The 72,089-nt window shown below is 48.7% G+C and overlaps 1 protein-coding gene and 1 pseudogene across 1 annotated transcript; one reads left to right on the top strand and one right to left on the bottom strand.

The window, feature by feature from the left end:
- The first annotated feature begins 14,988 nt into the window (after positions 1–14,988).
- LOC103638803 (protein ALTERED PHOSPHATE STARVATION RESPONSE 1-like) lies at positions 14,989–16,537 on the top strand (annotated as a pseudogene).
- A 3,581-nt stretch (positions 16,538–20,118) lies between these two features.
- Positions 20,119–22,712, bottom strand: LOC100278695 (uncharacterized). Its single transcript, NM_001151887.3, has 3 exons — positions 22,571–22,712; positions 21,514–22,426; positions 20,119–21,193 (listed from the first exon to the last, which is right to left on the bottom strand). Exons 2-3 carry the CDS (start codon positions 22,424–22,426, stop codon positions 20,439–20,441), a joined length of 1,668 nt encoding a protein of 555 aa, NP_001145359.2. The 5' UTR covers positions 22,571–22,712; the 3' UTR covers positions 20,119–20,438.
- Between the last annotated feature and the right edge of the window lie 49,377 nt (positions 22,713–72,089).

Consider the following 72,089-nt stretch of genomic DNA (forward strand, 5'->3'; position numbering starts at 1 on the left):
AAGAAAAACTTCACATGATGCACAATTTCTACATAGTATTTCTTCATTTATTTTATTATTATATTAATTAGGTAGTGTTTTCAACTTGAAGTACACACACCACATTATAGCAATATATTATTATTTGAGTGTGTAGTCGAATTAAAGGTATATTCAAAAATTCTCCCTTTGTTTTGATAGGAACATTTTTTTCAATGTCTAATCTTTATTATGATTTATTTTAACCATCGTTATTTTATTATGATCATTTACCTTTAAAAAGGGTGAGTTATAAAGTTTAATTATTTATCAAGGGTACTTTGCTCAGATTTCTTCTACCAATCCCAAATTTAGAATTTGGGTGTTACAAAAGGAGAGAAGGTGTTTCTTAGGGGTAAGAGGTGTTTTCTTGTTAAGGCAACTTTTAAGGTCAGGGCTGCGGTCTACGGCCATTCCTATAGGCTCTGATACCACCTGAAGCGTCCCGATCCTTTGGGACTCAAATGTGATACAATTACTAGTCCCAGGAGGCTAGTAACCACATTCCTTACTTCAAATAGTACAGAGTCTGAGTAAATGTTATTACAATACCAGGGTACAAGCTCGAGAGTGAGCCAGAATTTATAAAACGCAGTGGAAGATAAACTAGCCTAGGCCACAGGCAGAACTGGGTGAAGACACAACCCTCTCAATCAAGCATAGCAGAAAAGAAGTCTCCAGCTGCTGAAAAACATAAATAAATCTGGGTGAATACACTAGGTATTCCGCAAGCCCACCCGGCTCCCGTAAAGAGAAAGAGACCTATATCATACATGCTTCATATGGTGGAGTTGAAGTCACTCTTCTTTTTCTTAGAGAAAGGCAGTACTTGTTTTTAGGGTTTTCCCGAAACAATAGAAATAACACTTGCTTAACCGCCACTGAGCTTCCCGCTCCCGTGGCACCACCTTTCTTTTCCAGAGACACACTCACACACACGTATTTCCCTGTTCCCGGTTGTTGTAGAAACACTAATTGTCATACCACACCAGATTCGTCCATACCAGTGGACACGGATTATTCGAATAGGTTTAAACTCTGCGCAGAGGGGTACACTTTACCCACTAGTCCGGCTCTGCGATCTCATGGCCAATGAGATCCGAATCCGAATCTCTTTCCTTCCTCGCACGTCCTAACCTTAACGGTTATACCGGAAGGAGTCAGACCACCGCCATGTCCAAACCGGACAAAACATCCCCCTCCTTATCCTACCATTGCTCCCCAGCCTTCATAACCCTGGGGTTGGACCGTAGGAGTTCAAATCGAGTGACTGCCCACACAGCCTCGAGTGGTTGTACTTTTCATGAGTACAGGTAGTGAAGGATGACAAACCGGTCCTTATATGAGAGGACAATCCTTCTGCTCACGCCTAAACCTGAGCCATCACCTTAGGCCCTCCCCTAAACCAGGGAGTCCCTGATCATCCCACTCACCAGGTGATGAGGGTGAATACCCTTCATCGCACACTTTTGAAAACATCGTTGGTTACCACCTTTTCCCATCCCATATCTTGTGATCAAAAGGTATTAGTTAATGCGGGCTCTCTCATGCTCACAATGCAATTATTCCGTCCCTTAACCCCGGCTTAGGTAGAGGTAGAGAGAATAGGTAAATTATGCATCAAGGGAAGGATGGACTTGCCTTCGTCGAAGCTTTCCTGGCACAAAAGATTTATCTCGGAGGGGTCGGGTTCCTGCCCTTCTTCCGGAGCTACAAATTCCGGAGGATCGGATCCCTCTTCCGCTAATAAGCACAGATAAGAACAATACACCAATCATGGTGACTTTAGTGGTGTGTGCCATTTCTTATACCCTATTATTTTTGTGCCCTATAATTTATTTAAACTATTTTTGGTCCATAAAATATCATCATATAAATATATATATGGGAAAAAGAAATGGGAAAAGAAAAAGAAAAGGGTTTTACTGCTTGCTGGGCCAGGGGGGAGATTTTGGCCCATCCGAGGCAGCCCACTCGGCCCATCGGCGAGGAGACGGCGGGGGACGGCGCCGTGGCGCGGGCCCACACGTCAGCGAGAGGAGGGGGGTTAACGGCGTGGAGCGGGCGACAGAGGGGGGGGGAAGCCGACCGGGGCTCGGCCGCCGGTGAAGCCGTGGGTCCGGTTCTATGGCGGGGGAGCGGTGGCGAGGCACGGGCGGGGTAGGGGATCATGGAGGTGGGGTCAATTTGACCGGTGGAGGCCTAGGGTGGCCGGTCCATGGCGCGGTGGCGGGTGCTCGCGGTGGTGAGGTCGCCGGCGAGGCAGCCGAGCGCAATAGGAGGTGGGGGTGGGTGCATTGCGATCGTGAGGGAGTGGCGGAGCTCAAATACTAAAGCAATTCGACTGAAAGCTACCAGAGAGGCGAGAACGAAGCTCACCAGAGTGAAGGGGGAACGCGGCGGCGCTAGCTCAATTGGGCTCGAGGAGGAGTGGAGGAGATGGCCGGGGCTGGTGTGGAGAAAGCGGAGCTCAGGCGGTCCCTTTTATAGGCGCCCGGGAGGGGGAAGGAAGGGAGGGAACGACGAGCGCCGACGAGCTCGCCATGATGGCGGGGATGGAGCAAACGACGACGGGATGGCTCGGGCAGGCGAGGGGTGAGGGGATGGCTCGGGTACAGTGGTGGGGAGGTCGCTGAGGCTGGTGCGAGCGTTAATGGCGAAGCGACGGGGCGGGAGGCGGTCGATGGCGAACGCGCCGGTGATGGCATGGGCGAGACGATGGTCCTGACAGGTGGGCCCGGGTTGCCAGTGGGAGAGCGGCGCGAGAGGGAGAGGGGTGGAGCCGCTGACCGGTGGGGTCGGGCTGTCAGGCGCGGCGCGGGCGCGCAGCTGGGCCGCTTGGGCCGTGGGAGGAGAGGGAGGGGGGAAGAAGCGGGTGCGGCGCAGTTTGGGCCGAAAACGGCCCAGCCGAGGGGGGGAAGGGTTTTTCCTTTTTCTTTTTCTATTTTCTATTTCACTTTTCCATTTTCTATTTTTGTTTCTTTTTATTTCCTTTTCTTTTGAATCAACAATTTGCTAAATAATCTTAAGTGTTGAAAATAATCTATGCGAGGTGTTCCTAACAATCCAAGTGTATGCATATGATGAGATGACCTAAGGATGGAGTTTAGGGAGAAAATAGAAATAGGAGGGGTTAGGAGATTAGGGTTCTAAACCTTGGGTTGAGATTTTGGGATGTTACAGTAATGCACCGCATGAGAATGCCGTTGGCGCCACGGCGGTAGAGACCCCTTTCTACCATCGTGTATCGCTTAGCCAACCGCACTATGCGCTCAGCGGAGACATGGTCTTCAGGAAGGATATTTTCCTTCAGGTAGTCCAAGATCTCGGAGATCCATGCATCGGGACCGCTCTGAGTTGCCGACTGCGGCGCTAAAGGGTCAGCGGAGTCCCCCAGAGCGCACACAGCCTTTGGTGGGTCTTGGGACGCCACCGAGACCACCGGCTTCGAGGTGCCGGTCTCGCCCCCTTCATCCAGTCCGGGCGGCTGGGTGGTGGGTCTCAGCAGCCGTCTTTTGAAGGCACCCTCGGGCACGGGTGCCCGAGTTGATGCCCTCTGGGAGAGGTCATCTGCCGCTGAGTTGTCGCCCCAGGGAACATGTTGATGTTCCAGGGTCGTGAAATCCTTCTCTAGCTTCCTCACATGGAGGAGGTAAGCTATGAGTCTAGGATCGTTGCAGCTACATTCTCCGCGTACCTGCTTGATGATGAGCTGAGAGTCCCCCTTTACGAGGAGTTGACGGACCCCCAGGGATAGGGCCACGGATAGGCCGAAGATCAGCGCCTCATACTCCACCATGTTGTTGGTGGCCTTGAATTCAAGTCGCACCACATACTGCAGCTGGTTTCCACCTGGGTCGGCGAGGACCACTCCCGCGCCAGCACTCTGTTGGCGGGCGGACCCGTCGAAGAAGAGCGTCTAGTGGGGCTCGGTGAAGATCGGGCCCCTGCGCTCCGCCGGTATGGGGTCCGGAGCGGGGTCCGGCCCCCCGGGGGTACACGGGGGTGGAGTCCATTCCACGATGAAGTCGGCCAGGGCCTGACTTTTGATAGCGTGGCGGGGTTGGAAGTCCAGTTGGAACTCGGCGAGTTCTGCTGCCCACTTGGCGATGTTGCCAGTGGCGCTTGGGTTGTAGAGGATGGCCCTTAACGGAAAGGAGGTCACCACCACAACCTTGTGCGCTTGGAAATAATGATGCAGCTTCTTGGACGCGACCAACACAACGTAGAGGAGTTTGTGCGTCTCGAGGTACTTGGCCTTTGCTTCATGGAGGACCTCGCTGACATAGTAGACCGGCTTCTGGACAGTCCGGGTCTCTGTAGCTGCCCCTAGACTTCCAGGTTCTTGTCCTCCTTGTGCCTCCCTCTCAGCGACTAACACCATGCTTACTGCTTCCGCAGCTGCCGCAATGTACAGGTATAGCGGTTCCCCTGGCTCTGGAGCAACCAGGATCGGCAGGGAAGCTAAGTGCTGCTTCAATTCTTTGAAGGCTTGTTCCGCCTCTTCGGACCAGGCAAATGGGCCTGATTTCCGCAGGAGCTTAAAGAAAGGTAGCGCCCTCTCAGCCAACCTCGAAATGAAGCGGCTAAGGGCTGCTAACGACCCGGTAAGCTTCTGGATGTCCTTAACACGGGCGGGAGGCCTCATTACCTCAATAGCCTTGATTTTCTCCGGGTTAGCTTTAATGCCCCGGTATGAAACCAGGAACCCAGCAACTTCCCTGTAGAGACACCGAAGATGCATTTCTCCGGGTTCAGCTTGGTGCGGGTTGCCCGCAACTTGCCGAAAACCAGGGCCAGGTCTTCCACTATAGCCGACCCGTCCCTAGTCTTGACCACGATGTAATCGACGTAAATTTCCACCTTATCCCGGATCAGGTCCCCGAAGGTCTTGCTCATTGCCCGTACAAAGGTTGGCAAGGCATTCCTCAGACCGTAGGGCATTACAACATAACAGTATAATCCATCTACTGTCACAAAAGCGGTGTGCTTCCTATCCTCCTTAGCCATCCGGATTTGGTGGAAATCAGAGTAAGCGTCCAAGAAGGATAAGAGGTCGCACCCCGAAGTAAAGTCCACAATCTGATCTATACGCGGCAGGGATACGGGTCCTTGGGGCATGCCTTATTCAGGCTAGTGTAGTCGATGCACATCCGAAGCTTCCCGTTGGCCTTTGGCACGACGACTGGGTTGGCCAGCCACACGGGGTGATGAACCTCTTCAATAAAGCCAGCGTGCAACAGCTTTCGGACCTCTTCTCGGATGAAGTCCTGCCGTTCCACGGACTGCCTTCGTGGCTTCTGGCTTACTGGCCTGGCGTCCGGGTAAACCTTTAGCTGGTGCTCGATCACCTCCCTGGGGATCCCAGGCATCTGCGACGGCTCCCAAGCGAAGACGTCGGCATTTGCTTGGAGGAAGGTGACTAGCGCGAGTTCCTATTTTTCTCCCAGATCCCCTGCGATGCGGGTGGTCTGGGAGGGGTCCGCGCCGACCTGGATGGTCTTCGCGGGTCCGCCGTCTACCCGGTCGGCTGCACTTTCGGCGCCTTGGAGGGTGCCTTGATACTGGGGCCTCTCCCTCTGTCGTCCGGGCGAGCGATCTCGGCCGCCAAGGTGTGTAGCTTCTCGATGGCTGCTAGTGCAGCGGTGCGGTCGCCCTGCACGGTGAGGATCCCAGCGGGGGACAGCATCTTGAGGACCAAGTACCCATAATGGGCAATGGCCATGAACCGATACAGGGCTGGCCTCCCGATAATGGCGTTAAAAGGGAGGTTGACCTCCGCGACGTCGAACTAGACGTTTTCTATACGGAAGTTCTCTTCCGTCCCAAATGTAACCGGGAGCGTTATGCTCCCGAGGGGGTATACGGGTTGCGGGCCCACCTCGGAAAATGGGCGTGAAGGCCCCAGCCGTGACCCCGGGACCTGCAGCTGTCTGAATGCTGCGTGGCTGATAACATTGAGGCCGGCCCCTCCGTCGATCAACACGTGGTGTAGCCGCATGTTGGCGACAACAGGGGCGGTGATGAGCGGCAGCACGCCGACTCCCGCCATGTTGTCGGGGCAGACGGATGCCCCGAAGGAGATGGTAGTGCCCCTCCATCGTTGGTGCAGAGCGGTTTTGGGGACCCCTGGGACCGCCGAAAGTACCTCCCGGCGTAGGGACTTGACACTCCTGCGGGAGGTGAGCTCCCAGCTTCCGCCGTACATTACATACAGCTTCTTGCGACGGTCTCCACCGTCGCTGGAGTCAGAATCTCTGGTGAAAACGTCCTTTAGGCACCCCTCGGGCGACTGGTAGCCGAGGTCTTGTCCTTCCACAGCCGCGACTTTTCCGTCAGCTCCCTTCTGGCTTGGTCGGTGGTGGGGCGGCATGTCGTCTTTGAGGGACTGCTCGCGCCGCTCGCTGACGCGTCGTGCGAGTTTGATAATCTCACGGCAGTCGGCGGCTCGGTGGTGGCTCTTGGGGTGCACCGGGCACGTGTCACCGCTATATCCCTGGGGCCGTGGGCGCTTGCTGCGCTCGCCTTGGCCCCCGGCAGCGGCAGCAGCAACTGAAACAGCGAACTGTGGTTTTTCGTGGCCGTGGTTCTTGTTTCTCTTTTTCTTCTTGCCTCCGCCCTGGGTGATGACATCTGAGTCGACCATCTTGGTAACCTTTACCTGTGGTACCGAGTGCCAAGCACGGCCTTCGGCGTCTCTGGCGCACTTGTTAGCCAGAGCAAGGAGTGTGGTGACGTCGTCCACATCATGTGTGGCCAACTTTTCCAGCATCTTCTCATCACGTACCCCCTGGCGGAAAGCAGTGATGATGGAAGCATCCGAGATACGGGGGATTGTCCCACGTACCTTGGTGAGGCGGGAAATGAATGCTCGGAGGGTCTCCCCGGGCTCCTGCCTCACTGCATGGAGGTGGGCCTCCACACCATGCTGTTGGTAAGCACTGGCGAAGTTCGCCACGAACCGCGCACAGAGTTCTTCCCAGGAGTAGACTGATCCCGGGGTGAGGTTCATGAGCCAGGTCCGGGCAGGTCCAGACAAGGCCACATGAAAATATGTTGCCATCACAGCGGTGTTTCCACCTGCTGCCGTAATGGCGGTAACGTACACCTGCAGGAACTCCGACGGGTTCTTCGTTCCGTCGTATTTTTCCGGCAGGTGCGGCCAGAACTTGGGCGGCCAGGACGCCGCGCGTAGATGATCCGCAAGAGCGGCGCAGCCCACTCCGGCCAAGGGGACACCCGTTTGGGACCGGGTACCCATTGGTGTCTGCGATGCAACCGCAGCGAAGTCTTGATCGAGGTCGCGACCATCGATGTTTTGGAGGCGCTCGCGTGCCCTTTCCAAGGATACCCGGGCGTCCTCTCCCGCACGCCTGCGGTTGAGCTCTGCCCGGAGGTCGTTGGTCTGTGCGCCCCTCACTGAGGGCGAGCGCACAGATGCTGACGCCTCATGTTGGCGCCGGGATGACCGCGCCTTCGACCTAGTCGAGGTAGAATGCACCATACTGAGCAGTCGGTCGACGTCGTCCCGCCATTGCTTCATGGCTCCTGGTGAAGCCGTGGAGCTCGGAGGGTGTCGCAACAACTCCCTGGCTGCTGACAACGCCCCAGGAGACGCCCTTGATGGAGTCCGGGACGTTTGCGCTACTGTATGCTGCCGTGCGGCGTGCACAGCAGGAGTGACTGGTGCCGGGCGACTGGGAACCTGCGGTGTGGAGGAAGCAGCTTCTCCCTCTACCGCAAAGTCAACCGAAGTCTCGGCGCGGTGCTCAATGATCTGCACCATCATGCTTGGGCAAGGGATCAAGCAAAAACCTAATGCCTAGCCCCTACCTGGCGCGCCAAATGTCGGAGAGTAAATCTCCGGCCGGGTGGCGGAGTGCGCCCGCCCTAAATCCTGAGATTAGGAGGGGCTTAGGCGTTTTGCTTGATCGTTGGAATGAACGGGAAGAACTCAAGAATACGCAGGGATTTAGAGTGGTTCGGGCCGCCGGAGCGTAACACCCTACTCCACTGTGAGATGTATTGCTTGTGAGCTTGTATGAGTTTGCGAGTCTAAGGTGTGACCTAAGATTGCGTGTGTGTGTGTGTGTAACGACGCATGCCTCCCCTTTTATAGCTGAAGGGGGGCATGTACAAAGGGACTGGGCCCCGACATGTGGGCCCAGGGACATAAAGAATATAGTGCTTGGAGCCTACTAATGTTTGTTGCCGAGACAACCTTCTTGTGCCCTGGCGCCCGAGATCTGCGTATCCTTGGCGTGCAGGGGAAGCTTCTTGCGGAAGAGAAGATGGGTGCAGTGCTCCGCTCGGAACCGGCGCACTGTCCACCAACAGACTGGTCAGGCGTGCCGTCTACTGGATGACCCTGACGTCGTCTGCCGACGGACTGGACAAGGCGCATTTAATGTCGAGAGGGCTTGTCGCCTGTCAGCGTGGTGGCAGGCGGTGCATCCCTTCCGCAATAAATGCTGAGGTCGGGCGGCTGCATGGGCCTTACGTCAGGCTCGACCCATTGGCTTATGTCACGGGCCTCAAGCCAAGCGGCAGCAGCGGGGCTCCGCCTGGGTAGGAAGTCCCACTCGAGAGGTGGACACGTGTCGGCACCGGATCCCTATTTGTGCCGGGGTCTCCCAGGTCCCGGAGCCCTGCCGGGGCCCAGTCCCTACTCTAAGGGACCTAGGGCTTACCCGAGGGACCCGGCATGCCCTCTTGGGAGCTCCGGACCCGTAGTACAGGGATCCGGCGTCCTTCTGCGGAGGTCCGGACCTATCGATGCACCTTGGGGAGTTTTATCTTTCCTGGCCACGCGGTACTCCCAACCCTGCCCATGCGGTGGGGTCGGGTGCTGCTTCCCGTGCGACTGGGCGGTGTCGTACGGGTGCGGCGTCTTCATACCGCAGAAGGGGGTACCCCTGTCTCAAGGTACCGACAAGCACAATAGTGAAGACGATAGAAACCAATCTTAGAGTGGCTATCTTGGAGACCCACTTACGTATGGGAAAGGTCCTAAAGCTAGAGTTATCTGACTAAGACCTTGGACCTTATGAGGGCATCCTTGTAAGGGGCTTTTGAGGATTGGGGGAAGCTTACGCTCTTCTTGATATATCGATAAAAGTACTAAATCATCGACGAGAGTTCACATTTCTATCATTCTTTTATCTTCCGCACTTACTTTGTGTATCTTGGTTGTGTGCTTACTTTTCTCGCTTAGTTTGATAGGCTAGTTGGTGGAATTGAAATCTAGGGTGCATAATTTTTTGCGGTAGAGATACCAACACACATAACAAAATCCTAGTTACACATTTAGATAGTTTACTAGATATGTGCCCGTGCGTTGCAACGGCACACAAAACATTCAGCAAAATATTAATGCACAACAATTACAAAGAAACGAACAACGCTTATATTATCGCCAACTTTAATATCTTTAAAATTGTTTGCTATCAAATACAATGTTACCCTTATATGATTAGTGGCAACAGCATGAACACATCCGAGAGTAGCCATTATGTAAAACTATTTTGGTAGCTCTCTCACAAAGACAGAAATATCAGAAGTTGTGTAATCTGAAATGACATGTAACATGACCCATGAAAAAAGATGAACCGAAACATGATCCCCGCAAGCCAAGCACCTCTTTCTCCTTCAGCACGAGCAGAGTCAATCCCATATAGATATAGTCGATCTTGATGACACCTGAAAAGACGCAAATGAGTTACAACTCAACATTCGTCTTCTATTTGGAACCTTTTCTTTTCAGCAAATTAAAGTAGTATGATAACAGCAAGATGTGCCACTGTTATTTTTTTGTGACAAAGCACAATGATTTGTGTGTTAAACTACGATACCTTTTGAACAATGGCAACTGCTGCCTGAAAAGGTGTCATGTCTTCGTATGGAAGCTGAAAAGAAAAGGCAACTCAGCAATTAGCAAAACCACACTTCTACTCTACCATTACAACGGAGAAACAAAATGACGGCGAGAGAAAAATAACATTTGCACTGAATCGTAGTAACATGAGCTCAAACTGAAAAGGACAAGATATTTGCACCCAGAAAGCTTGGCTAGTAACAATTTGAGCATAGTTTCTTGGGATTCATGGAAAACAGAATAGCCATGTGATAAGAAACACGTGTAGTTTAATAGTACTAAAAAATCATTCCAACAAATTAGAAAAAATATCTATCTTAAACTGCTGCACTGAATCCTAGTAACATGAGATCAAACTGAAAAAGGCAGGATATTTGCACCCATAAAGCTTGACCAGTAACAATCTGAGCATAGTTTTTTGGGAAGATCATAGAATACATAATATCCACTTATCCAGGTGATAAGAAACATGTGTAGTTTAATTGTACTGAAAAATCATTCCAATAATTCAAGAAAAATATTTATCTTAAACCACTGCACTAAATCTCAGTAGCATAAGATCAAATTGAAAAAGGCAAGATATTTGCGCCTATAAAGCTTGGCCAATAACAATCTGAGCATAGTTTCTTAGGAAGGTCACATGATACTAAATAGGCAGATGCCTCTCGATCTAGCTGATAAACAGCCGAGATGCAGTTAGCTGCCTTCACCGGTATTTCCAAACGTCTCAGAGACCAGACGACATGCGAGGGGAATAACAGAGCAATGGCAATTAAGGGATTTAAATTAAAATAATATGTAGGGAGCCTGAACGATTTCGAGTTATCGGCCAATGCTTTTGAAACCCCCCAGTTACAAGCAAATGCACTCAAGGCTCAATTCAGCTATGATCTTATCAGGTCCAAACTGCTGCAGGACAAGATAATCCGCCCTAACTTGATGAATGCACCAATACACATAGGTGGAAATCCTAAATCCTCTTGAGGCATCAAACTTTTTGATCCCACAGAGTAGCCCTATGCCCATATCAGACCACCCTAAAGCATGAATGAAACATTACATTTCAACATTTTAGGTACACTAATTTTTCTCTTGTTGCTACTATGCCATTAGATTTATAGAGAGGTTTCTACAAAATGAAGTATTAGTCCATAGTCATGTTTTCTATTTTATAATGCCTTTTAAACACTAATAACAAAGAAAAAATCGCCACATTTGACATAATGGTTGGATCATCCATGACCACATATGAATTGGAAGAACTCTAACATCTAAAACATGAAGTGCATTAAAGTTTACCTTGTCTATTTTCTCCGACAGCATATATATAAAAGTCCATGACTCTAAGATCAACACCTGCAAGAGGGCCTTGAACATATGCAGTAACATTGGATGGCTGCTTTTCAAGCTTGAATGCTGCTTTGATTTCATACCATTGATCCCCATCAGCATCCACTTGCCCACAATTGACCAATTGGTTTTTATCCACAGCAAGACTGACAATTACAAGCATCATGAATTGGAAGAATTCTAACATCTAAAACATGAAGTGCATTAAAGTTTACCTTGTCTATTTTCTCCGACAACATATATACCATGACTCTAAGATCAACACCTGCAGGAGGGCCTTGAACATATGCAGTAACTTTGGATGGCTGCTTTTCAAGCTTGAATGCTGCTTTGATTTCATACCATTGATCCCCATCATCATCCACTTGCCCACATGAATGCGCTGCAGGAAGTTCTGTTGCGAGCGAAAGCATGTGATCAGTGCTTCATGAGCAAAGTATGCAACTCGCACCGGTTGAACAAGAAGTCAGGCGAATGCCAAAAATTAACAGAACTGACAGGTTTCACGCACATAAAACACGTTCTTATTACAGACACGATATTTCAACTTAAGAACAGATAAATAAAATCTTGCTCTGTTTAACATGGGAAAAATGAGAAGCCTCAAGCTCTAAACAAGAAATTGTCATGTTCAGCAGACCACACATACATGTGAGGCCTAGCTGTCCTGAGCCTCTCTATTTTGAGACATTTGCTGTAAGTAAATGATGGTATATGTAAAGGGCAGGCAGAAGCAACTCAATGAATAGCATGTCATAACAGCTAATGGTTGTTCTTTAAAAGTAAAAACAGATTACTATTTTTCTTCTGCTCAGTCGACAGCAGCGGCCGGTGTTTCCTAGATATGCTTGTTGTTCTGGTAGGTCCATCTCAATGTAATTCCCCCAAGTTCTAAAATAAAATTTTGTGCGAGCTCACCTGTAGGCTAGGATATGCATCATGTTTGTTGTATTTACAGTGTTTGTGCCTGCTCTGATTTGCAACTGGACGATCCTTCTCCCTTCACTGAAGCTGCTCCTGAACGTCGCACGTGAGACAACGTCACTCGTGGGATTTTGGAACTCGGACCACAAATTTATCTCCTGCACACCCTTGGAGCCTAAAGAGGTCTCCCACTCTCCCATTTGAGGCTCAGCTCACTACAACATGCGGCAAAAGATGGCACAAAACACTGTAAATACAACAAACATGCTACGGAATTAACAGAAATTGGTACCAATCATACATACACAGTAAAATTGTATGGTGAAATAGTATCCCTTTGACTCCTATATTTTTGCATCTACTATTGGTTTATCTAAAATAAAAAAGTTTCACAACACTTATTGTGAAATTATATAACAATAATTGTATAAGTATATATACATGTATTCATTTTGCCTTCAATGCTAGTGTTTGTTAAGTTTTTAATGGTGTGCCCTTCAGAATGCCAGAAACATAGCTCCGCTATCAAGAGGGATGCTAAAGTGATAAAAATCATAAAATGTACAAGAGATGGCACCGCTAAGAAATTCAGTGCATACTCTTTTTTGAAGCATGTCAGTGCATACTTTTTCCCCAACCATGAACCATGTAAATGTTGTCGAGACTGATTTATTGTGATGTCGCTTAGTAGAATGTGACGGTTCAACTTTCCCATCTGAAATAGAGCAAGATAAGCAGCACACACAAAAAAGTTGTTAGTTTTCTTAACTAAAATGATGCTTCAAATTCTTAGACAAGAATTCAGTTTCAGCTATGCATATGCAATAATGCCAGCTAAATTAAACTTCTGCCGCAGACACCAGTCCATGACATATTTGATCATGCTTCGAAAAATATAGAGTATAATATGTATGTAGTCCCATTCTAAATTCAGCTTAGGTGAAAGCAAGTATGCAGTCTGTTCACTTGTTTTAATCGCAGGATTGATGGGGGAGCCATCATCTTTCTTGAGCTGCACCCTGGCCCTCCCCGCCTGGAAAATATCCTGAGGGTACGACTTATCCAACTTCACATAGCAACAATTGGCTAATCAGATGTATAAACAAATGATACTGCCAATCTTGAACTGGGAAAATAAACGATCAAAGAAGGAATCAGAGCAAGTACCTCGATGGTGTGGAGGATCTTGAGGTGTGAACAACAGTTGTCGAAGAAGGAATGAGAGTGACCTGAAGAATGTTAGTAACATCATGACAGAAGCTAGATTAATCATGTATTAAGCAAACAATACCAATATGACTTGAAACAATCAACAATGAATGGATTCAATAACTGGTTAGAAAAAAGAGGAAAATACATTGTTTTGTCTATTAAAGTTATTCCTTTCCAGACAGTTATTATCCTACATATCATGAGCATCACCTGCAAAATTTTAAATTACCAGATAAGTACTTTCACTTTGTAAACAAACCAATTAACAATATTAGTTCAAGAATAGTACATAACATCTCAGCTCTAGTATTTTCATCTGATAGTTGTAGATATGGCAGCTAAATTAGCCTCAGAGCTTATTTGAAACATTAAGCAACATGGGCGGTATAGGTTGAGCAGAAAATTCAGAATAAGAAAAAACATATAGTATCCAAAATTTCAGCTATCATCTTTAGCATGCACACATAAAAACATGACTCAGTAGTAATGTTTGTTGACAATCGTAGCTATTTCTTTAATCATCGTTTCTGGTGAGTGAATAGCATTATCTCATGAAGAAAGGAATTAAACCTCAGAATTTCGTTTCAACTGAGGATATAAAATATGCAGTATTTCGTTATTTTCAAGAAGGCCTTGCGAACATTTTTTCCTAATAAAAGTTGATATTAATTAACCTTAACAAATAGTTTTGATGCTGCCAACTTTTTCAAACAAATTATTTTTACCAAGCATTGTCTAATCAGGATAGGTTTGATATCAACCATGTTTAGACTTTATAATGGATAAAAACAAAAAAAATAAGCGACAATTTTTTTATTGCGCAAAAAAAGAAGAATTTCAATTATATTATTAAAACAAAATAATAAATACAGAGAAGGGAGGAAAAACACCATTGCAATGATGAGAAAAGCAACAACCGGATAATTGGATATCTCTCCAGTCGAAATGGAGGAGCATAATATATTGTGCCAAGAAATAGGCCAAGGCAGTATAGAGAGGTAATGAAAGGTCCAAAGTTTGATATAACAATTAAAAACCTGCAACTGCAAATAATACAACCAAGAGCCATGCTGACTGAACTGAGATCACAAGAACACTGTTTTTGTTTACCAATATTAGAGAATTTTGATGTGTAAAATTATGAAATTAGGTATCAATATTAAACAGAAGATACTAAAGATGATCCAACTGGAGTTGCTCTATCAGCCGTATATCAAATACTATACCTTGTTGTACTCAACTCCTAGATTACTCTATTGGGTCATAATCATATGGATATCTAGATGGCATCTAGGTTCAGTTTGTTGATACTGGCAATTTTTTCCTGTTGATAGGAAGCAAGACAGTTATTGTTGGGACTGAATTGTGCACAACCTATTGAGGCTATCTCACTCGCATGCATTCATTATCTACAATTTATCAAGCATCATGAGTATCCAAGAAAATGTGATCATTGATGCAACACAAACAGTACGAGAAAGCTTACATTACTACTATACTTACACTTTGGGCAGCCACAAGAATAACCATGTCCATTTATCCGTCCAACCTTATCCACCTAAAGATAATCAAAATTAAGCATAAATATTGTCCTGGAGATATCAAACCCTATGTTTCAATCAGTTTACTCGGGTTCACGGGCTCGTTGGCTCTTGGTTGTGAAGGATCTCCATTCCAGGGTATCTGTTGTGATTCAAGTTGTTGATGCAATCTCCAAAAGAATTGAGAAGATAAGGGATGAAGAACTACAGCCATAGCTTGTCGAGCTAATTCAAGGGTATATATACCTGATAGACAGTATTTCATTTCTTATACCACAATTTCGAATGCAATCTTCCTGTTTCATTTTTTTCAGTGTATGCTAGCAATTTTTTTCTCGAACTCGTAGGATAGTTGCGTGTCATTCCATTAATAGGTAGAAAATGGTCAACTACATGCTGATTCTATAGATCTGGTTAATATTACACCGAATTTACTAAATATTTCAATTGTCAACATCACTCCAATTTTTTGGCAGAATGGTAGTACAGTAGAAGAGCATGCAGTGTTGGAGTTGTCTAGAGTTGCCAGGTTGTGGGTTTGAAATCGCCTTCTCCGCATTTGCAGAGGGAAGGCTTGCCTCGTCTATCCCTTTCCCGGACCTCACTTGTTTGGGAGCCTCTGATTTTGTGTCTGCCTTTTTTTTAGAATGATAGTGCAATACTGAGAATCAGAAGATTACAGTTCACATCCTATTCTAAGAAGTTCCTTTGTTTTGTTGAAACATTCTGATGGCTCATAACTGTACCTTCAGTCTTAGCTCATCAAAATCATGTTTTTGACATTTATAGTCTATTGACCTTGATCTGACTTCATACAGGCTAATCAGAATGTGGAAACAGATGCTGGAATGTCACCACAAACAGTTCATCACGATCACATTAGCATACCACGTGAAAGACTCGACCTCGGCGCGTCAAGGTGAGCACCACCATCACCGCGAGGCAGCGATGCATCTGTGGAATGAGATGGACAGCTTCTCCTCCAGCTTTAGAAACTGGGTCACCGCTCACAAATCGTACGTCGAGGCTCTCAACGCGTGGCTCCAGAAGTGCGTCCTGCAGCCGCCCTAGGATCGGCGCAGGCGCAAACGCAAGGTCTCCTTCCCTCCTCGGCAGGTCGTCTCCCCTCCCATATTCATCCTTTGCGGGGACTGGCTCGCCAGGACAAAACCTCTCCCTGCTAACGAGCTATGCAGATCCCTCAAAGACGTGATGCAGCTCCTCCGCGGCTCGTTCGAGCACTGCGACGAGCAAAACAGGCCCAGAAGCGGCGAGTAGCGGGAATGCGGGATGCTGGAGAACAGTAGCGAGCAGGAGGCGGCAGCTGAGTGGGAGTTGTGCAGCATCAGCTGAAGGGCTACAGTCGAGACTGACGGCGGTTCTTGACCGTCTGACAAAGTTCTTGGAGGCATCACTGAAGTGCTACGAGGAGCTCAAGCAGAACTACGAGATGGCCTGTGCTGATTATAGGAGAGTTGGACCAAATGCTCGGCTTGCTTAGGATTGATGTTGGTTGTGGTGTGTGACTTCTTGATATCTCTGTTCTGGATGACAAATTCTCTAGTGTTTTGGTATATATTTTGTGAACAATCAGGTGATAGCACAATCTTTGGCCGAATATTACTGATCGAAGGGAACTACTCCAGTGACTGCAGGGGGAAGCTATATTGAGCAAAATTACGTAGAACAGTAACCTGGCCGTTAATGATGGACGACAGAGAGTAATCTGAAGGCATGCAGTGGTGGAATTCATGAAATTCATTGAATGATTGACCTGTCTGCTATACTAACCGCATCACTCATCGCGAGATGGCACGACCGATGGAGGCTAGAATGCCAAGTCGGGCGCGGTGGAAATGGAATGGAAGAGATCGTTGCGTGAGAGGAAAGGGAGAAGGTGAAGGGGAGACCGGGGAGTACCTTACGGATGAACTTGGGGGCGCCGCCAGTGAAGCCAGATCTGAGTCGAGAAGGCGGCGGCTCACCTCCTTGGAGTAGGACTGCAGCGCCTCGATCCCCTCCTCCACGGAGGCGGCGGCGCCTCCCGCGGCGGCCACGGCGTCGAAGGCGCGGTGAAGAGGATTGAGGGAGTTTGTCCTATGCCATCGCTGCGCAACAGATTGGGCGCTATGTCCACTGGAATCGCTGCGGTCGCGGGGGCTGCAGTGGCCACAGCGGGATTTGCGGGATTGCCGCGTGCGGGCAGGAGGGCGGGCGTTAGGGCGGTTCGCCATGGTCGCGACTTGGTTTGCGGCGTGCAGGCGGGCTGTCCGGGGGCGGCTGCGGGGTTCCACGGATCGACCATGGCGGGCGGCAATGGTCGGGCGGGCGGTTCGCGGAGGTCGCGGCAGAGGCCTCTGCAGGATTGCCGAGTGCGGGCGGTCGTTTGGGCGGTCTGCGGTTTTCGCGGCTTTCGCGGAGGCTGTAGCTGTAGCATCCGCACAACGGGATTGCGGTGTGGGGGCGGGTGGTAGGGCGGTTCGTGGCGTCCGCGGATGGAGTTGCGGGTGGGCGGTATGGCGGGGTGTTTCGGCGGCGAGATTTCCGGCGTGAGGCAGGCGGAGGCGGGCGCGGTGTTTTCGGAGGTCAGGGGCGGGGGCGGTCTACACTCTGCGCTTAATTGTTAGTAGAGATTTATTGCATAAATTGTTACTAGAGTGAAAATCGGTTGGCATACTTAGAAGTAGTCTGTAAGTCGTCTAATTCATCTCTCTCTTGGGTGTTATGGTCCCCTTCATTTAGTATCAGAACTATTTGGCTTAATTTGGATCTTTGGCTTCACTGCTATTGAGTCGATGTTGTTTAGAGTGAGAAGGATAGATACCCATAGACCACTTTGACGATATTGGTTTTTTTGGAGAGCTAAAATGGTTTGCTATCTGGAAGGAAACAAACATGGCCTAAGAATAGGATTTGCATAGCAATGTTAGTGGATAGCCTTAGGGACTGTTTGGAAGCGTCAAAACGGGTTTATAAAAACGTGAGGTTCCAAACATACCAGTTTATATCCCAGATTATAGAAACTAGATTCTTAGTTTCTTAAAAACCAAGAAGCTACTCATCCCTAGCTAAAACCAGCTTTTTATTTGTTTAGTTACATCATGTTCTTGTTGGTTTCATTGAATTTACATCTATTGCCACCACTTTTTAAAATAGAGGAAGGGTATATGCTGGTAATTGTGAATAAAAAACTAGAAACTGAGTTCCTAACACCTCCACCTAACTTTTTTTTCATAAACCAATTTCTATAAACTAGGGATAGAAACTGGTTTTTTTAAAAACCGATGTGTTTCCAAACAATCACAAGAGCATCTCAGAGAGACTATCCAAATGGCTCACCAAGCCAAATTTTAGCTAATCAACGGCAAAATAACTCTCCAACAAACTAGCTATCTTACTCACCAAGCTAGCCGACTCTTCAAATTAGCTCACTCACTAGCCAAATTTGGCTAGCCACATGACTAGTCAAACTAGATATATAGTTTGTTGGAGTGTACATGCTACATATAGAGTGTAATATTTATGAAAACGTAAATAAAGAGTCAAATAGAGAGCCAAAAATGAAAAGTCTCTTGGAGATGCTCAGTCGATTGGATTAGGCATGCAGATCGCATCGACATCTAGAGAGTAAGAATAAGATTTGCTTAGCTATGTTAGCAGATAGCCGGTCATTAGGGGATATAACTAAGAGCTAGCTGATTGTTGGAGGCAGGAAGAAGCAGAGTTAGGGTACTAAATACTATGTTTTGATATACTTTGTCTCTAAACACGTACTGCTAAGAGTGATGTAAAAACACTACAGTTGTATCGTGTCATCTTAAAACCACAGTATTTCAAAACCATAATTTTCAAATACTTTGATTTCAAACACACTCTTAGTTCAACCACCTAGTCGTATATAAGTCGTCATGTTCATTCAGGACATATGTATATACTATATAGTATATAATTATATAACTATATATAAAGGATAGGGTAAACATAACATGAATTCTGAAATATTGATTTAAGAAATTGAGAGAAGATATTTGTTCATCCAAATATCCAACTAAAAACATCAAAGAAACACTTACTAGTTACTATCAGATACCACATAGCACACATTATCATGACGGCGACAGCCAAACTCTGTATGTATCAAAGGAATAAGGATTCAGAGGATGGCAACATGAACATAATCTCTATTGTCTACATGAACTAAGTCAGAAACATAGAAGGACTGAACACAATACAAAAGACAGAAGTGAATACGCCGGTGATAAAAAACCAGGAGCCAAGAGGACAGAGAACGACGACAGGAGAAGAGATTAGAGATAGAGAAGCAGAACTGCAGAAGGAAAGAGATGAAGACACCAGGAATCAAGGAGATTGGAAACAAACCGTCGTGTGCCAGGGTATATTACGACGACACCTCCTGACGTTTTGCCTCCTGTAGACAGGCCGCTCGCCAAAAAAGACCAACAGATTTTTTATAGGATATAAACCCTAGTCGCTAAGCACTACCTGATCCAGCGATTTATCAGACCTAATCGTCGACTAGTCAGACAACTAGGTCGACCAGACCACCTGATCGGGTCGGTTCCCTAATCGCCTACCCCTAAATCGACCAGCCTGACTAATCGCGATTAGTCAGACAACTTGAGATCACAGGTTGATCGAAGCTTCAAAGGGAGGGCGATCACCTTTGCTGCTGCTATTTCAGTTAAGTTACTAATCTCCTCCAATTCATCAATAAAGTGCCCTGATTACTAGCCTTATCAGGCTTTTTACTATGCAGCAATTTCTAGATGCAACTTTTCATATTCCCTCATGAGTTTTGTGTGTAGGGTTGTTTTTTTTGGGGGGGGGGGGGGGGCATCATGTCTCTAGCTGTAGACGTCGCATTGTGTTCCAAAAAAGTGTAGACTGATTTGAGGAGATCCATGGAAGAGAAAAGTGTTTGCTATTCAATGAATATCAAGGGATTTCTTTCTCATTGATCCCTTCCAATTTCTTTGTCACCAAGCCAACCTTAAATGCTTGTATTTCCGTTATCTTGGTAACACAAATGAAGTGATATCGTGTCAAAAAAAAACCGTAAACAGCTAAGGGTATTCCAGCATTGCATAAGGATTGACAGGCATATATATACGAAACAAGCCCTAAATATATTGAATTAACTTGCGAACAGCTGAAAGAATGAACATAATAAGTATAACAGTACAAGGCCAGAGGTTTTGCTGTTGATTGTAAGCTGTTATTCAGATGTCTCCTTTCTATAAAAAAGAATTGCTTTCCAATGGTATGTTAAAGGTGGTTCGCTACAAAATGATCAACTTGATGTAATCCACAAAAAGGTAAATAGCTGACAGTGCTTTCTATCTCCAACATATTCACAGTAGCTACTGCCTACCATCAACCTTAATCACAGAATGACTATTTCTGCAACTTGAGCAGCGACATGCAACTTGTCTTAGTCATTGCTACAATATCTTGGGGTGACCGAGGACACTGAAGGTTTCCTGCTACTTGATGTAGTGCTACATTTCTGATTCGAAACCAATGTTCCAAAACCCTTCCGGCGTCAGAGGCGGCGCGTACCTGTACCGATGCCTTGACACACCATCGTGGTGCTCACATCGTAAGCTTGTAGAGCCTGCACCATCGCCATCTGCACGACCACCAGGAAGAACAGCATCATAAAACTTCTTGCATTGCTTGCACTCGACACCTTTCAGGTTCTCCCGGTCAGCTTTCTTTCTCACTGATTCTCTATATTTGAAGTCTTTCTTTGGTGGATGTACCGATATTGTGTTTTGCTGCTTGGTAACTGGCATATTGGGGATGTGCCGGAGGGCTTGAGTTGCAATATTCAGATCTTGGGTTTCATCATCTGAATTGTCGAAATCCATAACTTGAGGAGAGGCGGCAAGTGCCAGTGCTTCTTCGGGAGTTGCAGGGTTCCTGATGGTATTCTTGACAGCTTCCAGAGGTGTATCAAGGAAATCATCGTGTGGATCAGCAACACCTTGTTCTTTGCGTGCACGGGTCTCCCTCCAATTTAGACATGGGCTGGCGACACTGGTTGAAGCTTGTAGTTTTGAATTGTTGGCAGAATGATTTGCCAATGGATTCATTGGGCGAGATGGCACGGCAAGGTGTGAGTTTCTGATTGGACTCCTGACTGAACTAGCATGTTGGGCAGCTTGGGCTTTGGCACCTGGAGCAGAGTCATTCTTCAGGTCCCTTGTGTTGGGAAGGATTTGGATGCGCTCCTTGTTTGTGTGCTCCAAATCTGAAAACCAAGCAGGTAAGAAAATGTAAAGGCATTGGTCCAATCAGTAATTCCAAGCGTATTTAGGGCACATGCATTTAGGAGTCCAAGTGTCCAGCATTGTTAGATCAATAAGAGCCAATTAACAATGATTTACTTAGGATTTTCATTTGAGATCATTGATCAGAATATCAGGCATAATTTGCATGGGACAAGAATACAAATCCCCACAGTTATTCCAGGACCCAAGTAGCATAAATCACGAACAAAGATTGATCATTCGGAAAAAAACTGAAGTAGCTCAAAGAAATTGTTTGATTGACAAATTCGGATAGCTGTACCTTTGAATTTCCTCTTACTTGGAGGACTTTCAGTGTTTCTTCTATCTGCAGGAATGTCCTCAGGAGGCTTGGAGCCTTCATGCTGGTCAATCTTCCCAAGAAGAAAGGTGTACTGAGACTTCAAATGCTTGTAGTTTGTCTTCAGCTGAGTGTAATCCTCAATCAAGTCCCTCCGCTTGCTCTGCTCCAGAAGCAGATTCTTATCCTTCAGGTCAACCTGCTGCTGCAGCCGCTGGTGTGCCTCTCTCTCCCTGACCACCTCAGCGGCCTTCTCCTCAATCTCCCTCTGGAGCTGACGTACCACCTCACCATTCCCCATCTCATCCTCCAACCTCCCCAGAAGCTGTTTCTTCTCAGATTCATGCCTCGCAGCCAATTGCTCAAATTCCTGCAGCAGCCGCTGATGTGCCTCTCTCTCCCTGACCACCTCAGCGTCCTTCTCCTCAATCTCCCTTTGGAGCTGACGTACCACCTCACCTTTCCTCGTTTCATCCTCCAACCTCCCCAGAAGCTGTTTCTTCTCCGCCTCATGCCTCGCAGCCAATTGCTCCGAATCCACAAGCTTCCTCTTCATCTCCTCAAGAGAGGTGCCCAGTTGCAGCAATCTCTCCTCCGCGAGCATCTTACCACGGCTGACCTCCTCCAGCTGCTTCACCAGGCCAGCCTCCGTCTTCCTCCACTCAACCTCACTGGCCTTCATCGTGTCGGCGAGATGCGCCTGGACAAGCTTCGACTTGGCCTGGATGTGCGGGAAGAGCTGGCTGCAGAAGATGAACTCCATCTGGGAGACCTGGTCCTTCACTTCCTGGATGGTGGCCACGAGAATGGTGCTCAGCCCGGAGATGTACTTGAGATCATCCGCCGGATCGACGCGGGCGCCACCGCAACCGACGGCTACCGCCTTCCCCTCCATCTATACATTAAAGAACAGAATCGCAAACTCAGATTCGTGCACTTGGCTAAACCCTAGAAGTTAAAATCGCCCAATCCGGCCGGATCTCACCGAGAAAGCACGTGAAATGCCGGATCGATAAGGGGATTAGGAGGCGGAGCTCACCTCGGGAACCCGATTTTGTAGCGAGATGATCCTAACAGTAGCCTTCCTCGCTGCCGGCCGCCACCCGCGCTCGCCTCAGTGCCTTACTCCAAATTTTGAAAAGGCTTTTCAAAAGTTTCCCTCTGCTACTGCCCGCTTTGGCCGGTGCTTTTCAACAGTTGATACCCTGCTTTCAATCTATATTCGCCCTATAGGCTATACCTTGTGATATTTTCAAAATTTCAGAATAACATCAGTGCTGTAATTTGATCAGACTCGTTCATTGATGTAGGCTCAACACTGGGAATATTTAGGCCCTCATTGGTTCATTTAGGGTGTATTTGGTTGCGGGACAGCCAGGACAGAGACGTCCTCTATCATTCCCTCTCGTCTCTCCAATTTTGAGGGATAACTGGGGACAACACTGGATAGTCTTGTCCTAACCCTTGACCCTGAACCAAACAACCTTATTTGAGGGATCGTCACATCCCGTCCCGTCCTGTCATTGCAACCAAACACACCTAGTCACTAGACTAAAGTTTAGTTACTAAAGTTTAGTCGCTAAAGCATCACGTTTGGTTCTAGTGACTAAACCTGACAAAAGAACATTAATTGTTGTGAATAATGACTGTATTAACCCTATTAATTAGTAGATGTTTGGTGCAACAAGAAAATGGAGATGGCAAATAAAGTAAAAATCCTACTTTAGTCACTTTTAGTCATCCTCTTGGTGACTAAAGAACTAAAGTTTAGTCACCCCACTTTAGTCACCATGTTTGCTTCTTTAGAGACTAAAAGTGACTAAACTTTAGTCACCCCAAACCAAACGGCTATTACTTATTTGTCATCAAACGTAGTTTCGTAAGTTTTATTGAGGGGCGTAACTAGGATTTTAGCGACGAGTGGCCTGACTTAATTTTTTCTAACAATATAAATCTTACCTACGAAGCGAGGTTTGAGCGGAAATGGACCGTCAGGTACGTCCCTTCCCCTCCCTTCCCGCGCGACCCTTCCCCTCCCATGTCGACGCTTGCACTCCCCAATGCCCCGCGCCAGCGCCCACTTCGGGGTCGGCGGCCACCTTCTAGGGGATCGCTGCCGCCCCTCCCTCCTCCCATTTAGCGCCCCTGCAGGAGTCTGCTCCCTCCCATCCTCCTCCTCTATGCGCGGCTCCGCTCAATACTAGTGGGCGGTCCAAGCCAGATCGCTGGCGCGCGGACAGTTCCGCTGGTGGCGGCTCCTGTAGCTCCAATGGGAGTGCCCCTTCTGGCCCTTCCTTCCGCGACATGGTGCTGCTCTCCCGGTCTTTGTCTCCGACTTGTCGGACTCCCAGTTCTGGGCCTCGGGCGTCGCTGTGTAGAGAGCTCCAGGTCGCGGTTCCCCAGCCGTCGGTCGTGGGGGAACTGCAAAGTGCGTCGCTGATGATTGGCAGACTGTGGAGTCCCGGCGTTCCAGGCGGCTGCGTCTGAAGGCTAGCAGATTCCAGCGCCCAGCACCTGCTAATCTTTTTGGCAGGTGCTTCAATTGCCTCTCCCCAAGTCACCTGGTCTGAGACTGCCATTCAATGATTCAAAGACAAGATGCTTCAAGTGCTGTGGGCTTGTGCATAGGGCGTCCCGCTGTCCGGTGGCTCCAGTTCATGCTCAGATTTTCACATCTGTTCCCAAGCAGACGGTGTGGTCCCGTCTTGGTGTTCCAGGCAGAGCCTCTGTTTGGTCCCGTCTTCAAAATCAGCAACCTCCTGGGACCTTGCAGTCTGTCTGGAGCAGACTTTCCCCTCCGTCATCTGGTGGTCTGTGCCAGACGAGGCGATTTGTTCATCCTGCATCGCCTCGGAAGGTGTGGCGGAGGAAGACTTCGGTGGCTGCAGTCACAGGCAACCAGCATTTGATTCAAGGAATGGCTACTTACCATGCTGGGGGCGCTGATGCCGTCACTATCAAGGGTCGTTCTCGCCGGTGTCAATCTCGCAAGAGGCGAAACCCCCCACCCCTCCCAGAGATGATGGGAGCGGGAATTATATGCAGCCCCGTTTGCCATGGCCGGAGCCAGCGACTCCGCGCGGGCGAAGAAGGCACGGTGCGGATGCGGTTGGCCAGGGGGTCTCGGTTTGACGGCACGGTACCGGTACCGACGACTAATCGACGGGACAGAGAAATGGGGGAGAGAGAAAAGAAGGTCCGGCAGGGAAATTCACCTCGGGTGGGGCGGGAACGGTGGCGAGGCTGTGCCTGACGGTGGCGGAGCACGGTCACAGACGGCGGCCGAGCTCTACCGGCGACAGGTTCGGGCGCAGGAGGCCTGGCGACGGGGAAACTCCGGCGAGCTTGAAAAACAGGTGCGCGCAGCTCGGGTGAGTGAGCAGAGGCGAAATGAGCGAGGCAGAGGAGAGGTGGGGGTGTGCGGGGACTTGTAGAGGGGGTCGGGGTGCCGGTTTGGAGCTAGGTGGCGATGTGGACGCAGCGATCTCGGCGTGCGTGCGCGCGGTCCGCGCAGGCGAGCGGTTGAAGGAGGGGGAGGAAGGGACTAGCTAGCGGGGCCCGCAGGACAGCGGCACGGACATGCGAGCACACGACGGGCCAAAGCGCCGACAAGATGACCCCACAGAACAGCGAGAGGGAGAGAGGAAGAGAGGCGTGGGTCGGCACCGACAGGCGGGGTCCGCCTGTCAGAGACCGAGGGCGCGCGGGCGCGGGCACGCGCGCAGCTGGGCTTAGTGGGCCGATTGGGCCGAAATGGCTTTTCTTTTTTCCAGGGATTTTCCAATTGCTTTTATATTTATTTTCTCTAGGTTTTCAATTCAAATTCAAACCAAGTTTCAAATTCAAGCTAATTCAAACATGTGCAACAATTCAAAGAATATTTAAACTCAGCATGATGTACATTTCATGACTCATAATGTTTTGGCCAAGAAAAATAAGTAATCCCTCCCTAATTAAGCTAAATCTACACAAAAGGAAAAAGAGAGAGAGAATCTAGAGAGAGATAGAAACTAGAGTGAGAGAGAGAAGAGTAACACCTGAATTTGGATGATAATAATAAAGAAATTTTATGCCCCCCAAATTCAGGGTGTTACAGCTTGCTGGCCTACCATTAAGGAAAATGTGATGCAGGTTTTGGCAACCATTTGGGACAGGAAATTTGGTCACTTTAACAAATTAAATTCAGCTCTTGTCACCCTTATTCCAAAAAAAAGGAGGGTGCTGACCAAGTCAAGGACTTTAGGCCTATTAGTTTAGTGCATAGCATGGCCAAGCTAGTCACTAAAATCCTAGCTAACAGACTGAGAATAAACTACAATCTATTGTCTCTCAAAGGCAGAGTGCTTTCATCAAAGGTCGGTTCATCCAAGACAATTTTATGATTGTGCAACAAACTGACAGACTCCTCCATCAGCAAAGACAAGCAAGAATCCTTTTGAAGCTAGACATTACTAAAGCCTTTGACTCAGTATCCTGGCCTTTCCTCCTCTAAGTTCTACAAAAACTGGTGTTTGGGTAGATTTGGACGGATGTTCTGAGTGGACTGCTATCTACCTCGTCCACACAAGTAATGCTTAATGGTGTTGCTGGTGAAAAAATTCAGCTCAAAAAGGGCTTAAGATAGGGAGACCCCCTCTCATCTATGCTGTTCATACTTGTCATGGACGTGCTAGGCTGGTTAATTTCAAAAGTTGGTCTAGAAAATCTGCTGCAACCATTGTCTTCTATACCTTTGCAACATAGAGTGTCCTTGTATGTTGATGATGTGATCATGTTTTTGCATCCAAAAGAATCTGATATTCAACTGGTTCTCAAAATTATAGAGATTTTTGGAGAAGCTTCAGGGCTGAAAACCAACATCCAAAAAAGTTGTGTGTACCCAATTAGATGTGGGGAAGAGGAAGTGGCAACCCTTCAGGAGTTTCTCCCTTGTGAGATCTCTTCTTTTCCCTGTAAATACCTTGGCATGTCTCTGACTTTGAGCAAGTTTCCAGAAATCAAACTCAATACATAATCGACAAGATTGCTGACCAGTTCCCTAGGTGGAAAGCTGACTTGATGACTAGAGCTGGAAGAAAAGTGCAAGTTCAATATGTTATGACAGGAATGATCATCTACCTTGCAATGGCGGTGGACTTACCTCCAAGAGCTCTCAAGGACATTGATAAAATTAGAAAAGGATTCCTGTAGTGTGGAAGAAAAGAAGTCAGAGGAGGACATTGCCTGGTGGCTTGGGGTAGAGTGTGCAGGCCAGTTGAGTTGGAAGGTTTGGGCATTTTCAGCCTTAAAGAATTTGGTTGGGCTCTGAGAATGAGATGGTTGTGGCTGGCTAAAGTGGAACCTAATAAACCTTGGGCAGGACTCCCTATGCATTTTCCTTCAAAGGTGAAATCCTTCTTTCATGCTATCATTCACACGGAAATTGGCAATGGATGCTCGACAGTTTTTGGGAAGATAGATGGAATCATGGATGAAATGTGATGGAGATTGCTCCTAGATTGCTGCTAGCTGTGCCAAGGCAAATTCAAAACAGTAGAACTATCCATATATACAGCTCTAGCAAATAGAAGTTGGCTAAATTGAAAGCTCTCTTGTGGGTTTTGGTGTTTAGATGACAACCCAATTAAAGGACTAACAAGTGTGCTAAGTGTTGAACAGGTGCTTTATGTAAAGCTAATATGGTTCAACACAAGTGAACAAGTGTGATGGTCCAAAGACTGAACTATTTATAGATAATGGACATCACAAGAAGGATGGGCATTGCTTAAGTGTGACTCGATGTGCATAACTCAGAGACAACCGATCAAGCCAAGGATGGAAGCAAGAAGAGCTTCGAGGTACCGAGTGCATGGGAGAAAGTCAAGGAGACCAGGAACCCAAGGCCAGGGGTGAAGAAGAAGACTTGCAGAATCAAGGTTGATCGAGTTAAGAAAAGTTATGGTGCATCAAGGAACACTACATAAGGACATGACTTACAACCAATGAGGTAACATCTACAATTATGTGGTTTAAGTCATAAGGCTCAAGATCAAGCTCAAGAAGTGAACAAGGTCACAGAAAGGAGAAGTTGTGTCAAAACCAGAACTGGAAGCAACCCAAAAGAGCTAAGTGCACCTTGATCTCTAGTTTGGGTTGTTCCTAGTTTGGAGATATTCTATGTGACCTTTGCAGGATGTTGGAGCTCAGAAATGTCCATCTAGATCAAGTCAAGTTGACTTGATGATTTATAAGTCCAACATCAATCTCAAACATGTCAAATGCTGAAGAAGTGAAAATCAAAGAGAAGGTATGTTTCTAGACTTAGTACATTGGTTTGTGTGTACTAACATATTTGTCTAAGTGTTAGAAACAGAGAAAAGAAGAAAAGAAAGGAGATGCAAAAGGCTTGGCTGTACGCAACCAAGACTCAGCTCAGTCTGGCACACTGGACTGTCCGGTGGTGCACCGGACAATGTCCGGTGCGCCAGACTGAACTCCGGTGAACAGGCCGCTCTCGGGAGAAGTTTGGCAGCATACGACTATAATTCACCGGACTGTCCGGTGGTGCACCGGACTGTCCGGTGAGCCAACGGTCAACTGCCCCAATGGTCGGCAGCGCAATCAGCGGGCGACGCGTGGCCTGAGCCAACGGTCAGTTGGCACACCGGACTGTCCGGTGCGCACCGGATAGTGTCCGGTGAGCCAAGACGATCGTTGCTCCAACGGTCAGCTGAGCCCGATTTAGAAGGAGATCGCGCACCTGACAAGCTACAGGACCTGTCCGGTGGTGCACCAGACTGTCCGGTGCGCCACCCGACAGAAAGCAAATATTGCCTTCCAAAATGAATTCTAACGGCTCCTAGGCCCCTTGGGTCTATAAAAGGGGACTCCTAGGCGCCTCCATCAAGGACACAAGTGCAGCCAACAATTATATACATCACTCGGATCGATTCTCTCTCTCACTCTCGTGTATATCTCTCTAGTTTGTGTGAAGGCAAAGTTATAAGCCTTTAGAGAGTGAAGAGGTGCTGCAAAGAGCTAGAGCAAAGTCTTGAGCGCATCGTTACTCTGCCGAAGTGCTGTCAAGAAGATTGTAAGCAGCCACGACTTTGTTGTAACCCAACTCAACATAGTGGAAGGCTCTATTTGTCATACTGACAGATCTGAGCAAACGGAGGAAGGAGTTGAAATAGACTCCAAGCCCAGGTGTGGCTAACTCTAACGAGGACTAGGCAAGCATTTCAGGCTTGGCCGAACCTCGAGATAAATTCTTGCGTCCGTGTGCTTCGCTCTGCATTGTGTGCTGACTCTCTGTCTTACTCACTTTTTATATCTGCACTTCAACACTTATCTGTGGTACAAGTTGTATTTGAAGTGAAAGGCATTTTGAGACATGATCTTTCATTCCACTGCGATCTGGTTCTTGAGTAGAGTAAGAACTAAAGTTTTAAAGTGATAATTTTTATTCGCCTATTCACCCCCCCTCTAGGCGACATCCAGATCCTGTTCCCGGGCAAAGGGAACTTTCAATTGGTATCGGAGCTAGGCCTCTCAAGTGTGGGCTTAGCCGTCCGGAGATGATGATGTCGTCACAAGAGGTAACTGTAGAACTTCTTCTAGGCGATGGCTCTAATTATAAATCTTGGTCTGTCTCTATTTATAATGCCTTCATGCATGTTGATCTTGATTTGAGACAAATCTTTAGTAGAAGTATTTTTCCCTCCAATTTTAGTCAAAATCCTTCTAATGATGAACTAAGATGTCTGTCTCTCAATCACCATGCTTGCAACATCTTAGTTGACTCACTTTCTAGAAGTGCCTATTTTGCAATCATGAGTAGTGATAGTGATTTATTTGTTGATGCTCATGATCTATGGACCAAAATTAAGTTAAAATTTTTTAAGTCCATATGCACTGCTTCTGCTCCCTCTATTGCTGGTAGTACTAACTTGTCCAAGGGAGAAGAACGAGAGAGATGGACACCAAGCGATGGATCCACCTCACCGACAGGTTCATCTCCCACTTGTTATACATGTCTTGTTGCTAACGATGAGAATGGAGATGAAAGCAATCATGAGGAGGAATATGAGGATGAAGAGTCTACATCATCACAAGGTACATTTTCCTATTTTGCTTCCACTGACAATAGTGACAGGGAAAATGAGATCGACGATGTAGAAGAAGAGGAGATTCGTCATTTCTACACCCATCTCAACAAAGAAGACAAAGCGCTCTTGGTTAAGATGTTGAGAAGGAACAAGGAACAAGGCGAGATGCTTCTCAGGCTCGAGGAGACTCTCATCAAAACCAACGACAGCCTGGAGAAGATGACCAAAGAACATGAGGAGCTAAAGTGCTCTCATGATGATTTGGTCCAACGGTATGATTCAATTTTAATTGAGCAAAGAAATAATGATGATGTTTTATCTAATGTTTATCAACTTAAAACTGAAAATTCTATGCTTAGGAGTCAAGTAGAAATGATAAATTTAGAAAAACTTGCTCTAGGTGAAAAGTATGATATGTTGTCATATTCTCATAGTAAACTAGTTGATGACCATATCATGCTTGATGTTGCTCATGAGGTTGTAATTACAAACTTAAATTCATGTGAACCTCATTCTTGCACAAGTGCACATTTGGATAATATATCACCATGTGCTAACCCCTGTCGCTCAAAAGGAAGCGAATGTTTGAATGAGCAACAAGTTGTAGGGTCAAAAAGGAAATTGCTTGGAAACAAGAAACAAAGACAATTAAGGAGAAGATGCCTTGCTCGACTTCCTCAAGATATCTACGAACACGTGGTGAAGAAGCTTGAGGAAGGAGAAATCGCAGCAAGGGTCAAACTCCTTGAGAAAGATGTTCCTAAAGCAATAAGTGAAGCAATCAACAAGAGACAAGAAAAAGGTAATGATTCAATTAGTCATGTTATTTGCACTAATAATCTCTCTATGTCATCCAAAAGCAAAAAGAGAAGAGGAAAAAGGAGGTGCTTCAAGTGCAAGAGATTAGGTCACCTCATTGCTTCTTGTCCGTACAAAGACAAGGATGAAGGGATAAGGAGATGTTTTGGATGCAATGAAAAGGACCACATGATCACCTCATGTCCGGTCATAAAGAATCAAGGACATGCACCCTCCAAGATGACCCTCACCAAGGAAAATGATAAAAAGCAAGCGTCATGTCGGGTTGAGCGACGTTTCTGCTATATGTGTGGTGAGCATGGTCATCCACCTGAGGTATGTAATAAAGGTAAGGTTCCTAAGCAAGTAAATTTGTCTCAATCTTATTTGCTTAGAAGACCCAAACCATACACTTGTGCTAGATCAGTAATGAGATCACCTAGAACTAGCACAATTGCTATTTGGATACCAAAGGCTCTTTTGGATGATCGTTATGGACCCATCCCGAGATGGGTACCAAACTGTGCCAACTAAACCATGCAGGTGCCTCGAGATGGACTGGAGACCATGAGAGAGCTTAAGATGGTTAATTCAAACTCTATGCTTAAGTTGTTGATTTTTATTGTCTATTCATTGACCCAAGGTTGAATGATTGTGCAATTCTAATACCATGTTCATCTCAAGTTAAATAAGTTGTAGAGGTCTTGAATCATTATTGGTGAATCAAGCAAAGGACCTTGATGAGAATATGCAACTTGCTCTCCAAAGGACGGTACCCGGGTATCTTAAGTACATTATTGCAAATCAGTATTGCTCCTAAGTTGGTTTGTTGTGCTACCTATCCTTGGAGTAGTTATGCTTTTGAGATTGCCTGTGTTATCAATGGTTAATAATGATGCTTGCTTAATCATGACTATGTGTTCTATATGTCATATCTTTTGAATCTTTCAATGGTAGCTTCTCAATCGATATATTCACTATGATTAACTCTTTTTGTGTTAATGGATAAACCTGTATCCTTTTGTAAGACATGCTATTGTATTTAATGATTAACCTATGTGCAAGCATGACATCTTGGTTAGTCCATGTTCGCATAATTACCCAATTTTGATACTGTGTGTATACCAAATCCATGTTGTGCCACTAATGCACCTTCTTGAGTTATAAGGTGCATGAGCAAAAGGAGTCCTAAATTGGTGACAACAGGTGCTCTCACTCTACACTACCTAAAAGAATGGATCTCATGGTATTCAGGTAAAAGGCAAAGGTATGAAGAATGGAACTATGCAATCTCATATATTGAAGTTCCATTGATTGTGATCATAGCTATGTTCTTGCCTCTGAATTGGTAGTAACTTGGCTTAGGTTCTCCTTACTTTAAAATGTTGTTTCTTTTGGTGTACCTAAGGAATCTTCTTAATCATGGTGTACTTAGACATTGCGCTTTATATGCATGATCTTGTCATTTTCAATTGGTATATGTGGTGCAATGATTATCATGTATGAAGCATGCCTAGGTTGATTGTAAAATGTTATACTCCTTGAGGCATGCATTGTTGTATTAAGTCAACTATTCAATTGGTATCTCTTTGTGATGAAATTGATAGAGTATGCCTTGACCAATATATGTTGTGATCCTCTCTAGTTCTGAGGAAGCTAGAATGTGCAAAGTGCAAGTCATTCAAATACTTGATGCACAACTTTAGGGGGAGCACACATAACTTGTGTCTTTTGAGACTAATTGTTGCTTGAGTGATCCTGTATAGTCTCAAGGTGGAAAAGGGAAGATGAGCAAGAAATGGAGCAATCAGGACTTGGGTACCTCCACAAGTCGAGTAATTGGTATCTAAAGTTGTAAGTAATTACGTATTTAAAGGTTGCTCATGCTCTATAATAGTTGGTAATCCTAGATGCTTATCTTTAAATATCATGGAGCTATGACAGTGATGATTTTTCAATTGGTAGCCTTGGTAGTGTGCTTCAATCGGTATCTTTTGGTAATCACTAGAATAGAAGCTTCATCTTGTGCCACAATACTATAACTTGTTCTAAGTTTTGTATCTTAGCAACAAGAAAAGGTTAGGATAAAGGATCAGGCATAAGTGTAAAGGAGCTCCCTAGAGATAAAACTTTCAAGATGGAAATCTTGAATTGATGACAAAAGGAACTCCGCCGACTTAGATAGAAAGTACACCTTAAGGCCCCGTTCGGCTGTTTGGGAATTTTTTCCATTCTGGTTTATTTCCTCACATGGATTGGGTGAATCCAAACCTTTCACCCAATCCTTTGTGGAATTAAATCCTAAAACCAATCAATCAATATTTGTTCGTTTATTCCCTATGGATTATTTACCAAAACCCAAACAACTATGTTTCTTCGTTTACTCCATGTGGATTAAACACCAAACTCAAAAACCAACACAAGCCAATAAAAAACACAATTTTTGATCCAGGTTTATGAAAGATAGAATGATATGTTCGTAGGCATGCACACATTGAATGCTCTATGAAACACATTTTTTTTCTTTCACAAACCTATACAGCATATCACTCTCTCTAAAATTTAAGCATGCATGTAATATGATTCTCAGTACATATCTCTTTTTCAAAATAAACATACAGATCAATTAAAAAACACAGAATAACATAATTCAGCATCCAGTGATCAAATATTTCTGGAACGGTAACATGTTGTCTTCAAATGGTACCAACATCAAACCTAAAGATGCATCAACTATTAGGACATGACTTGACTTTCTCATCCTTGGACCCTAGAACAAAATTAGGCAAATGAGATCAGTGCATAGATTATTTCAGACAGGTGATCTGACTTTGAATGACACTAATGTAATCAGTGCATAGATGACTTTGAAAATGTAAAGTTCCATTCTAAATGATACCCTACAATTCTTAATATGTCCTTCAAGTAGCTCTCGGACCTTTTCCTTCCCGGTCATCGCTGATGTATGCCTCAATTTCTTTTTACTATGTACAAGATAGCCCAAGAGATATAGGGAAGGGAGAATCAAAAGGAAGAGGTCATCATCATCCTCCTCCTTCCTCCTAATGTGATCTCTATTGCTCATGTCCATAGCAAAATTAAAAATAGCATCAAGAGACAAGGAAAACTAATTACTAAAGCTAGTTAAGCAGTTCATATAATTTAATTTCTTCATGTTTTGGCTGGTACCTTGAAAAAATTGATCAGACACTAACACCTAGGATGGAGACGCTCGTCTTCGCTGACTCTTACTGGAGCAGGGACAATCTGAAAATAAATAAATTAGATTTAGTTTGACAATATTATAAATAAATTAGATTTAGTTTGACAATATTACTAGAGCAGGAAAAGATGACTGCAAGAACCTGACAGGAAGGAGAACAATGGTGATCTAATTCATAAAGACATCACTAAAGTTCACTTGTACTGTGAAAAGAGCATATAAAAAGACACGAAAAGAAAGAAGGAAAAAACAAAATTAGGTTAGCGCCACGACCCTGCGGTCCAAAACCAGAGCAATCAACCATGCAACTGGACAGAAAAAGACACGAAGCTACAACTTCAGGCTTATTATGTTGATTCACCTTCTGTTTTTTAACAACGAAAGACGTTCAACCAAATAGTGGTAACATCCTACTGCTACGCAGAAATACTCATCTAATATATCTCAAGCATCCAGAGAACGCTTGATTTCTGAGTTTTACTATCAGGCAAATAGAAGGTCTTTTTTCTATCTGACAAACGGACACTCAGACCGGAGCAAACAAGCCGTGAGCGAAGAAGCAGGCTACGGGCGGAGCTGGAGAGGAGAGCTGGAATGGCGGCGGCCGGTGACGGAGAAGCAGGCTGCGGCAGTGGAGTCGGCGTGCGAGCGACTCGACGAGGCTACGAGCGACGTTAGAGAAAAAGACTAGTAGACTGACGGGCAGAGCTGGAGAGGAGAACTGGAATGGCGGCGGCCGGCGACAGAGAAGCAGGCTGCGGAAGTGGAGTCGACATGCCAGCGACGTTAGAGAAAAAGACTAGTAGACTACGGCAAGGTATGGCGAGAGCCATAGAAGGTCATACCGGCGCTCCGCCGCAGCTCTCCAACCCGCCGGAAGGTCCCATGCAGACTCGTCGCCAAGACAGTGCTGTCCCGAGACATCCGCCTGTTCCGCTGTGCGCTGCCATCGCTCGGCCTCCCCGTCGGCAAGCACATCTTCATGTATGGCCGGATCTGCCCACTTCTGCCTCCTGGTGAAGGTACCAAACGGATCTACCCACTTCGACCTCTTTGAAGCAACAAAGACAGGGAGAGAGAGGTGGAGAGTAGATCTATCCAACCAAAGAGAAGCTTGCCGGAGTAGAGCTTGTCAGTGTCTCGCTTGTGCCGTCGCCGTCGCTCGCTCACTCGCTTCCAGGGTTTTTTCCAGACCATACGACTCCTGGATCCGATCCAGAACCTCCTCAAGTCAAAAAAAAATCCAAACCCATGGGCTAGAATTCCAATGGGCTTAAACGAACACGAAAAGAAATAGGATCCTGGATTTTTCTTGGGCCTGGATTTTAACGTGGATTGGTTCCCATTCCAGGCTCAACCTGGTCTGGTTGGGCACAACCGAATGAGGCCTAACATGGTAAAGGTACAAAAGGAGGTATTGACCTTTTTGCGTATTTGTACCTTAATTTTTCTCCAATGCTTGTATTGCATATGTTTAATGTGTAAGGGGGAGTAATGTTAGTGTGTTGCATTTTCCCTGCTTAACACCCTGCTGTCCCTTGACATCATCCTATGTTCTTGCTTGAATATGGTTTTGGTGTTTAATGTCAAAGGGGGAGAATTTGTGCATTAAAGCTTACCTCGACCTGAGAGGACAACTTATCTTAAGGGTGAAGATTATTTTTTGTGTGCTAAAGGACTCAAAGGGGTTTCCTTGAGTTCCCTTGATCTTAAAGAAAAATGTGTCAGTTTGTTGGTAATTCTTATCATATGCTTCTTGTTGTATTATATGTTGATAATGCAAGTTTAGTGCTTCCGTTCAGATAAATCAATTAGTAGCTACTTTGTTTATCATGTAATAGATATTCATGGGGTTATGGTGATTTAAATTTGTTTTAAATTGGTATCCTAATTGTGAATAGTGGGCTGATATTCCTGTGGTATATTCACTCAATTGATTGGTGTGTAACTCTGATTCTGTGCATGTGTTTTAATTATCGACAATGCATCCCACAGGTGCTAAGGTGTAGTAATGCTTCGAATTAGCCTAAGCATGTGCAATTTGGCATATAAGGCCAAAGTTAAGATTTTAAATATAAGCACATATTTAGGGGGAGCATTCTATAAACTTAGAATTCAAAACTTGTGCTTTAAATTTCTCTCTTATGTAAGCTTTAATTGTGTTGCCATCAATCACCAAAAAGGGGGAGATTGAAAGCTCTCTTGTGGGTTTTGGTGTTTAGATGACAACCCAATTAAAGGACTAACAAGTGTGCTAAGTGTTGAACAGGTGCTTTATGTAAAGCTAATATGGTTCAACACAAGTGAACAAGTGTGATGGTCCAAAGACTGAACTATTTATAGATAATGGACATCATAAGAAGGATGGGCATTGCTTAAGTGTGACTCGATGTGCATAACTCAGAGACAACCGATCAAGCCAAGGATGGAAGCAAGAAGAGCTTCGAGGTACTGAGTGCATGGGAGAAAGTCAAGGAGACCAGGAACCCAAGGCCAGGGGTGAAGAAGAAGACTTGTGGAATCAAGGTTGATCGAGTTAAGAAAAGTTATGGTGCATCAAGGAACACTACATAAGGACATGACTTACAACCAATGAGGTAACATCTACAATTATGTGGTTTAAGTCATAAGGCTCAAGATCAAGCTCAAGAAGTGAACAAGGTCACTGAAAGGAGAAGCTGTGTCAAAACCAGAACTGGAAGCAGCCCAAAAGAGCTAAGTGCACCTTGATCTCTAGTTTGGGTTGTTCCTAGTTTGGAGATATTCTATGTGACCTTTGTAGGATGTTGGAGCTCAGAAATTTCAATCTAGATCAAGTCAAGTTGACTTGATGATTTATAAGTCCAACATCAATCTCAAACATGCAAAATGCTGAAGAAGTGAAAATCAAAGAGAAGGTATGTTTCTAGACTTAGTACATTGGTTTGTGTGTACTAATTTATTTGTCTAAGTGTTAGAAATAGAGAAAAGAAGAAAAGAAAGGAGATGCAAAAGGCTTGGCTGTACGCAACCAAGACTCAGCTCAGTCCGGCACACCGGACTGTCCGGTGGTGCACCGGACAGTGTCCGGTGCGCCAGACTGAACTCCGGTGAACAAGCCGCTCTTGGGAGAAGTTTGGCAGAGTACGACTATAATTCACCGGACTGTCCGGTGGTGCACCGGACTGTCCGGTGGTGCACCGGACTGTCTGGTGAGCCAACGGTCAACTGCCCCAACGGTCGGCAGCGCAATCAGCGGACGACGCGTGGCCTGAGCCAACGGTCAGTTGGCACACCAGACTGTCCGGTGCGCACCGGACAGTGTCCGGTGAGCCAAGACGATCGTTGCTCCAACGGTCAGCTGAGCCCGATTTGGAAGGAGATCGCGCACCGGACAAGCTACAGGACATGTCCGGTGGTGCACCGGACTGTCCGGTGCGCCACCCGACAGAAAGCAAATATTGCCTTCCAAAATGAATTCCAACGGCTCCTAGGCCCCTTGGGTCTATAAAAGGGACTCCTAGGCGCCTCCAGCAAGGACACAAGTGCAGCCAACAATTATATACATCACTCGGATCGATTCTCTCTCTCACTCTCGTGTATATCTCTCTAGTTTGTGTGAAGGCAAAGTTATAAGCCTTTAGAGAGTGAAGAGGTGCTGCAAAGAGCTAGAGCAAAGTCTTGAGCGCATCGTTACTCTGCCGGAGTGCTGCCAAGAAGATTGTAAGCAACCGCGGCTTTGTTGTAACCCAACTCAACATAGTGGAAGGCTCTATCTGTCATACTGACAGATCTGAGCAAACGGAGGAAGGAGTTGAAATAGACTCCAAGCCCAGGTGTGGCTAACTCCAACGAGGACTAGGCAAGCATTTCAGGCTTGCCCGAACCTCGGGATAAATTCTTGCGTCCGTGTGCTTCGCTCTGCATTGTGTGCTGACTCTCTGTCTTACTCACTTTTTATATCTGCACTTCAACACTTATCTGTGGTACAAGTTGTATTTGAAGTGAAAGGCATTTTGAGACATGATCTTTCATTCCACTGCGATCTGGTTCTTGAGTAGAGTAAGAACTAAAGTTTTAAAGTGATAATTTTTATTCGCCTATTCACCCCCTCTAGGCGACATCCAGATCCTGTTCCCGAGCAAAGGGAACTTTCATAAATGACATCCAAGGAGCTCTCACTGTGGAAGTCCTTGCTGATTATCTTGATCTTTGGGATGCTATTCTCACAGTAAATATAAATCCATATAGAGAGGACACACACATTTTTAAGCTTGCTCATAACGGCAAATACTCTGCCAAAGTAGCCTACGGGAATTTATTCATTGGGTTAACATATTTTGAGCATTGTGATAGGGTTTGGCACTCTTGGTCCCCCCAAATGCAAATTTTTCCTATGGCTTGTGACGCTGCAGAGATGTTGGACAGCTGATAGACTTCAGAGGAGGGGGATTGATCACCCTGATCAGTGCCCTCTTTGTGACCAGGAAATAGAAACCATTGACCATCTCCTCGTGGGTTGTGTGTTTGCAAGAAATTACTGGTTCAAGCTGCTGAGCAAGGTTAACCTCCATAATTTCACTCCTCATGTCTATGAAGAGAATACTATGCTCTGGTGGAAAAGATGTAGTGATCAGTTGCATGGAATTGCTGGAAAAGGGCTAAACTCGCTTATCAGTCTCGACCTCTGGATATTGTGGAACCATCGAAACGCCTGTGTTTTTAAAGGTCTTTCTCCCTGTCTTAATTCAGCCATCAAGAGGACCGAGCAGGAGAGGGATCTGTGGGTGTTAGGAGGGGCTACAAACTTAGATCTCCTAACAGCCCCAATCCCAAGTCTTTAGATCAAAGTAGTTTCTGGTTCCTTTTATTTATGGATGTATTTTTGTTTCTTTGTTTTTGACCACCGTAATGGGGGGTCTTCTTGTACTGATCCATTTTGGATCCTTTTTTCCTTCCTTCTTAATGAAAAGATGCGCATGTCTCTTACGCGCTCGAGAAAAAAAATCTTACCTCTGCTCTCGAATCTTTGTCGGTCACTAGTTTATTTTTAAATTAAAACGCGATAAATAAAAAGAACGTAGGAAATATAATATATCAACATATAAAAAAATTACTAAATACAATATAGTCTAATAAAAAATCTTACAACTATCTATTATCTTAGAAATAAATAGTATAAAAATCATCTAACATCTTAAAATAAAAGTGTAAAAAATTACCAAATATAATATGATTGTATGTATTGTGCGCGTACGTATAATTGCATGAGAATTGATTGATCGAGTGTTGTTTATAAGATTTACGGTACCTACACGGTGAGCGCGACCTTCTCCTGGCTAAGCGACAGAGCGTGTGCAACATGTTGTACTGAGCTTGGAATGCGTGCACAACGTAGCCATGCTCGGTCTGCTTGAAGAGCCATCGCACGCGCAATGCGCTTGTTCTAGAACCAAATAGCCACCTGGTACGGTTGTAGACCTAGATGCCTAGCTTCACCTAATGATGTGATGTGTTGCACCACTTCCGTGAATACGTCAAATAAATAAAATGAAACTAGTGCTTAGGAGTAACATTTTTATACCTAATACCTGTCGGGGACCATAATTAGGGGTACCCTCAAGGCTCCTAATTCTCAGCTGGTAACCCCATCAGCATAAAGATGCAAAGGCCTGATGGGTGCGATTAAGTCAGGGATCAGTCCGTTCGAAGGACTCGATCACGCCTCGCCCGAGCCTAGCCTCGGACAAGGGCAGCTGACTCCGGAGGATCTCCGCCTCGCCCGAGGCCCCCCTCCAGCGGCTAACGTATTCCCGGCTCGCCCGAGGCCCTGTCTTCGCCAAGAAGCAACCCTGACCAAATTGCCGCGCCGACCGACCAAATCGCAGGAGCATTTAATGCAAAGGCGGCCTGACGCCTTTATCCTGACGCGCGCCCTTCAGTCGACAGAGCCGAAGTGACCGCCGTCACTTCGCCGCTCCACTGACCGGCCTGACAGAAGGACAGCGCCGCCTGCGCCACTCCGACTGCGGTGCCACTTGACAGAGTGAGGCTGACAGGCAGTCAGGCCCGGCCACAGGCACCATAGGAAACTCCGCTCCGCCCGACCCAGGGCTCGGACTCGGGCTAAGTCCCGGAAGACGGCGAACTCCGCTCCGCCCGACCCAGGGCTCGGACTCGGGCTAAGTCCCGAAAGATGGCAAACTCCGCTCCGCCCGACCCAGGGCTCAAACTCGGGCTCAGCCCCAGAAGATGGCGAACTCCGCTCCGCCCGACCCAGGGCTCGGACTCGGGCTAAGTCCCGGAAGACGGCGAACTCCGCTCCGCTCGACCCAGGGCTCGGACTTGGGCTCAGCCCCAGAAGACGACGAACTCCGCTCCGCCCGACCCCAGGACTCGGACTCCACCCTGGCCTCAGCCGACGGTCTCCGGCTCGCCCGACCCAGGGGCTCGGACTCGACCTTGGCCACGGAAGACAGACTCGACCTCGGCTTCGGAGGAGCTTCCACATCGCCCAACCTAGGGCGCAGACCAGCCACGTCAACAGGAGGCGCCATCATCACCCTACCCCAAGCTGACTCGGGCCACGGGGAACAAGACCGGCGTCCCATCTGGCTCGCTCCGCCAGATAGGCAATGATGGCGCCCCGCATACTCTGTGACGACGGCGGCTCTCAGCCCCCTTACGGAAGCACGAGGACGTCAGCAAGGACTCAACAGCTCCGACAGCTGTCCCTCCGCCAGGCTCCAGCACTCCTCTGACGACCACGACATCACACCAGCTGGGTGCCAAAATCTCTCCGGCTGCCACAACGGCATGTACTTAGGGCGCTAGCTCTCCTCCGCTAGACACGTAGCACTCTGCTACACCCCCCATTGTACACCTGGATCCTCTCCTTATGCCTATAAAAGGAAGGACCAGGGCCATCTTAGAGAAGGTTGGTCGCGCGGGGACGAGGACGAGACGGGCGCTCGCTTGAAGCCGCTCGCTCCCTCTCCCGCGTGGACGCTTGTAACCCCCTACTGCAAGCGCAACCGACCTGGGCGCGGGACGAACACGAAGGCCGCGGGATTTCCACCTCTCTCACGCCGGTCTCCGGCCACCTCACTTCCCCCCTTTGCGCTCGGCCTCGCGTCGACCCATCTGGGCTGGGGCACGCAGCGACATTCACTCGTCGGCTTAGGGACCCCCCCGGTCTCGAAACGCCGACAGTTGGCGCGCCAGGTAGGGGCCTGCTGCGTGTTGACGAACAGCTTCCCGTCAAGCTCCAGATGGGCAGTCTCCAGCAACCTCTCCAGCCCGGGACGGTGCTCCGTTTCGGGAGCCTTGAGTTCATGTCCCTCGACGGCAGCTACGACATGATACTCCTTCCACCGCCGTGCGACAGCGACAATGGCGGCCGACAGCCCGCCCGCCGGCGGCGGAATCGATGACGTCTTCCCCGCGTGGTGGAAGAACAACCTTCGAGCTCGCCCCGTCCTCTTCCCCGTCAACGGAGGGGGAGGCGGGGCAACCAAGGCCAAGCAGGAGGCAGCGCCTCGTCGACTATCGAGCGAGTCGACAGCGCCAGCACCCCAACGGGGGGCGTGCCGGGCATCGACCTCGCGCTTGAGACGAAGACGAGCGCTGACTCCCCGCGACACGCCAGTCCCGAGCAAGCGGACGACGCCAGCACGCTCGCGGAAGGCTTGCTGGGTGTCACCCTCGTACCTGAGACGACGGTGCAGTCAGTCCCCGACGTGACTTCATCACCGCCCGTCGACCAAGAGGTACCGACCTATTCCCATCCCACGCCTTTCGGATTCAGCCTCGACCCGCCTAGCGGCTTCGCTTTGGCGGGCTCTCTCGTAGAGGCGAGTCCAAACCCTCTGGGGTTTTGTATGCGGTCACCTTGGGACCGGCTGACGGACGTCTCGACCTACGAGCCCTCTGGGTCCGAGGAAGACGATGAGCCCAACTTTTGTTGGGATTTCTCTGGACTTGGCAACCCCAGTGCCATGCGGGACTTCATGACCGCATGCGACTACTGCCTTTCCGACTGTTCCGACGGTAGCCGTAGCCTCGGCGACGAGGACTGCGGCCCAAGCCGCGAATGTTTCCACGTCGATCTAGGGGTTCCCTCCGAAGGCAACCATCTCGGCATGCCGGAGGACGGTGATCTCCCTAGGCCGGTGCCTCGCGTTGACATCCCACGGGAGCTAGCTGTGCTCCCCGTTCAGGCGGGGGGCCATGACCCACAGCTCGAGCAAATCCGCGGGGTGCAGGCCAGGCTCGACGAGGGAGCAGGAGCGCTTGAGCCGACCCGCCGGAACGTTGGGCAAGCATGGGCGGGCCAACCTCCGGCCGGAGAAATACGTCACCTACCCCAGGGCTTCCAGCACCGCATCGCCGATGATGTCAGGGCCAGGCCGCCACCCGCATCTAGTGGGGTCGGCCAGAACCTGGCTGCAGCAGCAATGCTCCTTCGCGCGATGCCGGAGCCATCAACCACCGAGGGGCGGCGAATCCAGGGAGAGCTCAAGAATCTCCTGGAAGGCGCCGCGGTCCGACGGGCCGAGAGCTCCGCCTCCCGAAGGCAGGGGTACCCCTCGGAACCTCATGCCGCGACTTCCCGATTCATGCGGGAAGCCTCGGTCTACACCGGGCGCACGCGCAACACAGCGCCTGCGGCCCCGGGTCGCCTCGGCAACGAGCACCATCACCGCGACCGTCGGGCCCACCTCGACGAGAGGGTGCGCCGAGGCTACCACCCCAGGCGTGGGGGACGCTACGACAGCGGGGAGGATCGGAGTCACTCGCCCGAACCACCCGGTCCACAGACCTTCAGCCGGGCCATACGACGGGCGCCGTTCCTGACCCGGTTCCGACCCCCGACTACTATCACGAAGTACTCGGGGGAGACGAGACCGGAACTGTGGCTCGCGGACTACCATCTGGCCTGCCAACTGGGTGGAACGGACGATGACAACCTCATCATCCGCAACCTCCCCCTGTTCCTCTCCGACACCGCTCGCGCCTGGTTGGAGCACCTGCCTCCGGGGCAGATCTCCAACTGGGACGACCTGGTCCAAGCTTTCGCCGGAAATTTCCAGGGCACGTACGTGCGCCCCGGGAATTCCTGGGACCTTCGAAGCTGCCGACAGCAGCCGGGAGAGTCTCTCCGAGACTACATCCGGCGATTCTCGAAGCAGCGCACCGAGCTGCCCAACATCACCGACTCAGATGTCATCGGCGCGTTCCTCGTTGGCACCACCTGCCGTGACCTGGTGAGCAAGCTGGGTCACAAGACCCCCACCAGGGCGAGCGAGCTGATGGACATCGCCACCAAGTTCGCCTCCGGCCAGGAGGCGGTCGAGGCTATCTTCCGAAAGGACAAACAGCCCCAGGGCTGCCCATCGGAAGATGCCCCCGAGGCGTCAACTCAGCGCGGCGCCAAGAAGAAGGGCAAGAAGAAGTCGCAAGCGAAACGCGCCGCCGCCAACGCGGACCTTGTCGCCGCCGCCGAGTACAAGAACCCTCGGAAACCCCCCGGAGGTGCCAACCTCTTCGACAAGATGCTCAAGAAGCCGTGCCCCTATCACCAGGGGGCCGTCAAGCACACCCTTGAGGAGTGCGTCATGCTTCAGCGCCACTTCCACAGGGTCGGGCCACCCACGGAGGGTGGCAGGGCCCACGACGACGATAAGAAGGAAGATCACTAGGCAGGAGAGTTCCCCGAGGTCCGCGACTGCTTCATGATCTACGGTGGGCAAGCGGCGAATGCCTCGGCTCGGCACCGCAAGCAAGAGCGCCGGGAGGTCTGTTCGGTGAAGGTGGCGGCGCCAGTCTATCTAGACTAGTCCGACAAGCCCATCACCTTCGACCAAGCCGACCACCCCGACCATGTGCCGAGCCCGGGGAAATACCCACTCGTCGTCGACCCCGTCATCGGCGACGTCAGGCTCACCAAGGTCCTCATGGACGGAGGCAGCAGCCTCAACATCATCTACGTCGAGACCCTCGGGCTCCTGCGTATTGATCCGTCCTCGGTCCGGGCAGGCGCTGCGCCTTTCCATGGGATCATCCCCGGGAAGCGCGTCCAGCCCCTCGGGCAACTCGACCTCCCCGTCTGCTTCGGAACACCCTCCAACTTCCAAAGGGAGACCCTGACGTTCGAGGTGGTCGGGTTTTGAGGAACCTACCACGCGGTACTGGGGAGGCCATGCTACGCGAAGTTCATGGCCGTCCCCAACTACACCTACCTGAAGCTCAAGATGCCGGGCCCCAACGGGGTCATCACCGTCGGCCCCACGTACAAACACGCGTTCGAATGCGACATGGAGTGCGTGGAGTACGCCGAGGCCCTCGCCGAGTCCGAGGCCCTCATCGCCAACCTGGAGAGCCTCTCTAAGGAGGTGCCAGACGTGAAGCGTCATGCCGGCAACTTCGAGCCAGCGGAGACGGTTAAGTCCGTCCCCCTCGACCCCAGCAGTGACGCCTCCAAGCAAGTCCGGATCGGCTCCGAGCTCGATCCCAAATAGGAAGCAGTGCTCGTCGACTTTCTCCGCGCGAACGCCGACGTCTTCGCGTGGAGTCCCTCAGACATGCCCGGCATACCGAGGGATGTCGCCGAGCACTCGCTGGACATCCGAGCCGGAGTCCGACCCGTCAAGCAGCCTCTGCGCCGATTCGACGAAGAAAGGTGCAGAGCTATAGGCGAGGAGATCCACAAGCTAATGGCGGCAGGGTTCATCAAAGAGGTATTCCATCCCGAATGGCTTGCCAACCCTGTGCTTGTGAGAAAGAAAGGAGGGAAATGGCGGATGTGTGTAGACTACACTGGTCTAAACAAGGCATGTCCGAAGGTTCCCTACCCTCTGCCTCGCATCGATCAAATCGTGGATTCCACTGCTGGGTGCGAAACCCTGTCTTTCCTCGATGCCTACTCAGGGTATCACCAAATCAGGATGAAAGAGTCCGACCAGCTCGCGACTTCTTTCATCACACCCTTCGGCATGTACTGCTATGTCACCATGCCGTTCGGCTTGAGGATGCGGGCGCGACGTACCGGCGGTGCATGAACCATGTGTTCGGCGAACACATTGGCCGCAAGGTCGAGGCCTACGTCGATGACATCGTAGTCAAGACGAGGAAAGCCTCCGACCTCCTTTCCGACCTTGAAGTGACATTCCGATGTCTCAAGGCGAAAGGCGTCAAGCTTAATCCCGAGAAGTGTGTCTTCGGAGTGCCCCGAGGCATGCTCTTGGGGTTCATCGTCTCCGAGCGGGGCATCGAAGCCAACCCGGAGAAGATCGCAGCCATCACCAGCATGGGGCCCATCAAGGACTTGAAAGGCGTATAGAGGGTCATGGGATGTCTCGCGGCTCTGAGCCGCTTCATCTCACGCCTCGGTGAAAGAGGTCTACCTCTGTACCGCCTCTTAAGGAAGGCCGAGTGCTTCACTTGGACCCCTGAGGCCGAGGAAGCCCTCGGGAACCTGAAGGCGCTCCTCACGAAGGCGCCTATCTTGGTGCCCCCGGCTGCCGGAGAAGCCCTCTTGGTCTACGTCGCCGCGACCACTCAGGTGGTTAGCGCCGCGATTGTGGTCGAGAGGCAAGAAGAGGGGCATGCATTGCCCGTTCAGAGGCCAGTCTACTTCGTCAGCGAGGTACTGTCCGAAACCAAGATCCGCTACCCACAAGTTCAGAAGCGGCTGTACGCGGTGATCCTGACACGGCGGAAGTTGCGACACTACTTCGAGTCTCATCCGGTAACTGTGGTGTCATCCTTCCCCCTGGGGGAGATCATCCAGTGCCGGGAGGCCTCGGTTAGGATTGCAAAGTGGGCGGTGGAAATCATGGGTGAGACAATCTCGTTCGCCCCTCGGAAGGCCATCAAGTCCCAGGTCCTGGCAGACTTCGTGGCCGAATGGGTCGACACCCAGCTACCGACAGCTCCGATCCAACCGGAGCTCTGGACCATGTTCTTCGACGGGTCACTGATGAAGACAGGAGCCAGCGCAAGCCTACTCTTCATCTCGCCCCTCGGGAAACACCTACGCTACGTGCTATGCCTCCATTTCCCGGCATCCAACAATGTGGCTGAGTACGAGGCTTTGGTCAACGGATTGCGGATCGCCATCGAGCTAGGGGTCCGACGCCTCGACGCTCGCGGTGACTCGCAGCTCGTCATCGACCAAGTCATGAAGAACTCCCACTGCCGCGACCCGAAGATGGAGGCCTACTGCGATGAGGTTCGGCGCCTGGAAGACAAGTTCTACGGGCTCGAGCTCAACCACATCGCTCGGCGCTACAACGAGACTGCGGACGAGCTGGCTAAAATAGCCTCAGGGCGAACAACGGTTCCCCCGGACGTCTTCTCCCGAGATCTGCATCAGCCCTCCGTCAAGCTCGACGGCACGCCCGAGCCTGAGGCACCTTCGGCCCAGCCCGAGGTACCCTCGGCACAGTCCGAGGCGCCCTCGGCTCGGCCCAAGGTACCCTCGGCGCAGTCCGAGGCGCCCTCGGCTCGACCCGAAGCACCCTCGGTTCAGCCCGAGGTACCCTCGGCCCCCGAGGGCGAGACGCTGCACATTGGGGGGGAGCGAAGCGGGGTCACGCCTGACCAAAACTGGCAGACCCCGTACCTGCAATATCTCCACCGAGGAGAGCTACCCTCCGACCGAGCCGAAGCTCGGCGGGTGGCGCGGCGCGCCAAGTCGTTCGTCTTGCTGGGAGATGAGAAGGAGCTCTACCACCGCAGCCCCTCTGGCATCCTCCAGCGATGCATCTCCATCGCCGAAGGGCAGGAACTCCTCCGAGAGATACACTCGGGGGCTTGCGGCCATCACGCAGCGCCTCGTGCCCTTGTCGGGAATGCTTTCTGACAAGGCTTCTACTGGCCCATGGCGGTGGCCGACACTACTAGAATTGTCCGCACCTGCGAAGGGTGTCAGTTCTACGCAAGGCAGACCCACCTGCCCGCTCAGGCTCTGCAGACGATACCCATCACCTGGCCTTTTGCTGTGTGGGGTCTGGACCTCGTCGGCCCCTTGCAGAAGGCACCCGGGGGCTACACGCACCTGTTGGTCGCCATCGACAAATTCTCCAAGTGGATCGAGGTCCGACCCCTAAACAGCATCAGGTCCGAGCAGGCGGTGGCGTTCTCCACCAACATCATCCATCGCTTCGGGGTCCCGAACTCCATCATCACCGACAACGGCACCCAGTTCACCGGCAGGAAGTTCCTGGACTTCTGCGAGAATCACCACATCTGGGTGGACTGGGCCGCCGTGGATCACCCCATGTCAAATGGGCAAGTAGAGAGTGCCAACGACATGATTCTGCAAGGACTCAAGCCTCGGATCTACAACGACCTCAACAAGTTTGGCAAGCGATGGATGAAGGAACTCCCCTCGGTGGTCTGGAGCCTGAGGACAACGCAGAGCCAAGCCACGGGCTTCACGCTGTTCTTTCTGGTCTATGGGGTCGATGCCATCTTGCCCACAGACTTAGAATATGGTTCCCCGAGGACGAGGGCCTACACCGACCAAAGCAACCAAGCTAGTCGAGAGGACTCGTTGGACCAGCTGGAGGAGGCTCGGGACAAGGCCTTACTACACTCGGCGCGGTACCAGCAGTCCCTGCGACGCTACCACGCCCGAGGGGTCCGGTCCCGAGACCTCCAGGTGGGCGACCTAGTGCTTCGGCTGCGACAAGACGCCTGAGGGCGGCACAAGCTCACGCCCCCCTGGGAGGGGCCGTTCGTCATCGCCAAAGTTCTGAAGCCCGGAACGTACAAGCTGGCCAACAGTCAAGGCGAGGTCTACGGCAATGCTTGGAACATCCAACAGCTACGTCGCTTCTACCCTTAAGATGTTTTCAAGTTGTTCATATACCTCGCTCCCACGCAAAGTTTAGTCATCAAGGAAGGGTCGGCCTCGCCTCGGCAAAGCCCGACCCTCCCTCGGGGGCTAAAAGGGGGGAACCCCCTCCGCGTCGAATTTTTTCCTCGAAAAAAGATCCTTTCTGCCAGAATGTCTTTCGTGCTTTTTGACTACTTCGAAAGTGGATCCTGAAAACGACGGAGTACACGTAAGCAGCCAAGGCTGACCGAGCCGAGGGATTCCTACGCCTCCGGGATACGAATACCTCACTCATCACCTTCTGCGATAAGTAACTCACGTTCGGATAAGTGATTCCGCGGACCGAACAAGTCTTCACGTTCGGAAGCTCTTCCGCCGGAACGATTCTTCGAGCCTTCTCAACTGCGTCGGTGACAGGACCCCATGGACGGGTAAGAGTGCGTGTAAGCGGCAAGGCCGACCGAGCCGAGGGACTCCTACGCCTCCGGGATACGGATACCTCACTCATCACCTTCCGTGAGAAGCAACTCTCGCTCGCACAAACAATTCTGTTACCGACAAAAAAGTCTAGATACTCGAAACAAGAGGAAAAGAGACGCGACTTTACAACACGGCGAGGGTGTGTTTTGGCCTCGGCGGCCGCAGAAAACACACACTACAAGATAATCCGATCCTGCAGGCTCGGATCCTGACGGCTAAAGGGAGCAGCAGCACCCTCGGCGTCGACAACACCTTCGGCAAGGTCCGACCTGGCCTCGGACGGTGACACGGTCCAAGGGTCTCCGCTCTGAAGGACAACGTCATCACCAAGCCCGGGCCATTGCCGCCAGGGTCTTCTCCGGGAATCCGGCCCGAGCAGGTGGCTCGGCCGGTCACCCCAGGGCCTCGGCCAGCTGTCCTCCGAGGACATCAGCCCAACTCAAGGCCTCGGCAGGTCAATTCCGGCGTCGGTTCTGCTAACGTATGACCCGGCCAGGCTCCGACCAACCAGATCTTCTCTTCGAGCCAACTCTGCCTCTGTTCGCGCTGACACCGCTACCCCTGGCCTCGGCTCATCGAAGAGCGGCCGAGGGGTTCCTCTAACTAAGCAAGGGAAGCCTCGGACAACAAGGCTGACCGAGCCGAGGGAATCCTACGCCTCCGGGATACGGATACCTCACTCGTCACCTTTACACGAGGTGACTCACGCTTGGTGAAGCGGTTCAGACAACCAACAGGCGAGTCTTAGTGCTCGAAAATGAGGAAAAACACGGCTCCGTGCCGAAATTACATACATGTTCAGGCCTCGACAGCCACAATGAACAAAAACACTAGCATTCAAAGTGCCATTACAAAACGGAACTCCGGTTCCACCTCCGCAGGTACGAGCAACCCCACTCGACGGAGGGGGGGCCTGCGGAGCAACAGAAGACCGACGGGCGGCTCGCCGTCGCCCGCTCCGGCAGCGGCGACGACGACGACTTCTGCTCCGGGGGGCCGAACAGCGGCAGCGATGACCTCAGGGCGGATGCCGCTGCCAGGAGGCCCTCGCCCGTGCCCAAACTCGTGAGGCAAGGACGGGCAGAAGGCCATAGAGTTGGAGGTCGGTCCGTGGGCGGCCCTGGCCATCTCGTGGGCGGAAGAACCTCTTCTAGCTGCCGTGGCGGAAGCCGGCGCCGAGAGCGGCTTCGAAGCCACTCGGGTCCGAGAGCCAGGCACGCGGCAGCTGCCGGTGCCACGGACGACAACCGCCCTTCCCCCCGATCACTGAGGGAAGGAGCGGGCCACCGCCCACGCAGGGGCCGACCCCAACTCGGCACACTCCCCTCCCCAGCCCTGGTGATGAAAATCCTTGAGGCTGAGGGAGAGGCAGAGGCCGCAGCCCGGTTCGCTTTCCCCCACCATCGAACTGGAGGTCACATCTTGGGTGACCGCCGGCGGAGGGGTGCAACCGGGCTGCATTATGAAAATCCTTGAAGCCGAACGATGGCTGAAAGGTACCAACTCCCGTGGAGTTGCGTTCCCCCAACGACAAGGCAGAAAGACGGCGGGTATCCCCCATCCGGGGGCTTGGAAGGTGGAAAGACATGATGCATAAGGGAGCGCGAAGACATGGTCGCCTTCTAAGGGGGTCACCCTCCTTTTAAAGGTGACTCTCCTTACTTGCGTCCCCAGCCGTCGCGGGCTGAGTCTTCTCCAACACGCTCCAAGGCCCTCCTCCTACGGCGCGGGGGCTGGGTCCCACACATCATGCAAGCCGGCCCAGAACAGAAGAAGCCAAACCGCCGCGCGCGGTGCGTGCAACCGCCCAGCGGTTACAAGCGGCTCTCCACTTTTGCCCAGACCAGCGGGCGAAAGGGCGGGCATCCATGCAGGCGGCATGCAACCGCGCCAAGTGGGCGAACTTCTCCGACTCCCAACACGCCCAGCACGGAGGCCCAGGCCCACGCGTCATGCCACCGGCGCGCCGAATGCTTCGTGCATGCAACTGCACCGCCACTTGCGCCACCACCGCGCCGCCTCGACTGCAGAACCAATACCGCGACTCGAGGCGACCCAGCGCACGACCCAGCAGCACCAGCCTGGCGCGACGGTCAATGTGGCCAGAAATGGGCCGGCAGTAATGACGGTGGCAGGCGGGCAGGAACAGCGGTCGCGTCGTCAGCCAAGCTTACGTCCCATCCGGGGGCAGGGAGAGAACCCTCTCTGACGGCGTGAAGACGACGCGCCCGTGTTCCGTTCCTCGAACGGCCCGCGCACGCGCAACGGCCGCCCCGCGAACCACTCGCCCCGTCGCATTAACTCCGCGGCGAGACAGGCGGCGCCTCTGGCAGGAGAAGCGAGCGACGCTTCGCCTTTGCCATAACAATCGCATAAAAAAAGGTACGCCGCGTCGTTCGATTTCGTATCCTTTTCCTTTTTTCCTCTTTCTCTCTCTTGCAACAGGGACCGGGAAAGGGGGATACCCCGAAAAGGATCCTTCCCCGTGAAGGAACCAGGCTCCGAGCCTCCCTACTGATCAGAGGTTCGAAGGCTGGCCCCTCGGAAGGGTTCAACAGCCGCCTCAGAGCACGTGGGCTCCACACCCACTACTGGTCAGAGGTTCGAAGGCCGGCCCCTCGGAAGGGTTCAACAGCCGCCTCAGGCTACTCGAGCTCCGCGCCCACTACTGATCAGGGGTTCGAAGGCTGGCCCCCGAAGGGTTCACAGCCGCCTCAGACACAGAGCGAGGGATGACCATGGGTACGTTCGATACATAACCAAGGCTCGGGCTGCGCTCCCGAGGTACCCTAGGACATTTCCGAGACCAGCGGGAACGATCTTGTAACGGAATCCCACCAGAGGGAGGCATCGAGCCCTCGGACCCCGTCGCCAGGGGACCGGGTCCGGCAGATCACCCGCAGGTACTTTTGGGCGCGCCTCTGGGCCTCTAGCCGACCCCTAACGAATGGGGCACGGACGTCCACTCGGATTACCCGCCTGCAGCTCACCGGAGACACCATGTTCGGCGCCCACCGAGGGCAACATGGCGCTTTCCCCCCCTCCTCCTTGCGAAAAGGCAACGCAGGGGCGTATGTAAAAAAGTCGAGTCTGTCCCTGATCGCCCTCTCGCCCTGTGTAGAGGCTCGGGGGCTGCTCTCGCAAACCCGGCTCCGGCCGAACCGTTGACAGCGTCAACATACCAGCCCGAGAACTGGGACCCGACCGTACACCCGGGCTACGGCCAGCTCGCATGAGGGAACGACCAGACCAGCCGAAGCATTACGCGAGGCATTAAGACCTCGGAGGAGACAAACCACTCCTCCGAGGCCTCGGGGGCTACACCCGGCGGGTGCGCTCGCGCGCACCCACCGGAACAAAACGCAACCGAGAAAGGCTGGTCCCCTTGCAAAAAAGTGCGACGAAAGCCTCCAAGCGAGTGCTAACACTCCCTTTGAGGCTCGGGGGCTACTGTCGGGGACCATAATTAGGGGTACCCTCAAGGCTCCTAATTCTCAGCTGGTAACCCCCATCAGCATAAAGCTGCAAAGGCCTGATGGGTGCGATTAAGTCAGGGATCAGTCCGTTCGAAGGACTCGATCACGCCTCGCCCGAGCCTAGCCTCGGACAAGGGCAGCCGACCCCGGAGGATCTCCGCCTCGCCCGAGGCCCCCTCCAGCGGCTAACGTATTCCCGGCTCGCCCGAGGCCCTGTCTTCGCCAAGAAGCAACCCTGACCAAATCGCCGCACCGACTGACCAAATCGCAGGAGCATTTAATGCAAAGGCGGCCTGACGCCTTTATCCTGACGCGCGCCCTTTAGCCGACAGAGCCGAAGTGACCGCCGTCACTTTGCCGCTCCACTGACCGGCCTGACAGAAGGACAGCACCGCCTGCGCCACTCCGACTGCGGTGCCACTTGACAGAGTGAGGCTGACAGGCAGTCAGGCCCGGCCACAGGCACCATAGGAAACTCCGCTCCGCCCGACCCAGGGCTCGGACTCGGGCTAAGTCCCGGAAGACGGCGAACTCCGCTCCGCCCGACCCAGGGCTCGGACTCGGGCTCAGCCCCAGAAGACGACGAACTCCGCTCCGGCCACAGGCACCATAGGAAACTCCGCTCCGCCCGACCCAGGGCTCGGACTCGGGCTAAGTCCCGGAAGACGGCGAACTCCGCTCCGCCCGACCCAGGGCTCGGACTCGGGCTCAGCCCCAGAAGACGACAAACTCCGCTCCGCCCGACCCAGGGCTCGGACTCGGGCTAAGTCCCGGAAGACGGCGAACTCCGCTCCGCCCGACCCAGGGCTCGGACTCGGGCTAAGTCCCGGAAGACGGCGAACTCCGCTCCGCCCGACCCAGGGCTCGGACTCGGGCTCAGCCCCAGAAGACGGCGAACTCCGCTCCGCCCGACCCAGAGCTCGGACTCGGGCTAAGTCCCGGAAGACGGCGAACTCCGCTCCGCCCGACCCAGGGCTCGGACTTGGGCTCAGCCCCAGAAGACGACGAACTCCGCTCCGCCCGACCCCAGAACTCGGACTCCGCCCTGGCCTCAGCCGACGGTCTCCGCCTCGCCCGACCCAGGGGCTCGGACTCGACCTCGGCCACGGAAGACAGACTCGACCTCGGCTTCGGAGGAGCTTCCACATCGCCCAACCTAGGGCACAGACCAGCCACGTCAACAGGAGGCGCTATCATCACCCTACCCCAAGCTGACTCGGGCCACGGGGAACAAGACCGGCGTCCCATCTGGCTCGCTCCGCCAGATAGGCAATGATGGCGCCCCGCATACTCTGTGACGACGGCGGCTCTCAGCCCCCTTACAGAAGCACGAGGACGTCAGCAAGGACTCAACAGCTTCGACAGCTGTCCCTCCGCCAGGCTCCAGCACTCCTCCGACGGCCACGACATCACACCAGCTGGGTGCCAAAATCTCTCCGGCTGCCACAACGGCATGTACTTAGGGCGCTAGCTCTCCTCCGCTAGACACGTAGCACTCTGCTACACCCCCATTGTACACCTGGATCCTCTCCTTACACCTATAAAAGGAAGGACCAGGGCCCTCTTAGAGAAGGTTGGCCGCGCAGGGACGAGGACGAGACGGGCGCTCGCTTGAAGCTGCTCGCTCCCTCTCCCGCTTGGACGCTTGTAACCCCCTACTGCAAGCGCACCCGACCTGGGCGCGGGACGAACACTAAGGCCGCGGGATTTCCACCTCTCTCACGCCGGTCTCCGACCACCTCACTTCCCCCCTTTGCGCTCGGCCTCGCGTCGACCCATCTGGGCTGGGGCACGCGGTGACATTCACTCGTCGGCTTAGGGACCCCCGGTCTCGAAACGCCGACAGTATACCTACATCGTAATGGGCTTTAAGCTAGGTGGTCTGTGGTCCACATGAACCACCCTATAGCTCTGCCCTGGTTTATCATGAAAATTATAAATTCATTAAAAACAATATATAGTATACATGTGGCAGACTAAATCAACATGCCAATGTTAGGACTTAGATGAATAGGTAAGAACTTCTCATAGAACTTCTTGTTCTTCCCATAGATTTTCTTCTCCTTTTCTTCCCTATCATCATTTTTAGAGTATGAACAATTTGTTATGAAATGACCACTCTTACCATAATTATATCAACTTTTCTTTAATCATGGCTTGTAGGTCTTTTTTCCTCTGCCCTTCCAATCCTTCATGGTCTTCTTGAAGTTTTGGATGAAGAGGGCCATCTCCTTCTCATTAAGGTTTGATTTTTCTTCATCTTCGCCATCGTCACTCGATGACTCCTCCTTCACCACCTTGGCCTTTTGCCTCTTGGTTGCTTTTAGAGCAACCTCTTGTGGCTTGTCAGTGGGGATGCCCATGGAGAGGTTCATGATGTACTTGGCTTCTTCTTGCAAGATGTCTTTGTTGATGATCCTCCCAAACACTTCTTCTAGGGTGACCTTCCTATAATTAGGACTTTTCATGAATTATGGTACACAATGTAGGATTTCTTACCACATAAGCATGTAGCATCCTCTTGATGATCTTATGGTCGTTCTACTTCTTGCTTCTGAGGCTCCTTAGATAGTTGACGATGTTCTTGAGCTGGTTGTACATCTCTTGTGGAGACTCATTGGGGTGGATGGCAAATCTTCTGAGCTCTCCCTCAAGAAGCTCGATTCTTGCTTTTTGGATGGCTCTTGTTCCTTTGTCCGCCACCTTGAGAGTGTCCCAAATTTCTTTAGTACTCTCTAATCCATGCACCTTGTTGTACTCTCTTGGTTGAGACGAGTGCTCAGCACGGTGAACACTCGAGCATTGTGGTGGATCTTTTGCTCAACTTATGTTTGAGAATAGTCCTTGTCATCGCTATCTGACAATTTCATCCCATCTTCAACAACATTCCAAATACTTGGATGGAGTGAGTATGAATGTACTCTCATACTATGGCTCCACTTGTCATAGTTGGTTCCATAAAATTGAGGTGGCTTGCTAAGTGAGATCGATAATAGAGGGGTAGTGATATTAGAAGGAATGCGTCCATAATTAAAAACAAGCAAGAATAATTAGATTTCACCAATTTTTTATGTCGCCGCTTGGTGTGGATGACCTCGTCCTCACTACTTGAGCTTGATGAAGAGGTATCATCATCGGAGGAGGAGACCACCACCTTCTTCTTTTCCTTGGTCTTCTTGGGCCCCTTCTTCTTGTGGTTGTTCTTTGATCTAGAGTGGATGGACTCTTCTTTCTCCACCTCCTTGTCCTTGTTCTTCTTGAATTTGGAACCTTCCCCAACATCACTTTGAGTTATTAGACTAATAAAGTGTTAGGATCGGGTACCAATTGAAAGTCGCCTAGAGGGGGTGAATATGCGAAACCTGAATTTTACAACTTAAAACACAAAACTTGATCCAATATTAGCGTTAGAACAAGATATGGGTTGGTTGGAATAAGTTTACAACTTGCGATTGTTTCTTAGATGAATAAGCGTAATTTACTTGAGAAACAATGTAGAATTTAAATAATGATCAATGAATAAGAACTTAGGAAGGAAAGGAGGAAAACAAATTGCAATCAAAAGAACATAATAACATAGTAATTTGTTTTTCAGAGTTCGGTTTCCCAATGAAACGTATGTCTCTATTGAAGAGTCTCGAAGGACAACATCTTTTAACCCTTTCTTCACTCTAGTGATCGCAAAGATCAATCTTCAGTCCTCTTTCCTTTTTTCTCAATGAGTTTGATATGTCGCAAGGCGCTCCACACACTTGGAGGATCATGCCTACTTTACATAATCAACGGGAGTCTTAAATCCAAGGCTCAAGATCACAACAAACTCACAATCTTCAGCTCACACAAGTGCTCTAACTATTCTCACTTAGAATGGCTAATACTAGCTCACTACTCAATTTGTGGCACTTGGGACTCTTTGATCACTTGGAGGTGTTGCTCTTATGTATGCATTTGCTTGCTCAACTGTCACACCCAGTTTTGGAATGCAAACCGAATGTGAACCATGTACGTGCCAGGATCAGAAACTCATGTACACAGCGATTACATAATTGGACATCATCACACATTGCTCAGAATAAACAGCGGAAATGTACTTTATTACATCAAGATGTCCAAGACATCCACAGAGTCTAATACATAGTCATTAGCATTAATATCATCAATGTGCGGAAATACGTAATGTAGCAGATAAGGCCTTTGCATGCAGCTGACTTAGGATTTTCCACTAAGCAAAACTAGAATTCGTCGTTGTTCTGAAACTCCTCAAAGTCTTCCATGTTGTCAGCATCTCCTCCTGAGCACTGAGTACAGTGGGGACAACCTGGGGTGGGGGTGGTTTTTAAAGCAAGGGTGAGTACACATCAACGTACTCAGCAAATGTCCTGTTTGGCTAAAGTGGGCTAGCTGTATGTGGAGTTAAGGTTAAGCAGTTGCCTTTAGTTGGTCAAGTATTTATTACTAATAGTAGAGCCAAATTTTAGTAATAAACCCAGTTATTACCCAAGTGTACTCCCTCCAAGAGGAAATACCAGAGTTCATAATTATAACCATCATCATTAATCATCATCATAAAAGTATCCAAAGTTCTTCTAATCAAAGAGGATCCCAAGGCCTCTCTTAACCGTGAGCACGACTGATATACCAGTTTCTAACACTCTACAGAGGTCACACACTTTACCCACAAGTCGTGATTCCCATTCTGCCCGGAGATCATGACTCTCCATTGATCACTCCCAAGGTGACCAAGCAGGGTCTCACTATGTAGCCTTTACAAACATTCCCCAGAGGTCATAGTCGCCTATTAGGTTTATCCGATTTGATAAACACAGTACCTCTCCCCAAAGGAAGGGTGACTAACAAAACCAAATCAAGAACCTCTGCAACCAGCCTCGGCAGAGCAAGTACTGTGCCCGAACCCCATTGACGGCCCTACGGCGAAGCCAACTACACCTCAGGTTCCTCTAATTAATCAGCTAAGGGCGTCCCATTCCACCCTCATGGTTGCACTATTATCCCGGGTTGTTACTCCCCAAACAGGTCCTTACGGAGAGGTACTCAGAAAAATGGCATGAGTCCCCTAAAGTATCACAGGATCATCATCGGGATAACATCATCGTATCATAAGTATTCACATCATGTTCATTGATTAAAGTAAAGCAATAACATAAAGCTAACCATGATAACCCAAAAGGTAAACAAGGATATGATAAAAACAGACTAGTCAATCCTTAGGTTTCAATAATGTAATGCAGGACTGTGAATTAATAAGTAAATAGGACATAATAGGTCTGAGAACACTTGCCTTCACCAGGTTGTTGCTCAGGAAGATCTTCGGCAACACACTCAGGAACCACAGGCTGCTCGTTGTCTAAATAAAGCGATCATACATTCAATACATTTGGGAAAAGACAAATGAACAGCACACCGAACATGCAATCAAGTGAATACAAGCTTGATAGGACATTATAAACACAAAAGATAAAACTAATGTTAGGGATTAGTACATTTAGGGATTAGTGATTCTCTGAACATTATGGATTACATAACTTAGTTCTTCTAATTTTAGTGAGACACAAAATTATACCAGGGATCAATTCACACATGGCATAATATTAATCTCACAAAATTAAACACCTAAGTATCATTAGGGTTTTCCTTTTTGTTTTCTTATTTCATAAATTAATTATTACATACACTAACCTATAGCTTAGACATGAAATTAAAGTACACAGACTGTGGATGAACATAATTTATTTGAACAGAGAATATTCCTATGAACATTTTGTAATTTGAACCACTAAATTTGGAGTTCATATGAAAAAGATATAAAATAAACAAGTTTTGAAGTTTGAAATATAAAACTAGGTCCAATTCTGTGATTATTTAAAAGGCCAGGGGTCTGTTTATAAGAGTTCAGGGGCGTGCGCGCAAAACCTAAGGATGGCAAATTGATTCTCGGAAAACCGAGGGGTTCTTTAGCAATTTTACCACGCGAAGGGGTATCGGGCCTTCTCGACCGTTAGATCCTAAATCAACAATCGAGATCAGATCCCGCAGACGAGCGCGCGCGCGCGAATGCACGGTGAGCGCTGACAGGTGGGCTCGGGCTGTCAGCGACCCGAGGTAGGGCTAACAGCCCGGGCCCAGTGACAGAGCGCAAGTGAGGGGAGTGGGTCTGAGCGGCTGGATTTGCATCGGACGATTGAGATTAGATTGGTTCTAATTATATCTAGAATGTTAGATCTCAGATGGACGTCCGAGATCCAACGGCCGGCGGCCGGTCTTGGGTGCGGTGGCGCCGCTCGACCTCGCGGCGAGGTCTCGCCGGAGACGAGGGGGACGACCACGGCGGGGCTCTTGGGGCTTGGGGAAAGACTCGGGCGCGTTCAGGGCGACATGGAGAACTCGATCATGGGCACAACGCTGGCGTGGGGGCACCAGAGGGCGCAGAACACGGCCGGGTGACCCAACGGCGGCGCGGACCTACTCCGGCGAGCAATCGTGCGAAGACCAGGGCAGTAAACAGAGAAATAGGGGCGCAGGGAGGTTGCTGACCTCGAGAGGAAACACTGGAGCACCGAGGCAGCGGCGCGGACGCAGGGACGCCTCGGGTCGACGGTGGCGGAGCTCCAACTGCACGGGGAGAACTCCGGTGAGCGCGAACCAGGCGAACCAGAAGGGTTGGGGACGAACTGAGGGGTGTCCCGCACTGCTAACGACGAGGCAAAACTCACCGAGGCAACAGGTGCGGCGAGGGCTCGACGACGACCATAGAATGGGCGCGAGACCACGGCGAGCGGCGGTGGAACTCTCTAGGCGCGCGCAGAGCGAGAGAGGGGGCGAGAGTGTTCGGCTCGGGGCGTAACTGAGCGAGGGGAGTGAGTGAGTGGGCGTGGGCTCTAAAAGGAGGCCAGGTTCATGCGAAGGTGGCCGGGAAAAGCGCGACGTGGGCGCGTCCATGGAGGGGTGCGAGGGCGGGAGTTTAGGAACGAATGGAGTGGCCGACAGGTGGGGTCCACGGACCAGCGAGGGTGCACAACGAACGGGCAGTCAACTGCTGACAGGGAGGTCCCACCGAGCAGCGAGCGAGAGTGGCCACGAGTGCGGACGAATCGGTGCCGACAAGCTGGCCCCACCGGGCAGCGAGGGCGGGAGAGAGAAAGGAGGAAGAGAGCGCGGGCTCGAGCTCGCGCCGGTAGGCGGGGTCTGCCTATCAGGGACGGTGGCGCGCGGGGCTGGGTCAGATGGACTGGTTGGGCCGAATTGGCTTTTTCTTTTTCTCTAGAATTTCTATTCGCTTTTCTGTTTTATTTTCTCTAGGGTTTTCAATTCAAATTCAAACCAAGTTTTAAATTCAAACTAATTCAAACATGTGCAACAATTCAAAGAATATTTTAAGCTCACCATGATGCAACATTTCATGACTCATATTGTTTTGACAAAATAAAAAATTTATCCATCTCCTAATTAACTTAATTCTAGCTAAAAGAAAGAGAGAGAGAGAGACTAGAGAGAGAGACAAGAGTTGAAAGGGAAATGTGCCCTTGGGCAATTTCTATAAGTATTTTGGTGATTAGATGCCCAACAAACATTAATTGAGTTCTTATGTGCAAAATATGTGAAGAGGGCAAATCAAAGCATAAGGTATGTTTCTAGGCTTAGTATATTATTTTGTATACTAATGTGTTTGTCTAAGTGCTAGAAACAGTGACAAAAGAAGAAGAAAAGAAAAGGAAAAGAGTTGGCTGTGTGCAGCCAACACCAACTCTGGCCAGGCACACCGGACTGTCCGGTGGTGCACCAGACAGTGTCCAGTGCGCCAGGCTGGCCGGCGATGAACCGGCTGCTCTCGGGAAAACACAGAGGCATACGACTATAATTCACCGGACTGTCCGGTGGTGCACCGGACTGTCCGGTGAGCCAACGGTCGCCAGCGTCAACGGTTGGCTGCCCAATCCGCGGGCGACGCGTGACCCGCAGCAACGGTCAGTTGGGCCCACCGGACTGTCCGGTGTGCACCAGACAGTGTCCTGTGCACCAACCGACCCCAAGGAGCAACGGTCGGATGCGCCAGATATGGAAGGCGATCGTGCACCGGACAGCTACAGTGACTGTCCGGTGCACCACCCGACAGAAGGCAAGTTTGGCCTTCCAAGTTGGCCTCCAACGGCTCCTAGCTGCCTTGGGGCTATAAAAGGGACCCCTAGGCGCATGGAGGAGCACACCAAGCTTACAAGAAACATCCTAAAACATCTAGACTCTGCTTTCACGCAATCGGATCATCGTTCTTGAGATTTGAGTACTATTCGAGTTGTAAACTCCTCGCGCTGTGTTTGTGTGCTCACCTTCTCACTTGTGTGCGTGGTTGTGCTGCAGATTTGGGTCTTGTGTGTGTTGCTCTCCCCAACCTTACTTTGTGCTTTTCTTTGTGATCTCAATTGTAAGGGCGAGAGACTCCAAATTGTGGAGATTCCTCGCAAATGGGAAAAATACTCTGAAGGAAAAGACTGTGGTATTCAAGTTGATCATTGGATCCCTTGAAAGGGGTTGAGTGCAAGCCTCGTCCATTGGGGCGCCACAACTTGGAAGTAGGCAAGTGTTACTTGGCCGAACCACGGGATAAAAATCGCGTGTCTCGTGTGTTGCTTATTGTGATTGCTTTGTTCGCACGAGCGTGTTCCTTAGCCACTTGATTTCACTAACACCTTGATAATCAAGTTTGTGGCTATTTAGTGTTTAATTTTACAGGATCACCTATTCACCCCCCTCTAGGTTCTCTTAATTGGTATCAGAGCCGTACTCTTCATCTAAGGGACTAACCGCCTGAAGAGATGGATCCTAAGGGTAAGGGGATGGTGGTCAACGACAAGGAAAAGGAGTCCCTCTTCAACGAGCCAAGAGACGACAAGCCCACTGACTCAGGCTCGAGTCACAAGAAGAGGGACAGGAAGAAGAAGAGACGCATCAAGAAGATCATCTACTACGATAGTGATGCATCATCTTCTTCACCAAAGGACGACAACGACGATGATGACGACTCTTCATCAAAGAAAAAGATAGTTAATCAAAATTATTCTTTTGATTACTCTCGCATTCCCTATAATTCAAATGCGCATCTACTTTCAATTCCCCTTGGAAAACCTCCACACTTTGATGGAGAGGACTATTCGTTTTGGAGTCATAAAATGCGTAGTCATTTATTCTCTCTTCATCCTAGCATATGGGAAATTGTAGAAAATGGGATGCATTTTGATAGCACTGATAACCCTATGATTATCAATGAACAAATCCATAAAAATGCCCAAGCCACTACTGTTTTGCTAGCATCTCTGTGCAGGGATGAATATAACAAGGTTAGCGGCTTGGACAACGCCAAGCAAATCTGGGACACCCTCAAGATCTCACATGAGGGAAATGATGCTACAATGATCACCGAAATGGAACTGGTGGAAGGCGAGTTGGGGAGATTCGCCATGATCAGGGGAGAAGAGCCAACACAAACCTACAACAGGCTCAAGACCTTGGTCAACAAGATTCGAAGCTATGGAAGCACAAGATGGACGGATCATGACATCGTCCGACTCATGCTCAGGTCATTTACGGTTATTGACCCCCATCTTGTCAATCTTATTCGTGAAAACCCCAGGTACACCAAGGTGACGCCCAAGGAGATCTTTGGAAAATTCGTGAGTGGGCGCATGATGGTGAAGGAGGCTCGATACGTGGATGATGCACTAAATGGTCCACTACCCGTCTACGAGCCACAGCCTGTTGCTCTCAAAGCAACAAGCAGCAGGGAGGCGCTACCAAGCAAGGTGGCACAAGTGGAGGCTGTCGGGATAAATGAAGATGAGATGGCCCTCATCATCAAACGTTTTAAGACTACGCTCAAAGGACGCAAGGAATACCCCAACAAGAACAAAACAAGGGGAAAGCGCTCCTGTTTCAAATGCGGCAAGACTAGTCATTTCATAGCATAATGCCCCGATAACAATAATGACCAGGGACAAGAAAAGTACGGGAAGAAGGAGAAGAAGAAAAACTACAAGAAGGCGAAGGGCGAGGCGCACCTTGGAAAGGAGTGGGATTCTGACTGCTCCTCATCTGACTCCGACGATGAAGGATTGGCTGGCTCGGCCTTCGACAAGTCTTCACTCTTCCCCAACGAACGCCATACTTGCCTTATAGCTAAGGAGAAAAAGGTACGTATTCGGGACACCCCCAAGTACACTTCCTCTAGTGATGAGGAATCTTCTGATGATGAAGTGGATTACTCTGAATTGTTTAAAGGTTTAGATAGAGCTAAGGTAGAGAAAATTAATGAATTGATTGATGCTCTAAATGAAAAGGATAGACTTTTAGAAAAGCAAGAGGACATTTTGTATGAAGAACATGATAAATTTGTTAGTGTTCAAAAATCTCTTGCTCTAGAAATTAAAAGAAATGAAATGCTATCCTCTGAGTTGTCTACTTGCCATGAATCTATCTCTAGTTTAAAGAATTTAAATGATGAATTAAATGCTAAGCTAGAGAAAGCAAATGCAACTAGATCATGTGCGAAACATGTAGTTATTTGCAATAGATGCAAGGACTTTGATGTTAATGCTTGTGATGAACATCTTATTTCTATTGCCAAATTAAACAATGAGGTGGCAAGTCTTAATGCTCAACTTAAGACTTGCAAAGTTGATTATGATAAATTAAAGTTTGTTAGGGATGTCTACACTATTGGTAGACACCCCTCGATTAAGGATGGACTTGGTTTTCGAAAGGAAACCAAGAACTTAACAAGCCAAAAGGCTCCCATTCTCAACAAGGAGAAAGGAAAGGCCCCTATGGCTAGTAGTCCTCAAAGGAACCATGCTTTTATTTATAATAGGAAAATTGCTAGTCGTTCTCATTATAATAAGAGTTATGTTCATACTGCTTATAATGATTCACATGCTATGTTTGCCTCTAGCTCTACTTTTGTGCATGGTAGAAGTAGGCCTAAGAGAAATAATGTTGTGTCTCATGTACCTAGGAAAATGTGCAATGAACCTACTACTGTTTTTCATGCTTGCAACACTTCTTTTGTTCTTTCATGTAAGAATGCAAAAGTAGTTGCTAGGAAGTTGGGATCTAAATGCAAGGGAGACAAAACTTGCATATGGGTTCCAAAAATTATTGTGACTAACCTTGTAGGACCCAACAAGAGTTGGGTACCTAAAACCCAAGCGTAAATTGCCTTACAGGTTTATGCATCCGGGGGCTCAAGCTGGATTATCGACAGTGGATGCACGAACCACATGACGGGGAGAAGAAAATGTTCACCTCCTACGTCAAGAACAAGGAGGTGGGAACCAAGGCAAGGTCAAAGGATTAGGAAAAATAGCCATGACATCCGAGCATTATATCTCTAATGTGTTTTTAGTTGAATCGCTCGAGTATAATCTGTTATGTGAGTCAATTGTGTAACATGGGTTATAATTGTCTATTCACAAATGTAGATGTATCTATTTTTAGAAGAAGTGATGGTTCACTAGCTTTTAAGGGTGTACTAGATGGCAAGCTCTACTTAGTTGATTTTTCGAAAGAGAATGCCGATCTAGATGCATGCTTAATAGCTAAGACTAATATGGGCTAGCTTTGGCATCACCGTCTAGCACATGTTGGGATGAAGAACCTTCATAAACTTCTAAAGGGAGATCATGTGTTAGGACTAATCGATGTCTGTTTTGAGAAAGACAGACCTTGTGCAGCATGTCAGGCAGGGAAACAGGTGGGAAGTACTCATCACAGCAAGAATGTGATGACAACATCAAGACCATTGGAGCTTCTTCACATGGACCTCTTTGGACCCGTTGCCTACCTTAGCATCAGGGGAAGTAAGTATGGTCTTGTAATTGTTGATGACTTTTCTCGCTTCACTTGGGTGTTCTTTTTGCAAGACAAATCAGAAACCCAAGGGACCCTAAAGCGCTTTCTAAGGAGGGCTCAAAATGAATTTGAGCTAAAAGTGAAGAAGATAAGGAGCGACAATGGGTCCGAGTTCAAGAATCTACAAGTTGAAGAGTTTCTTGAGGAGGAAGACATCAAGCACAAATTCTCCACTCCCTATACACCACAGCAAAATGGTGTAGTAGAGAAGAAGAACAGGACGCTTATCGACATGGCGAGAACGATGCTTGGAGAGTTCAAGACGCCCGAGCGATTTTGGTCGGAAGCTGTGAACATAGCCTGCCACGCCATAAATCGGCTCTATCTGCATCGCCTTCTCAAGAAGACCTCCTACGAACTTCTTACTGGTAACAAACCCAATGTTTCCTACTTTCGTGTATTTGGGAGCAAATGCTACATTTTGGTGAAGAAAGGTAGACATTCTAAATTTGCTCCCAAGGCTGTAGAAGGGTTTTTACTAAGATATGACTCAAATACAAAGGCATATAGGGTCTTCAACAAATCATCAGGATTAGTTGAAGTCTCTAGCGACGTTGTATTTGATGAGACTAATGGCTCTCCAAGAGAGCAAGTTGATCTTGATGATATAGATGAAGATGAAGTTCCAACACCCGCAATGCGCACGATGGCGATAGGTGATGTGCGACCACAGGAACAACAAGAGCAAGATCAACCATCTTCCTCTCAAATGGTGCATCCCCCAACTCAAGATGATGGACATGTACCTCAAGAAGAGGAGCAGTATCAAGGGGGAGCACATGAAGATCAAGTGATGGAGGAAGAAGCACCATGGGTCCCTCCAACTCAAGTCCGAGCGTCGATCCAAAGACATCACCCCGTCGATCAAATTCTGGGTGACATCAGCAAGGGAGTAGCCACTCGCTCACGCTTAGCTAATTTTTGTGAGCATTACTCGTTTTTCTTTTCTATTGAGCCTTTCAGGGTAGAAGAGGCCTTGCAGGATCCGGACTGGGTGTTGGCCATGCAGGAAGAGCTCAACAACTTCAAGAGAAATGAAGTCTGGAGCCTGGTGCCATGTCCGAAGCAAAACGTTGTGGGAACCAAGTGGGTGTTCCGCAACAAGCAAGACGAGCACGAAGTGGTGACAAGAAACAAGGCTCGACTTGTGGCAAAAGGTTATACCCAAGTCGCAGGTTTGGATTTCAAGGAGACTTTTGCTCCTGTGGCTAGGCTAGAGTCAATTCGAATTTTGCTAGCCTATGCCGCTCACCACTCTTTTAGGGTGTTTCAAATGGACGTAAAGAGTGCTTTCCTCAACGGGCCAATCAAGGAGGAAGTATACGTGGAACAACCCCCTGGCTTTGAGGATGATAGGTATCCCGACCACGTGTATAAGCTCTCTAAGGCGCTCTATGGACTTAAGCAAGCCCCAAGAGCATGGTATGAATGCCTTAGAGATTTCTTAATTGCAAATGCTTTCAAGGTTAGGAAAGCCGATCCCACTCTTTTTACCAAAACTTGTGATGGTGATCTCTTTGTGTGCCAAATTTATGTCGATGACATAATATTTGGTTCTACTAACCAAAAGTCTTGTGAGGAGTTTAGCAGGGTGATGATGCAGAAATTCAAAATGTCGATGATGGGCGAGTTGACATACTTCCTTGGATTCCAAGTGAAGCAACTCAAGGATGGCACCTTCATCTCCCAAACAAAGTACACTCAAGATCTTCTCAAGAGGTTTGGGATGAAGGACGCCAAACCCGCGAAGACACTGATGGGAACCGACGGGCATGTCGACCTCAACAAAGGAGGTAAGTCCGTTGATCAAAAGGCATACCGGTCCATGATAGGTTCATTACTTTATCTTTGTGCTAGTAGACCGGACATTATGCTTAGTGTATGCATGTGTGCTAGATATCAATCCGACCCTAGGGAATGTCACCTTGTGGCCGTTAAGCGAATTCTTCGATATTTAGTTGCTACGCCGTGCTTCGGGATCTGGTATCCAAAGGGGTCTGCCTTTGACTTAATTGGATACGCAGACTCCGATTATGCCAAGTGCAAGGTTGATAGGAAGAGTACATCAGGGATGTGCCAATTTCTAGGAAGGTCCCTGGTGTCCTAGAGTTCCAAGAAACAGACATCCGTTGCCCTATCCACCGCTGAGACTGAGTATGTTGCCGCAGGACAGTGTTGCGCGCAACTACTTTGGATGAGGCAAACCCTCCGGGCTTTGGCTACAATCTGAGCAAAGTCCCACTCCTATGTGACAATGAGAGTGCAATCCGCTTGGCGGATAATCCTGTTGAACACAGCCACACTAAGCACATAGACATCCGGCATCACTTCTTGAGGGATCACCAGCAAAAGGGAGATATCGATATTTCTCATATTAGCACCGAGAACCAGCTTACCGATATCTTCACCAAGCCGTTGGATGTGAAAACATTTTGCAGGTTGCGTAGTGAGCTAAATGTCTTAGATTCACGTAACTTGGATTGATCTATAGCATACATGTGTTCTATGCCTTTACGTTATTAGTTGTATATTTGTGGTGCTCAAGTTGTACAAGTCCTCCTCGGACCTCACAAGTCCATATGCAAATGGTGCACATATTTAGGTGGAGATGTGCTACAACTTGACCCTTTGAGACTAACCTATTTGTTTGAGTACACTTGATGTAGCCTCAAAGGTGCATTGAAAGGGGAAAAGTGAACTTGGACGATGAAAAGACTTCCACTGCACTCCGGTATTAGTGTACTTACTTCCAAGTTCATACTTATGCTCTCATTGCCTTTTTGCTCTTAATTGACGTTTTTGGTGAGGCAATGGGGTTAAAGGGCCAAGAATGATCCCGTTTTGGTGCTTAATGCCAAAGGGGGAGAAATTAAGGCCAAAGCAAATGGACCAGTCAACTACTTGAGAATTTTGAAAATAGTAGAGTTAGAATTTGTAATTTGTCCAAAATACTCTTATTGCAAAATTTGGTCTCTTATGGGGGAGAATTTTGATTATGGGAAAAGGGGGGAGTTTTTGGCACTTGATCAATTTTTCTTTTGGAATATCTCTCGATTTGCCCAAACAAGTGTGTTTGACTTAGAGATAGGAAAAAGAATTTGATTTGCAAAAACAAACCAAGTGGTGGCAAAGAGTGATCCAAATATGCCAAATCATTAGCAAAAACAATTTGGTCTTCAATTGCATTGATGTTGCACTTCTTTTGTTGCTTTCTAATGTGTTGGCATAAATCACCAAAAAGGGGGGAGATTGAAAGGGAAATGTGCCCTTGGGCAATTTCTATAAGTATTTTGGCAATTAGATGCCCAACAAACATTAATTGAGTTCTTATGTGCAAAATGTGTGAAGAGTGCAAATCAAAGCATAAGGTATGTTTCTAGGCTTAGTATATTATTTTTATACTAATGTGTTTGTCTAAGTGCTAGAAACAGTGACAAAAGAAGAAGAAAAGAAAAGAAAAAGAGTTGGTTGTGTGCAGCCAACACCAACTCTGGCCAGGCACACCGGACTGTCTGGTGGTGCACCGGACAGTGTCCGGTGCGCCAGGCTGACCGGCGGTGAACCGGCTGCTCTCGGGAAAACGCAGAGGCGTACGACTATAATTCACTGGACTATCCGGTGGTGTACCCGACTGTCCGGTGAGCCAACGGTTGCCAACACCAACGGTCGGATGCGCAATCTGCGGGCGACGCGTGGCCCGCAGCAACGGTCGGTTGGGCACACCGGACTGTCCGATGTGCACCGGACAGTGTCCGGTGCGCCAACCGACCCCGAGGAGCAACGGTCGGATGCACCAGATATGGATGGAGATCGCGCACCAGACAACTACAGTGACTGTCCGGTGGTGCACCGGACTGTCCGGTGCACCACCCGACAGAAGGCAAGTTTGGCCTTCCAAGTTGGCCTCCAACGGCTCCTAGCTGCCTTGGGGCTATAAAAGGGACCCCTAGGCGCATGGAGGAGCACACCAAGCTTACAAGAAACATCCTAAGACATCTAGACTCTGCTTTCACGCAATCGGATCATCGTTCTTGAGATTTGAGCACTATTCGAGTTGTAAACTCCTCGCGCTGTGTTTGTGTGCTCAACTTCTCACTTGTGTGCGTGGTTGTGCTGCAGATTTGAGTCTTGTGTGTGTTGCTCTCCCCAACCTTACTCTGTGCTTTCTTTGTGATCTCAATTGTAAGGGCGAGAGACTCCAAATTGTGGAGATTCCTCGCAAAGGGGAAAATACTCTGAAGGAAAAGACTGTGGTATTCAAGTCGATCATTGGATCGCTTGAAAGGGGTTGAGTGCAACCCTCGTCCATTGGGACGCCACAACGTGGAAGTAGGCAAGTGTTACTTGGTCGAACCACGGGATAAAAATCGCGTGTCTCGTGTGTTGATTATTGTGATTGCTTTGTTCGCACGAGCGTGTTCCTTAGCCACTTGATTTCACTAACACCTTGATAATCAAGTTTGTGGCTATTTAGTGTTTAATTTTACAGGATCACCTATTCACCCCCTCTAGGTGCTCTCAAGAGTAACACCTGAATTTGGTAGATAATTAGAAAGAAATTTTATACCCCCAAATTCAGGGTGTTACATCAACTCTTGGATGTATAACACGCTCATTGGGGTCATATTTATAGGCCCAAGCCCTCAAATAGCCGTTGGAACTTTACCTCTGATTCCAGTGCCATATTAGTAGTTGTTATGTAAAGTTGCCTATTATTAATAGTTGTTGTGCACTCACCAGACCGTCTGGTGCCTCACCGGACCATGCCACGTTGGTGTCACGTCAGCAAACCGTTGGCTATTCAGTTCGATTGTTGGAGGTCCAAATGTCCAATGCACACCAGACCCTGGTCCGGTGCACTATCCGACTTCTTGTCCAGAAACAAGCTCTCTAAAATCTCGATCTGGTGCACCACCGAACTCGATCTGGCGTGCCGAAACCTTCTTCGCCCAAAACAAGCTCTCTGGTACTTCATTCCGGTGCACACCGGACTTCACTCTGCTGCGCCAACTGACTAAGTCCACTTAACACCCTCTTTGAAACTTTAATTCGGTGCACCACCGAACTTGGTTCAGTGCGCCCTAAACAGCTAGACTCAGGCCTTGTTTGTTTCCCTCCTAGATTATATAAGCTATATTATGGTGGAAGGGTAGAAGAGTAAAATATCACTTTTGGACCACAAATAAGCTACCCAATACTAGTTTATTTCAGCTTATTTATGGTCAAAAATTATATTTTACCCTTCTATCATTCCACCATGATCCAACTTATATAATCTAGGAGGGAAACAAATAGGCCCTAAGTCCTTTTAGGGCATTCTTGTCTTGGCTTCATTTGGCTAGACCTATGAGCACTTCTATGACTTATACAAACATATCCTAAGTCCATTCAAATACTTTAATTCATTGGTCTTCACCATTTTGATCATCCAAGCTTATTTTCCCAACTTTCTTGGAATTGATTCTCAAAACCTCATTTTACAATTTTGAGGTCTCTCACTTTTCAATTAGCTCCAAAATGTTTGTAAGGTCATTTAGAACTTGTCCAAATGATGAAATGGCTCAACGTCCATTTCTCTCTCAATATGCTCTTTTGCTCTCATTCTAAGCTTATACATCTGTATTTGATCTTCTCTAATCTTGCTCTTGATCATGTGATCATACACTTAGCACATTAGTTAGCCCAATGGGTTGTGATGGTCATCAAACACCAAAACAAAAATAGAAATGGCTTTCAGGTTCATTTCCCTTTCACCGACACTACCCCATAACTTTGGAACGTTTGGCACTGAATTGTAATTGAGTTCTTCAATCTTTACGGATGGCGTGATCACAACATCATGCATCAGATGATTCACACAATCTCTCCAGCCTCTCATTGTTCATTAAATGCATGTAGGCATAATGCATAGTGTATTAGTCCTTATATTATATACGTGTGTATTTTGTCAATCTCACAGACTAATGATTGATCATTGATATATCCTATACAGAGTTTTAAAGTCTGAATTTTTGTCCTAAACTCTTATCTTACCCTAGCACCAAGTGATTAAAAAGGCCAAGATAAGAGATTTTTAGATGCAGTATTATCTGATATAGAGATTTTTAGATGCTATAGAGGTGGATTGTTATCCTAAGAGCAACTCTAAGAGACTCTCTATATTTTTCCTAATTGATATGAATAGAGATTTTTGTTAAAAATAGCCTCCAACAACTTATTTAAATTGTTGTCCAAATTTAACCATTTTCTAATCCAGGTTTCTCGCTAGCCAAAGATAGAAAACATGAATGGCTCTCTAGAGTGCAAACAAGATATAGAAAAGTTATTGAAGATTGAAAATATATAGAGATTGGTTTTTATAAAAATGACTCTCTAAATGATAATTTAGAGAGGGAAATTTAGGAACTCTTGGAGATGCTCTAATGCCCCTATTGTGTATCAAATCTTATTTATTGTACCTACGACCGTTGTATACGCCAGAAAAGCCTTTCAGAACTAAAATTATTGAAAACTATTTGGGATCAATAATGACTCAAGAAATATTAAATCATTTATCGACTTTATGCATCGAGAAGAAGTTATTTGATGATATTGATATCATCAGCATTACCGTTGACATCGTATCAGAAAAACATTAGAAGAAACTTCTCAACTTGATATCAAGTGCAAGTAAGTGTTTATGGGTGTGTTTGGTTGTCATGCTAAGACACAAGCTGCACAGGACTAGTGCAGGGCTCCGGCTTGCCTGCTTTATGGTATGCACTAGTCGTTTGTTTGGTTCGGTGCACATATGCAAACTGTCCATTAGTAGGTGGTGTTTGGTTGGCTGTTTTACACCCTACATTGCATTAAGCAATATGACCTCTTTGTGTTTGGTTACCCATTGTTTGCATGGTGCAGTTACCTCAGTTTAAAGTTTGTGAGTTTACCACCCGGGCCCTCAACGAAAACTACTAGTCTTATACTCTTATGTACCTTATTGGCTTCAGAGAAGCACCTCTTCCTCTTGCCTAGTCTCTAGCCTTCTATTATTGGTTTACTATTAGTTGTGTCACCATTTTAGTCCATGTTACCATGCACTGGAGCATCTACATCCACATCAATGAACTCTTGCTCAGCTGGTTAACCTAATGCCTCGTTGGAGCCCATGGCATACCTCCATGTGGTCGCATCACTTGCAAATATAGCTTGCATTGTGAAAGGAACACAGACACCTAAGAGGGGGTGAATTAGGACTTCTATTTTTATTAATCTAAACTACTCCAATAATGATCCTCCTAAACAAAACCTATACAAATAACTAAACAAGAATGTGCATTAAGGTTTTGTTTAAGTGTTGTCATCTCTATCGCAAAAGGAGTTTTGCAACCTAAGTTTCAATCCTACCAACTAGCCTATGAGCTAAGCTAAGAATGATAAATCGATAACTTAAGTAAACAATAAATACGAAAGCTTAAAGAGAGGTATAGAATGCAAAGTCCTGTAGACACGCTGATATTTTTACAGAGGTATCCAGAACCATGCAAGTTTCTAACTAATCCTCATTGGCGCCCCTACCCAAAGGGTAGCCCACACAAGGGCTAAGCACCTTAGACAGTTAACTTTATAGAGAGTCACGAGTATTTTTCATGTGCAAGTGGTGCTCCAGTTCTGGCACCTCTCGGACACTCCCCACCGTCTTCACTATCAAGCTTCCAGCCGAAATGCAGTGGGCCTCATTCCCTTCGGTACACAGTGGTGATCACACCACAAATGGGGTTGGCGTGGTTTCGCAAAACTCTCGCCCCACTTGATACAAGTACAACAATTTGCACAAGAGCCGATGGTTTGTGTGGGTTTTCTAACCTCACTCAAACTACTAGGAACAACCTAGAGCAAGCGCAATGGCAGTCTAATTAACCTAAGCACTTCGCAAAGCACCTATGCTAATCACCAAGTGATTTTATTAAGAACTTGGGTGCTTGGAGCAATGAATATGTGTTTCTACTCAATAACAATGTTGCTTGGGCTTCCACACAGTCAAATGGCTGGCTAGGGGGTTTATATAGAGCCCCAACCCCAAAGTAGTCATTGGAGGAAAGCAGTCTATCTACGTTGCATCGAACCGAGGTCCGATGCATTCCATGTCAACTAGCTATTGGTCCGTCTGACATATTCTCTACGCCTCCAGAGGTCCAATGCAATACTAGCCTGGTTCAGTGACCTTGCCACATCAGAGAGTCATTGGAACTAGTCGTTGCCGACTATTGTCTGCTAGTCCGATGCGCCACCTGGCTGAGTACCTGGAAATGCGTCTCTGCGCAAACAGTCCGGTGACCCAGTTCAGTGCACACTCACAATGTCCAATGCACCCAAATTTCCCCATGTTCAATTTCTTTAGGTTTCTTCACTTGGGCTATTCTTGGCTTATGTCTTGGACTTGTGCTGAATATTTGTATGTCTTCTTTGCGGTGTTGCTTCCTCAATGCCTCAGTCCAAGTCACTTTTACATCCCATTAATTATAAACATAAACACTAGAAAACACATTAGTTCACAAAGTTATGCTGATCATCAAACACCAAAATCATATAGTTAAATGTGTTGAGGTCCATTTTTCTTACAATCTCCCCATTTTTAGTGATTGATGACAACACAACAAAAATAAGCAAATATTAAATACCAGAATGAAATATGCAATCTACCTCCATGGATGCATGTGCATAGGCAAGATGCATGAGATACCAAATTGAAAGGTATGTGGTCATTTAGAATTTGA

This window comes from Zea mays, chromosome 9 (genome assembly GCF_902167145.1).
Source record: "Zea mays cultivar B73 chromosome 9, Zm-B73-REFERENCE-NAM-5.0, whole genome shotgun sequence".
Lineage (NCBI taxonomy): Eukaryota > Viridiplantae > Streptophyta > Magnoliopsida > Poales > Poaceae > Zea > Zea mays.

Bases quoted from the DNA above. Each gene is read 5' to 3' on its own strand.
- LOC100278695 (NM_001151887.3), bottom strand. From the start codon at position 22,426: ATGGAGGGGAAGGCGGTAGCCGTCGGTTGCGGTGGCGCCCGCGTCGAT. The intron at 21,194-21,513 runs GTACAGCTATCC...CTTGGTTTTCAG, and splicing joins AAGTAAGAGGAAATTCAAAG to ATTTGGAGCACACAAACAAG.